Source organism: Oncorhynchus clarkii, chromosome 13 (assembly GCF_045791955.1).
Source record: "Oncorhynchus clarkii lewisi isolate Uvic-CL-2024 chromosome 13, UVic_Ocla_1.0, whole genome shotgun sequence".
Classification (NCBI taxonomy): Eukaryota; Metazoa; Chordata; class Actinopteri; order Salmoniformes; family Salmonidae; genus Oncorhynchus; species Oncorhynchus clarkii.
In genome coordinates, this window is record NC_092159.1 from 12,993,114 (window position 1) to 13,063,361 (window position 70,248).

At 45.7% G+C, this 70,248-nt stretch overlaps 1 protein-coding gene across 1 annotated transcript; it reads right to left on the reverse strand.

The window, feature by feature from the left end:
• Positions 1–23,403: 23,403 nt before the first annotated feature.
• LOC139423767 (vasorin-like) lies at positions 23,404–59,134 on the reverse strand. The gene is made up of 5 exons (XM_071175399.1): positions 58,935–59,134; positions 26,326–26,561; positions 25,461–26,020; positions 25,017–25,244; positions 23,404–24,895 (listed from the first exon to the last, which is right to left on the reverse strand). The coding sequence occupies exons 2-5, from the start codon at positions 26,537–26,539 to the stop codon at positions 23,720–23,722; spliced, it is 2,178 nt and encodes a 725-aa protein (XP_071031500.1). The 5' UTR covers positions 26,540–26,561; positions 58,935–59,134; the 3' UTR covers positions 23,404–23,719.
• Positions 59,135–70,248: the final 11,114 nt, after the last annotated feature.

Below are 70,248 nucleotides of genomic sequence, written 5' to 3' on the forward strand. Positions count from 1 at the left end.
AATGTGTGTGTATTTGTGTTGTGTGTCCGTGACTTGTGAGTGTGTGTGCATGAATACGTGTGTGTGAGTTATGTGTGGGAGGACTGGAGCCTCGCAGGCACCCTTGAGTAAAGTCACATTCTGTGGTGCAGATGGAGCATGAATTCCCTCTAATCCCAGCAGCAGAGTGAGTTATCCCAATTTACACAAAGTGAGTTAAACCAACTTAGTTATTTGCAGTGACTGAAAATATTATTTTCTTCAACCCTCTCTTTGTCTCCCACACGTTGCCACATGAGGCCCACACTTTCACGCGTTCTCATGTTCACTCACACATTCCATAAACAACACAAACACACATGCACGCACGCACACACACAAACACACACAGTCAGGGTCAGACCAGAGATGACCTTGATGCTGTGAATCAGACAGACAGGCACGTTGAGGGGCCACCTCTTGTCCAGTCAGGACCCCACGACGCAGCCCACCCACCCTATAAAGACCCCCACATGATTTGCACAGGAGGGAGGAAGTGTGTGTGTGTGTGTGTGTGTGTGTGTGTGTGTGTGTGTGTGTGTGTGTGTGTGTGTGTGTGTGTGTGTGTGTGTGTGTGTGTGTAGGGATGACTGCAATCTGATACATCTCTCAGATGTAATCGATCCATACATACCCTCTGTAATCAACATAATGGAGAATGTAACACAAACAAACCATCACTGTGACCCCGTGTTGATTTCCCTCCTCCTCCCCCCTCCCCCTCCTCCCACCTTTATCCCTCTTTCCTCTCCCCCCTCCTCTCTTTTTCAGTTAGTGTAAATGAAAGACAGATGAATACCCCCCTTAGGATTTCATGGTGGCTGGTTCAATGGGAAGCTGATTATGTTTGCTGTGTAGTGGACCTTCTACAGTAGGGCCTCTGTTTGATCCAAAATGCCCTCCTTGTTTCAAGGTGGCTGGTTCAGCAGGGAGCTGTTTCACAGGAGGTTGGTGGCATCTTAATTGGGGTGAATGGGCTCGTGGTAATGGCTGGAGCAGAGTAAGTGGAATGGTATAAAGTACATCAAACACATGCTTTCCAGGTGCTTGATGCCATTCCACTTGCGCCGTTCCGGACATTATTATGAGCCGTCCTCATAATTATGCCTCCTGTGCTGTTTATGTTTTCTGTGTAGTGGACCCTCTACAGTAGGGCTCTGTTTGATCCAAAATGGCCTCCTGGTTTTGGAGGGAAAGGGTGAAGTTGCCCATTAGATACTGATCTAAGTGGCAAGAGAAGAAAGAGAACTTTATTCTGATGGGGGTTCACTTTTTGTGGAATATTTTATTTTATTTTTTTACAGTTTAAATGTTTACAAATGAGATGCGCTCCAAAAATGAACACTCAGATCAAAGTGATATTATGTCTGATCTCTCAAACAATGTAAAGTATCTATAGATGTAATCTGGAACCAAGCGTGTTGATTTTTAATCTGAGGGTATCCTGCTATTGCCACGCTTGTTGAATTATGCAAGGGAACGTGACAACAACAGTAATTCATGAGGCAGTCTAGACAGCGTTGGTGAGTGCAGGTAGGATAGACCAACCTTTTGGTGTTTGCAGCCCGGTTCCACCCCTGTACGTTAAAGGGAGTGAGGGACAGTGAACGTAATTCCCTGAGGAGTTTGATTTCCAGCAGGTATTTGGAATGCAAAGCAAGGCTCCTGCCGGAGAGAGAGCTCTCCTTTGTGTTAACTTTCCACTGTAAAGCAAGGCTCCTGCCGGAGAGAGAGCTCTCCTTTGTGTTAACTTTCCACTGTAAAGCAAGGCTCCTGCAGGAGAGAGAGCTCTCCTTTGTGTTAACTTTCCACTGTAAAGCAAGGCTCCTGCCGGAGAGAGAGCTCTCCTTTGTGTTAACTTTCCACTGTAAAGCAAGGCTCCTGCAGGAGAGAGAGCTCTCCTTTGTGTTAACTTTCCACTGTAAAGCAAGGCTCCTGCAGGAGAGAGAGCTCTCCTTTGTGTTAACTTTCCACTGTAAAGCAAGGCTCCTGCCGGAGAGAGAGCTCTCCTTTGTGTTAACTTTCCACTGTAAAGCAAGGCTCCTGCCGGAGAGAGAGCTCTCCTTTGTGTTAACTTTCCACTGTAAAGCAAGGCTCCTGCCGGAGAGAGAGCTCTCCTTTGTGTTAACTTTCCACTGTAAAGCAAGGCTCCTGCCGGAGAGAGAGCTCTCCTTTGTGTTAACTTTCCACTGTAAAGCAAGGCTCCTGCCGGAGAGAGAGCTCTCCTTTGTGTTAACTTTCCACTGTAAAGCAAGGCTCCTGCCGGAGAGAGAGCTCTCCTTTGTGTTAACTTTCCACTGTAAAGCAAGGCTCCTGCCGGAGAGAGAGCTCTCCTTTGTGTTAACTCTCCACTGTAAAGCAAGGCTCCTGCCGGAGAGAGAGCTCTCCTTTGTGTTAACTTTCCACTGTAAAGCAAGGCTCCTGCCGGAGAGAGAGCTCTCCTTTGTGTTAACTTTCCACTGTAAAGCAAGGCTCCTGCCGGAGAGAGAGCTCTCCTTTGTGTTAACTCTCCACTGTAAAGCAAGGCTCCTGCAGGAGAGAGAGCTCTCCTTTGTGTTAACTTTCCACTGTAAAGCAAGGCTCCTGCCGGAGAGAGAGCTCTCCTTTGTGTTAACTTTCCACTGTAAAGCAAGGCTCCTGCAGGAGAGAGAGCTCTCCTTTGTGTTAACTTTCCACTGTAAAGCAAGGCTCCTGCCGGAGAGAGAGCTCTCCTTTGTGTTAACTTTCCACTGTAAAGCAAGGCTCCTGCAGGAGAGAGAGCTCTCCTTTGTGTTAACTTTCCACTGTAAAGCAAGGCTCCTGCCGGAGAGAGAGCTCTCCTTTGTGTTAACTTTCCACTGTAAAGCAAGGCTCCTGCAGGAGAGAGAGCTCTCCTTTGTGTTAACTTTCCACTGTAAAGCAAGGCTCCTGCAGGAGAGAGAGCTCTCCTTTGTGTTAACTTTCCACTGTAAAGCAAGGCTCCTGCCGGAGAGAGAGCTCTCCTTTGTGTTAACTTTCCACTGTAAAGCAAGGCTCCTGCCGGAGAGAGAGCTCTCCTTTGTGTTAACTTTCCACTGTAAAGCAAGGCTCCTGCCGGAGAGAGAGCTCTCCTTTGTGTTAACTTTCCACTGTAAAGCAAGGCTCCTGCCGGAGAGAGAGCTCTCCTTTGTGTTAACTTTCCACTGTAAAGCAAGGCTCCTGCCGGAGAGAGAGCTCTCCTTTGTGTTAACTTTCCACTGTAAAGCAAGGCTCCTGCCGGAGAGAGAGCTCTCCTTTGTGTTAACTTTCCACTGTAAAGCAAGGCTCCTGCCGGAGAGAGAGCTCTCCTTTGTGTTAACTCTCCACTGTAAAGCAAGGCTCCTGCCGGAGAGAGAGCTCTCCTTTGTGTTAACTTTCCACTGTAAAGCAAGGCTCCTGCCGGAGAGAGAGCTCTCCTTTGTGTTAACTTTCCACTGTAAAGCAAGGCTCCTGCCGGAGAGAGAGCTCTCCTTTGTGTTAACTCTCCACTGTAAAGCAAGGCTCCTGCAGGAGAGAGAGCTCTCCTTTGTGTTAACTTTCCACTGTAAAGCAAGGCTCCTGCCGGAGAGAGAGCTCTCCTTTGTGTTAACTTTCCACTGTAAAGCAAGGCTCCTGCAGGAGAGAGAGCTCTCCTTTGTGTTAACTTTCCACTGTAAAGCAAGGCTCCTGCCGGAGAGAGAGCTCTCCTTTGTGTTAACTTTCCACTGGATTAAAAAAATGACAAGAAAAAGGAGGATGCTATTATTTCTTACTCCTTGATTTAACTGTTGCTTTAGTTATGGACATGGTTTTGATTCCAGTAAGGTTCTGAGCTCACTACTCAGCATGCATTGGGGAGCAATAGATTTTTTCTTGCAAAGTGTAAGCAGGTTTTCAACCTTGCCCTCTGCCTTGTTGAGAGAGAGAGAGAGAGAGAGAGAGAGAGAGAGAGAGAGAGAGAGAGAGAGAGAGAGAGAGAGAGAGAGAGAGAGACTCTCCTGGTATCACTGAATAAAAATATAACATTTAAAGTGTTGGTCCCACGAAATTAAAGAAAATGCTCTGTCCAGTGTCTGTGTTCTTTTGCCCATCATAATCCTTTCTTTTTATTGGCCAGTCTGGGATATGGCTTTTTCTTTGAAACTCTGCCTCAACAGGCCTCAACAGGCCAGCATCCCGGAGTCACCTCCTCACTGTTGACGTTGAGACTGGTGTTTTGGGGGTACTATTTAATGAAGCTGCCTGTTGAGGACTTGTGAGGTGTCTGTTTCTCAAACCAGACACTCTAATGTACTTGTCGTCTTGCTCAGTTGTGCACTGGGGCCTCCCACTCCTCTTTCTATTCTGGTTAGAGACAGTTTTTCACTGTTCTGAGAAGGGAGCAGTACACAGCATTGTACAAGATCATCAGTTTCTTGGCAATTTCTCGCATGGAATAGCCTTCATTTCTCAGAACAAGAATAGACTGACGAGTTTCAGAAGAAAGGTCTTTGTTTCTGTCCATTTTGAGCCTGTAATCGAACCCACAAATGCTGATGCTCCAGATACTCAACTAGTCTAAAGAAGGACAGTTAAAACTATAATCAGAACAACAGTTTTCAGCTGTGCTAACATAATTGCCAAAGATTTTCTAATGATCAATTAGCCTTTTAAAATGATAAACTTGGATTAGCTAACAAAACGTGCCATTGAAACACAGGAGTGATGGTTGCTGATAATGGGCCTCTGTACGCCTATGTAGACATTCCATAAAAAACAATAGTCATTTACAACATCAACAATGTCTACACTGTATTTCTGATCAATTTGATGTTATTTTAATGGACAAAAAATGTGCTTTTCTTTAAAAAAACAAGGACATTTCTAAGTGACCCCAAACTTAAGTTGTGTAGGTAATAGGGTGCCATTTGCTTCACAGCCTGTTACTTGGGCAACGTTCCTGGATTTAATCAGGTCCATTTGCACAATACAGTCCATCCATTCCTCTCTCAAACAGCCCCAATCCATCCAATGTACCATGTTACTACCAAAGCCATTCTACAGAAACCAAGCCAAACCAATAAAACGGCATTAAGTGAGAACAACGTGGCACCATTCAATGTTAATCTGAGCGCTAAGTGGGTGAGTTAAAGGTGAAGAATGCCAGTGATGTGAGATGGGAGGGAGGAGTTTCATTGACAGGGGATTAAGGAGATAGCTCCGTGCATGGTGTAGGGAGGCTTGGGGCGTTGCGTGAGTTCACTTTTGAGGAAGACAATGTCTTGGGCTGTCTTGAGGCTCTCTCTCTCTCCTTTTGAGGAAGACTGACTGTCTTGGGCTGTCTAGAGTCTCTCTCCCTCCTTTTGAGGAAGACTGACTGTCTTGGGTTATCTTGAGGCTCTCTCTCTCTCCACCTGAGGAAGACTGACTGTCTTGGGCTGTCTTGAGGCTCTCTCTCTCCTTTTTGAGGAAGACTGACTGTCTTGGGTTATCTTGAGGCTCTCTCTCTCTCCGCCTGAGGAATACTGACTGTCTTGGGCTGTCTTGAGGCTCTCTCTCTCTCTCTCCTTTTGAGGAAGACTGACTGTCATGGGCTGTCTTGAGGCTCTCTCTCTCTCCGCCTGAGGAAGACTGACTGTCTTGGGCTGTCTAGAGTCTCTCTCTCCTTTTTAGGAAGACTGACTGTCTTGCGCTGTCTAGAGCCTCTCTCTCTCTCTGCCTGAGGAAGACTGACTGTCTTGGGCTGTCTAGAGTCTCTCTCGCTCTTCTTTTGAGAAAGACTGACTGTCTTGGGCTGTCTAGAGGCTCCCTCTCTCTCCTTTTGAGGAAGACTGACTGTCTTGGGCTGTCTAGAGGCTCTCTCTCTCTCCGCCTGAGGAAGACTGACTGTCTTGGGCTGTCTAGAGGCTCTCTCTCTCTCCTCCTGAGGAAGACTGACTGTATTGGTTTATCTTGAGGCTCTCTCTCTCTCCGCCTGAGGAAGACTGACTGTCTTGGGTTATCTTGAGGCTCTCTCTCTCGCCGTCTGAGGAAGACTGCTGAGTGTTTTGCTGGTTGTAATAGATTTCCTAACTATATAGTGCAGAATCCATCTGAAAGCTTCGCCCCGATACAGTGAAATCATCACTCATAACCAATTGACTTTACCCATGATGTTTGTGTCTCTCTTTGCCAATAGCATTAGATTTTATTGTGCCTTGTCCAATCTAACCACCTGTAACTGATACGCTGGGCTGTGTGCCTGCACAGATAGACACAGAGGGTTCCGCCCTTGGAAAGAGAGTGGATAATCTCTTCCAACTGATTTTTATTACCCTGCCGTCTACTATTAAACGATTTACGTGCTGAGTAGGGGCGTGTGTGAGGTCATAAGCACACACACACACACACATGTTCAAACACTCCCCCTTCTCCCTCACACACACATCTGTTTGCCCGTCGGACTGTGTCCTGCTCCAACACTTTAAACATTTAATCAGTGATCCCCAACAGACGTTCCAGCAGCAGACACACACAGCCAGCCAGCCAGCCAGCCAGCCAGCCAGCCAGCCAACCAGCCAACCAGCCAGTCAGTCTAGGGGGTCCAGCCTATCTGCTCCGGGCTTCTTTCTCATATTCCTCCCCAGTTTGATCCATATACCGTACCTACCCTGCCTCTCAATATTATAGCCGTATACTTAATGTCCCACTGGGCACACACTGGTTGAATCAACGTTGTTTCCACGTCATTTAAATGAAATTACATTGAACCAACGTGGAATTGACGTGGGGGTGTATGTGCCTCAGTTTGGCTGTCTTTACATGACTAAACCCTTGTTCTAAGGATTCACACACAATGAGGGCAGGAGTCTGCATGAGAGCATAACTGACCTTGTCTGGCCCGTCACCATGACAACGTCATTACAGCTCCGTTGTTTAGCACCTGCTAAGACAGTCCGTAGTACACAATGCTAAGCCACACACTCATACACACATCAGGCTAGACCAGAGAGGCTCAGGGACTAGCTAACACGATTAAACATTACAACAGAGTGTGATTTGGATGGAAGGACACAATGTCCTTTTTGTTGAGAGGAAAGCGTGTGTGAAAGGACATGAAGACACAAACACACACAGGGAGGGTCAAACAACGTTTTGAGGCTCTACAGGGAGATAGTTGTGTGAAAGGACATGAAGGGTACTGGTGTTTCAATGTACTGGGGCTTGTCAAACAGAGTAGAGGCCAAACACAAGGGGAAACAGTAGCGATGTACTAGAAGGCCATTTCATGTGAGAGTAGAAGGTGGGTACTATAATGATATGCATTAAAATAGAACGTTTTCTATTTAAGTGTCTTCACCTTAAACACAGGGAGTGGCACTCCAGGGCAACATTTTCCTCCACATTATAATTTGCAAATGTATGAGATATTCTTTATTCCTCTAACCTCAGTTTTATGTCTGACCTCCGCCTTTTCCCACCAGCACCAGAAAATGAAAGAAAGGTCGCCAGTAGGAAAAAGAGAAACCAGAATACTGTAGAACTGGACATTTGCTTGCGAATCCACAGGGAAAACACAATTATTGAACTGAAAACAAATTGTCTTTATTTGAAGTCTCTTTCCCAGCCCACACACACACGCACCCACACACACGCACCCACACACACACGCACCCACATCCACGCACGCACCCACACACGCACCCACACACACACACCCACACACGCACCCACACCCACACACGCACCCACACCCACACACGCACCCACACACACACACCCACACACGCACCCACACACACACACACGCACACACGCACCCACACACACACACGCACCCACACACACACACGCACCCACACACACACACGCACGCACCCACACGCACACATGCACACACACATTTGAAACACACACACACACATTTGAAGTCTACCTCACTTAGCCCTAACCAACCCACAGGAAACCACACATCTCAGAGTGACAGGGATACATGGTGCCCATACACTCCCATCAGGTTCCAAGCTGCTGACAGAAAACAGACGTCATGCTTTGGTTTCTCCACACACAGCACACGCCCGGGAGTATTGAATGATCTCTGGTGAAGTCAGTACATAATGCCCTTGGTGAGGTTTGGCGGGAACACTTAACCTCCTAATTTCAGCCTCACAAATAACATGATCCCAAGTCTATCATGGATAGGTTAACCGTTATTCCCATCATAGATACAATTAACAAACAATGATGAGCTTATCAGCTTTTATAATACTTATTGTATCATATCAACTGGCATTTCCCTTGACTTAACACCCCCAAAAAGTAGGTTGGTCCTTCAGTTGGTTCTACCAACTACAGTCTACTCTCTCCCTCCCTGTGCGCAAAAAACAATACATCTGTTATCTCCTAACGTCTCTTTACACCCCTTCCTTCCCTCCCTCCCTCCCTCCCTCCCTCCCTCCCTCCCTCCCTCCCTCCCTCCCCTCTCTCTCCCTCCCTCCCTCCCTCACCTCTCTCTCTCCCACTTCCCAGGACATGGAGGCACGTCTAAACCTGTCTCTCATTCGGCCACGACAACAGACAATAAAAGCCAGGCTTGTTGCCTGGGTGGGTGGCGGTGGAAATTCAATAAGTCAATTGTCATCTATTTGAAGCCGGAGAGGAAAAGGCTTAAGGTTTTCCAGACATTTCCTGAGGGAGGGATGGAGGGAGGGGATTAGGTGAAAGAGAGGTGGTAGAAGTAGGAAAGGGGTTAGCCTAGGTAGAAGAAAGGGGGAGAGTGGAGGAGAGGGAGGTTGGAAGTTTGGTGGAAGAGAGGGAAGGAGAGGAGAGAGGGGAGGGTAGGGAGGGGGGAGTGGGTTACCCAAAATAGCGAAACATTCCAATACATCCCCCCTTGTCTTGTCCCTAAAAGAGGGCATATAAAGAGTGTTTGTGCTTGGACACTACATACCCCATTCCTCCAGGGTCAAAGGTCTTGCTGGGGGGTGAGGGATCAGGGGGAACCAGCCCCCTGGCTGTGGAGCAGTTTAAAGTAGGCTTTGTGTAGCCAGGACGGTGTGTGAGGAGTAGGGGGAACGTGAATGGGACAGTGTTGGGGAACGAGGTCTTTGGGAAGAGACTGTCATGTAAAACCTCTATGATCTTAACAATGATGGCAGATATTTTATTTTCCCTCAAACTGAATAACGTGAAAACTTTGATTATATTATTCTAGATAATGCAAGACATTAGTGAAACCGTATTTTCTGTACATTTATGGACAGTGAACAGTATGTTTGTATATAGGCCATGTGCGTGGGTGTGTGCGTACTTGCGTGTGTGTAAGGTACAATGGATGACCTGCTATTGTTTTCTTATACAAACACTATGCTCCTCTCTAAACCCAAAGCAGCTGTTTCTGACTACAGCTCTGAATACGCTCCAAAACACTCCAATACAATCCAATACACTCCAATACACTGCAATACACTGCAATACACTCAAATACATCTCAATACACTTCAATACACTCTTATACACCACAATACACGCAATACACTCCAATACACTCCAATACACTCCAATACACTGCAATACACTCCAATACACTCCAATACACTCCAATACACTGCAATACACTCCAATACACTGCAATACACTCCAATACACTGCAATACACTGCAATACACCACAATACACCACAATACACCACAATACACTGCAATACACTCCAATACATCTCAATACACTTCGATACACTCTTATACACCAATACACTTCATACAATCCAATACACTCCAATGTACGCCGATACTCTCCAATACATTCCTAAACTCTAATACACGTCATACACTCCAATACACTCCAATACACCCCAATACACTGCAATACACTACAATACACTGCAATACACTCCACTACACCCCAATACAGCCCAATACACTCAAATGCATCCCAATACACGTCAATACTCACCAACACATTCCTATACTCTAATACACTTCATACACCCCAATACACTCCAAAACACTAATACACTACAATACACCCCAAAACACTCCAATATACTCCAATACATGCTCATACACAGCAATACACCCCTGTGCACTCATATACTCCAATATAACCCAATACACTTCAATACACTCCAATACAATCCAATACACTTCAATACACCCCTATACTCCAAACACTTCAATAGCCTGCAATACACTCCAATACACTCCAATACACTCCAATACACTGCAATACACTCCAATACACTCCAATACAATCCAATACACTCCAATACACTCCAATACACTCCAATACACTCCAATACACTCCAATACACTGCAATACACTCCAATACACTCCAATACAATCCAATACACTCCAATACACTCCAATACACTGCAATACACTCCAATACACTCCAATACAATCCAATACACTTCAATACACCCCTATACTCCAAACACTTCAATAGCCTGCAAAATACTCCAATACTCCAATACACTCCAATACACTCCAATACAATCCAATACACTCCAATACACTCCAATACACTCCAATACACTGCAATACACTCCAATACACTCCAATACAATCCAATACACTTCAATACACCCCTATACTCCAAACACTTCAATACCCTGCAAAATACTCCAATGCTCCAATATACTCCAATACACTCCAATACACTTCAATCAGGTGAAATGTATACATATTGGAATTCACCCTCTCCTGAGTTTTTTATGAATTTAGGTTCTCAAACTTTCCCCTAAATGTGTTTAGTCAGGAAACATCAGGGACATCGAATGCCAGGGACATTGAATGCCAGGGACATCGAATCCCAGGGGCATTGAATGCCAGGGACATTGAATACCAGGGACATTGAATGCCAGGGACATCGAATGCCAGGGACATTGAATGCCAGGGACATTGAATACCAGGGACATTGAATGCCAGGGACATCGAATGCCAGGGACATTGAATGCCAGGGACATCGAATGCCAGGGACATTGAATGCCAGGGACATTGACTTTAAAGTGCAGTCAGACGTCGGCGCATTGTGGTTTGTTTGAATCCCGGGCCCTATTCCCTTCACAACAGACAACAGCCAGTAATTCACCAAGGTGTTTATGCTAGCCTAGCTCAGTGCTGTGACGTCTGTATCCAGTAGGTGGTGTGTTGTGATTCCAGAGTGCTTCAGACTTTCCTTCTGCCTCAGAGAACATGGAACCCATTAGTCCTTCCAGCCTGGGTAAAACAAGACCTTAGGGTTCCTCTAGTTAAATGGAATACCAATTAAGGCCTAATTTAATTAAATATGTATTATGTTTCAGACAGGAAAAGGGTTTATTGAGGACAGCTTTATTCGCGCTGCATGCCTTTTCTTGTGAGAACCAATCGTGTTAGGCTAGGAGCGCGAAGCTAACGAGAAGGCTACACCAGAGGAACCCATTGTGGGGATAACAAAGTGCCTTTCAATGTTCTGGTGAGAATGGCATCCCAACCGGCTACACCAAGGAAGTCCATTTTCAGAAAGAGTACGCTGAAGTGATTTTCAGAAAGAGTATTCTGAAGTGATTTTCAGAAAGAGCATGCTAGTTTGAGATGCATTTGTCCCTAAACACTGATTTGGGGCCAGTTCTCGTTTTGGCCTCCTAAAAGTTGAAAGCTGATCCTAGATCTGTAATTAAAGCCTGTGTCAGAATGCATACTAAATGCATAAAGCATTTGAAGAGACATTGAGATGTGTAATTCATCCTTCATTCAGGCACCATGTTGCCTTTGTGCCAGAGAGTTCCGTCTCCAAGGCTGCTTAGACATCCAACAGACACAAAACATGGATGTGTGTGCAGTTGTAGTACACTTACCCTTTCGCTCTCCCTCTTTCTTACTGTGTTTGTTTGTTTGTTTGTGTTTGTTTGTTTGTTTGTATCTCTCTCTCTCTCAAATACATTTTGTTCAGGTGTACGTCATACTCAAGGGAAAGTGAAAACCAACAGCACATTTGGGAATGTTTTGTGTGTGTTGTCCAAGGTCGTAACATGGCATAAGTTATATCTACTAGACATAAACTGCGTTCAATAGTCAGGGGTTGAAGGCTTGAAAGGCCAGTTGGAGACATTATCTAGCCCAAAGATCAGTGCATACTTGAGTTTCATCTCCCTCACCTCCTCACCCCTCCTCCTCCTCTCTCCTCACCCCACCTCCCCTCTCCTCCTCAACCCTCCTCCCCTCTCCTCACCCCACCTCCCCTCTCCTCCTCACCCCTCCTCCTCCTCTCTCCTCACCCCACCTCCCCTCTCCTCCTCAACCCTCCTCCCCTCTCCTCACCCCACCTCCCCTCTCCTCCTCACCCCTCCTCCTCCCCTCTCCTCACCCCACCTCCCCTCTCCTCCTCAACCCTCCTCCCCCCTCCTCACCCCTCCTCCTCCTCTCTCCTCACCCCACCTCCCCTCTCCTCCTCAACCCTCCTCCCCTCTCCTCACCCCACCTCCTCCCCTCTCCTCACCCCACCTCCCCTCTCCTCCTCACCCCTCCTCCTCCTCTCTCCTCACCCCACCTCCCCTCTCCTCCTCAACCCTCCTCCCCTCTCCTCACCCCACCTCCCCTCTCCTCCTCACCCCTCCTCCTCCCCTCTCCTCACCCCACCTCCCCTCTCCTCCTCAACCCTCCTCCCCCCTCCTCACCCCTCCTCCTCCTCTCTCCTCACCCCACCTCCCCTCTCCTCCTCAACCCTCCTCCCCTCTCCTCACCCCACCTCCCCTCTCCTCCTCACCCCTCCTCCTCCTCTCTCCTCACCCCACCTCCCCTCTCCTCCTCAACCCTCCTCCCCTCTCCTCACCCCACCTCCCCTCTCCTCCTCACCCCTCCTCCTCCCCTCTCCTCACCCCACCTCCCCTCTCCTCCTCAACCCTCCTCCCCTCTCCTCACCCCACCTCCCCTCTCCTCCTCACCCCTCCTCCTCCCCTCTCCTCACCCCACCTCCCCTCTCCTCCTCAACCCTCCTCACCCCTCCTCCTCCTCTCTCCTCACCCCACCTCCCCTCTCCTCCTCAACCCTCCTCCCCTCTCCTCACCCCACCCCACCTCCCCTCTCCTCCTCACCCCTCCTCCTCCCCTCTCCTCACCCCACCTCCCCTCTCCTCCTCAACCCTCCTCCCCCCTTCTCACCCCTCCTCCTCCCCTCTCCTCACCCCACCTCCTCTCACCTCCTCACCCCTCCTCCTCCCCTCACCTCCTCACCCCTCCTCCTCCCCTCTCCTCACCCCACCTCCCTGCAGCTCCCCGCAGTGCAGAGGAAATATCCGCCAGCTCAGAGAAGCCTGAGATTGAACTTCACTCAACTCTCTAGTTTTCCCCTATAAAACTGCAACTTAAAGTGGGCACAGCCTGTGTTCACAGTAAAGGCACACCAGAAGTTGCACGGAATTTTCACCACATCCAGGTTTGCGCTCAGCAGACCTGACATTGGCTCAGTGTCGAAAAACATGAGGGAACATTGCTCCTCCCCCCTTTCCACCCTTACACCACCTGCAAACTGGCCTGTTTTAATTAAAGCTATATTTGTCAAGTCATACAATTCTTTATCTTCCCTTTTTCTCTCTCTTTTCTTCCCTCTATCTTTTCCCCTATCTCTCCCCCCCTAAGGTCTTTCCCTCTATTGCACTATTGCAGACACACAGGGTCATCACGATAGTTTTTGAGTGACAGGCTGTGAAGTTCAGGTTTTTGTTAATTTAAGGATTATTTGGATAGTGTCCGCATACACACTTCCCCCTCGTCCTCGTCCTCATCCTATGCAATACTGCATTATCCTAGACCCCGAACCCCTTGGCCCATGCATCAAAACACCAGACACTACTCCAGACTTGACTTTCCTTACAGCCATTCCATGTATGCTAGCAAGTTCAAATGAGAGGAAAGACATACCATTCAGAATAATGAAAATGCACAACAGAAGAAAAGGAATCACACAAGAAACTCTACTGTCTGCTTTTAACACTATTCTTAATGCTATTCTTAATGCTATTCTTAACACTATTCTTAATGCTATTCTTAATGCTATTCTTAACACTATTCTTAATGCTATTCTTAATGCTATTCTTAACACTATTCTTAATGCTATTCTTAATGCTATTCTTAACGCTATTCTTAATGCTATTCTTAATGCTATTCTTAATGCTATTCTTAATGCTATTCTTAATGCTATTCTTAATGCTATTCTTAACAAACATCCTCAGCCAAGCATCCAACAGTCTATAGAACAAAAAATGCTCTTCTTTCAGAAAACACACAAACATAAACTCAGCAAAATAAAGAAATGTCCCCTCACTGTCAACTGCATTTATTTTCAGCAAACAGAACATGTGTAAATATGTGTACTGTGTAATGTGTAAATATTTGCATGAACATAGCAAGATTCAACAACTGAGACATAAACTGAACAAGTTCCACAGACATGTGACTAACAGAAATGGAAAATTGAACAAAGGGGGGATTCAAATGAACAAAGGGGGGTCAAAATGAACAAAGGGGAGTCAAAATGAACAAAGGGGGGTCAAAATGAACAAAGGGAGGGTCAAAATGAAGTAACAGTCAGTATCTGGCGTGGCCACCAGCTGCATTAAGTACTGCAGTACATCTCCTACTCATGGACTGCACCAGATTTGTCAGTTCTTGCTGTGAGATGTTACCCTACTCTTCCACCAAGGCACCTGCAAGTTCCCGGACATTTCTGGGGGGAATGACCCTAGCCCTCACCCTCCGATCCAACAGGTCCCAGACATGCTCAATGGGATTGAGATCTGGGCTCTTTGCTGGCCATGGCAGAACACTGACATTCCTATCTGGCAGGAAATCATGCACAGAACGAGCAGTATGGCTGGTGGCATTGTCATGCTGGAGGGTCATGTCAGGATGAGCCTGCAGGAAGGGTACCACATGAGGGAGGAGGATGTCTTCCCTGAAACGCAGTGTTGAGATTGCCTGCAATGACAACAAGCTCAGTCATATGACACACTAGATTTCTGAAAACTATTGGTATTGTGCAAGTTTGAAACTGGGGAGAAAAAAAATTACCAAAAAAGGAACATAATGGCAGGGATAAAGGAGAACAAAAATAGGGAAACAGAGAGGAAAACACACCGCCCCAGACCATGATGGACCCTCCACCTCCAAAATGGATCCCGCTCCAGAGTACAGGCCTCGGTGTACTCACCAGGGGGGAATCCGACCATCACCCCTGGTGAGACAAAACCGCAACTCATCAAAGAAGAGCACTTTTTGCCAGTCCTGTCTGGTCCAGCAACGATGGGTTTGTGCTCATAGGCAACGTTGTTGCCGGTGATGTCTGGTCTTACAACAGGCCTAGAAGCCCTCAGTCCAGCCTCTCTCAGCCTATTGCGGACAGTCTGAGCACTGATGGCGGGATTGTGCGTTCCTGGTGTAACTCGGGCAGATGCTGTTGCCATCCTGTACTTGTCCCGCAGGTTCGATGTTCTGATGTACTGATGTTGTGCAGGTGATGTTACACATGGTCTGCCACTGCGAGGACAATCAGCTGTCCGTCCTGTCTCCCTGTCTGTCTTAGGCGTCTCACAGTACGGACATTACAATTTATTGCTCTGGCCACATCTGCAGTCCTCATGCCTCCTTGCAGCATGCCTAAGGCACGTTCATGCAGATGAGCAGGGAACCTTGGGCATCTTTCTTTTGGTGTTTTTCAGAGTCAGTAGAAAGGCCTCTTTAGTGTCCTAAGTGTTCATAACTGTGACCTTAATTGCCTTCCGTCTGTAAGCTGTTAGTGTCTTAATGACCGTTCCACAGGTTCATTAATTGTTTATGGTTCATTGAACAAGCATGGGAAACAGTGTTTAAACCTTTTACAATGAAGATCTGTGAAGTTATTTGGATTTTTACGAATTATCTTTGAAAGACAGGGTCCTGAAAAAGGGATGTTTGTTTTTTTGCTGAGTTTACAAAGAGCGAGGGAAGCAAAAATGTTTACTCACCAGCAATTTCCTGAGGAATTTGGAAAGTTAATTTTTAAAAACCTGCCCTGTCTGAAAATCACAATGGCTGCTTTGAGCCTCTCAGCTGGAACAGTGGTGCCACCTGCCAGGAGGAAAAGAATCCCTTCTTTCTTCATCCCTTCTTCCTTATCGGAAATGAACGTAAGAAGAAGGAGGGACCACACAGGTAAGAGAGTATCGGTACATTACACACACACCACCACTACAACCCAAAGGGCAGAAACTGGTCCAATCAACTTTCCTTCCACGTCATTTCAACCAACAAATTCCAAGTGATGATGTTGAATCAACGGGGAAAACTGATTGGATTTGCATAAAGTCATCAATGTAACAGAATGTTACAACTTGTAACCTGAATCCAATGACATGGTGACATTTTTGTTGATTTCAAGTTGAATTCACATTAGTTGACAACTCAACCAGATGTAAATCAAAACTAGACGTTGAACTGACGTCTGTGTCCAGTGTGAAGTTGTTAAAGTTTTACTGATGAATCCATCGGAGGACTGTGTGGCACAACACGTATGCATCATAAAGTCTGGTAGTATCTCTTGTGATTTTTAGGCCTAGCTTAGGACCCTATTTAGACTTGAGATAAGTTGACTTGACATGGGCTTAAGTCCAAAAATGCAGACCCATGTTAAGTCTACTAACTCAAGTCTGAATCGGGCCCCTAGTCATGTATCTATCTAAATGTATGTTCTCAAGGCCTGACTATTGACAACCCAGTGATATATTTGCAGGTCTGGCTACTGCAAACTGCCATGTCATCTCCACAGCATGGCTGACTCACATACCTGAGACATGAGTCCTGCTCCGAACAGAGCAGAGGGGAGTTCTGTTTCTGTCCATTTATTTGGTTCCCATGGAGACAGACACAGAACAAGATGCCTGAAAAGGACTGGAGAGAGAGAGTGTGGTTTTTGAAAAGACTTCCCCACCCAAAGACCACACAAACAGAGCCCTGTACACTGATTAATGTAAATAAATCAAACGAACAGATGGGCCCCTGACAGCGCATCACACTTCAATACAGCATTACCCTGCTCAGAAACTACAAAGTGCATCGATGATTTCCAGGTATATTCAGCCCAAACCTCCCTGACATAGATGTGGCTGTGAATAAATGTAATGAGATCTAACATAAAGCAGAGCCACAAAAGCTATGGCTGCAGTAGAAAAAGCAGTGCTAATTGGAAACCTCAAAAAGAGAAATGGTTTAAAACATCACAAATCACAGGATAGAGACGTAGGGCAACAATATTGTGACACAGTGAAAGAATATACAAACAAAGCCTAAGATGGAAGCATTTTGAGAACAATCTGAAAGCGATCGAAGACTCCATTGATGGACCCCAGTTCTGGGAGAAATGGAATGGTCTAAATGGACAACAGAGGAATGTTCTGGAAAACAGAGGAACATTTGAAAAGATCACTTTGAAAGTATCTATGAAACATTACCATCAGAGGAATTTACTTTAAACCACCAAAACATGCAAAAAAAACATAGCTCTATTGAAAACAACCAGAAGCCAATTGACTACCAAATTACACACGCCGAACTTTCAACAACAAAAAGCATGTAGCCCTGACAGCATCAGGAATGAAATGCTTAAACACAGTACTCCTGAGTTGCAGGATGCCTTATTCAAACTATTCAACCTGGGTTTGGAGAGTGGCTGCTTGCCTGATACTTGGAACCAGGAGCTCATAACCCCTATATATAAAACAGGTGACAAATTAGACCCTAATAACTATAGGAGAATATGTGTCACCAGTAACATGTGGAGACTGTTATACAGACCGAGTGCGTCAAACGACTCTTAAGGATTAAGTCCAACCCTGTTCAACGTCTACATCAACGAACTACCAGTGTCGTTGGGCCGATCTGCAGCCCCTGGACTCAGATTCCTGCTCTACGCAGATGACCTTGTCTTACTGTCACCAACAGGGCAAGGTTTACAGGAACAACTTAACATTATTCGGGAATACAGCAACAACTGGGCAATCAATATGAACTTTCAGAAAACCAAAGTTGTGATTTTCCTGAAAAATACCAGGAATCAGAACAGAAGAAACTCCTTCACCATGGTTGAACATGCCCAACGGTACAACTACCTGGGACTAACAATCAGAGCCTCTGGTGGATTTGGTCTGGCAGTGAAAACACTAAAAGAAAAAGCCTGCAAAGCATTTTATCACAAATGATTATTCCTATCCAAATCCGGTGCTAAATATTCAACAGTGTAATTTGACCAATTGTACTCTATGGAAGAGATGTTTGGGGTCCAACCTGTAATTACCATTATAAGCATTGAGAGACAACCCCAATAGAAAATCTGCATTAAGAATTCAGCAGAATTATCTAAATATCCAAAAGAAAGTCCTACATAATGCATGCAGAGCAAAACTCGGAAGATTCCCTTTAATTGTAAAGGGCACTCAAATGTTGTCACCATTTGAAATTAAGCCCCAAAACATTCTTACAATTCAAAGCACTGGACACCCAAGAAGAGCCGAACCCTGAAAAGAGTCCCTATGTCAGCTGTTTAAAACACTAAACAACTCTATTATCCAAAAAAACAGGGATATCAATCAGATTGTTCCAGAAATGAAAACCTTCTTATTGACACATTTGAAAAATTCTACAAAAACTCAGAATAAACTAAATTGCTATTTGGGGCCTCAAAAGAGAATCCACATTGGCAGAGATACAAAACAGAGACAGATCCTGACCAAATACAGGCTCAGCGACCACCAAAAGGTAGACACAAAAAGACATGGCTACCCAAAGAGATAATGTATTTACTAATGACATAAAGCTGGGAAATATTTAACTGTAGTTCATTATCCTCATTGCATTTTCCTGTACTATACTGTATTTACTGAAATGCTGGACCACTATACTGCTTTGGCAATGTCTACAAATTGTATTTCATGACAATTAAGCAATCAGAGAGAGAGAAAGGCAGAGGGAGAGAGAGGAAGAGAGAGAGCAAAAGAGGGAGAGTGAGGGGGAGAGTGAGGGAGAGTGAGGGAGGGAGAGAGAGTGAGGGAGAGAGAGTGAGTGAGGGAGAGTGAAGGAGGGAGAGTGAGAGAGAGAGTGAGGGAGAGAGAGGGAGGGAGAGAGAGAAAGGGAGAGAGAGGGAGGGAGGGAGAGAGACCTTTGAGTCTGTTTACTGTTTTTTGTTGACATTTTTTTGTTTCTTCTCACTTTTGTTGATCTATTTCACTTGCTTCAGCAATGTAAACATATGTTTCCCAAGCCAATAAAGCCCTATGAATTGAGAGACAAAGAGTGACACAGAGAGCGAGAGAGAGAGAAGTGGTGTGTGTGTGTTTTCTAATCCTTGTAGGCTAGTGCTGGTGGGTACTGCAGTCATTTACCAAGCTCCCCACAAAGCAAACAACCAGGACTTTAATGTATTCATTTATAGGATTTAAATTGTCTTATGTTTGTCATATTTTCCCATTGGCAAAAACTTCTTGACGATTAAGGATAAATACAATAACTTTTGTTCATTCCAGTAACCAACACAGCGTCATAAACCCATCATTTGGGGTTTGGAGTAAGAGGTGGGGGGGGTTGAAAGGGAGGGGGGATGAGTTATGCAGTGAAAGTGTGCTTGTGTGTGTGTGTGTGTGTGTGTGTGTGTGTGTGTGTGTGTGTGTGTGTGTGTGTGTGTGTGTGTGTGTGTGTATTCCTAGCTATAATTTCTGGGAATGGCCTTGCAACAAGCTGGCAACACACATCTGGCTGTCGTTCCTTAAATCCCCAGTCAGTAGGAAAGACTGACTAATGCCCTAATGCTTTTATTACTAGGATCATTAAGCACTGTGTGTAACATTCAACCAGTATTTACTGTATGCTTGAGGACCTGAGGTGAAGTAATGTAATACGTGTATGTACAGTGTAGAGTATGTACAGTAGTAAATGTGTTTGGTCCATATTGACTACTGTGGGGAGTTTAAAGGGGATTTAGTAACTGATGTAATAAATGTGTAGTAAATGTGTTTGGTCCATATTGACTACTGTGAGGAGTTTAAAAAGGGGATTTAGTAACTGATGTAATAAATGTGTAGTATGTGTATGTAGTACTTGGTCTCACACAATGATGTATATGTCTATGGTGTCAAAAACCTAAAAGACAGAAGCCCTGTTTATACCTGCCGTTAACATGGGACCTTCATTCTGATCTTGACCTGATCTTGTCTGTTTACACTTATAAGATCTGATCACAATCAGATCACAATGCTTCTTGTAATCGTGTGCACGATCTGAACACAGTCCACATGTTAGAACAAGGTATAAACCAGGCTAGGGAGTCACTGACCAAGGTATGACCAATATATTTTTTTCATATTCTCTTTTTATGTCATTTCATATCCAAAACATAAACACTTTTTTACAGAAAAAAAACATTAAAATAATAAGACAAAGGCTTTCCCAAACTGAAAAGAGAACGTAACAAAGCAAGTTGAAAATATTAAAAAAATGTCCGGTCCCTCATGCTACAGTATATAAATCTGTATAGGATTTCTTCTTCCAGTTTAGGTTCTAGTGAACAGATATATGAGCGTATGGCTCTTGGTTTCTGTTGGATGATTGAAGAAAGACAGTAAAACAAGGAGAGAAAGAAGACAGGCAGTAGAAAATAAGATGGTTGATGGAGAACAGGGATGAATACCTGGGCTGGATTCAAATATTGAATCTCCTTTTTTTGCACACACACACACACGTACACACACACGTACACACACACGTACACACACACGTACACACACACACGTGTACACACACACACACACACACACACACACACACACACACACACACACACACACACACACACACACACACACACACACACACACGTACACACACATACACACACAGAGAAACTGTTTTCTATCTACCAAGCCACAAACTGGTGTAGTGAGATTGTAGAGTATGTCCCAGAAATAGGCACATGTTCCTTAAGGTAAGTGTTACAACAACAACAACAACAACAACAACAATAACAACAACAGAGAGAGACAGAGAGACAGGCAGAGAGAGAGAGACAGAGAGACAGGTAGAGAGAGAGACAGGTAGAAAGAGAGAGACAGGCAGAGAGAGAGACAGGCAGAGAGAGAGACAGACAGGCAGAGAGACAGACAGACAGGCAGAGAGAGAGACAGACAGGCAGAGAGAGACAGAGACAGGCAGAGAGAGAGAGAGATAGACAGGCAGAGAGAGAGAGACAGAGACAGGCAGAGAGAGAGATAGACAGGCAGAGAGAGACAGGCAGAGAGAGACAGACAGGCAGAGAGAGAGACAGACAGGCAGAGAGAGAGACAGGCAGAGAGGGAGACAGGCAGAGAGGGAGACAGACAGGCAGAGAGAGAGAGACAGGCAGAGCGAGAGACAGAGAGGGATCAAGAAAAGAAAAGAACATCAACAAAAATGAGAGAAAGAAAACAGAAAAAGAAATTGAATGGTGACACATTTGTACTTCCCATTCTCCAAGACAGGAAACAAAGATAAATATATCAGAACGGCGCGATTTTCATTCCGTATGAACTTTTCATAGTCTAGTTGGCTGCAGGCAAGCAAAACAGGCCCGAAAACACAGCCAAGAACCTTGTTGACCGAGACAAAGGGAGGGGTGAAGGAAACAAAGAGAGAGAGAAAAAAGAAAAGGAAAGAGAACGAGAGAAAGAAAATAGAATAAAGAGAAAAGGAGAGAAGAGACAGAGAGAGAGAGAAAGAGAGAGAGAGAGAGAGAGAGGGAGAGAGAGAGAGAGAGAGAGACAGAGAGACAGAGAGAGAGAGAGAGAGAGAGAGAGAGAGAGAGAGAGAGAGAGAGAGAGAGAGAGAGAGAGAATAACAGAGTCAGAGAGAGAGAGCCAGAGAGAGAGAGAGAGAGAAGCAGATAGAGACAAAAACAGACAAAGAAAGAGGAAAATAGAAAGAGAGAGAATAAAACAATAAAAAGATACTGGGGATCTCATTGGTTAACTGCGGCCATATCTTCAAAACGCCACAGTCAGTAGCAAGTCAAGGAAATGACTGGTTTCCACTCCTTCGACACATATAGTAAATTGCTCTCAAAGTCTTTGAACTCTGGTGCTTTTTTCGGCATGTGTGTGTGCCACTTTAATGGCTCAGGGTTTGCGGTGACAGAGCTTGGAGGACAGTTTTGGAGCTTGATCGTTCAAAAAGAGACTAGGTTTGTGTCCCAAATGGGATCCTATTCTCTAAAGTACACTACTTCTGACCAGGGCCCATAGGACTCTGTTCATAAGTAGTGTGCTATGTAGAGAATAGGGTGTCATTTGGGACAAGGATTGGTGTTTCTGGAGCTAACCATGTCCTTATGTAGCTTTGACAGGCTATTGTAGTTGGCAGACAGTTTTAGACAGTAAAGAAGAAGAGTGTGGGAGTTTAGAGTTCAGAGTCTGTGCTGTTTCTGATACTTCTTATTCACATTTACTTGGTGAACAATTTCTACATGATGAAAATGTGAAGAGTTTTGGGGTAAATTGAATCTAAATTCAGTAAATTCAGGTGGGGAAAAAAAGGGAAACTCATCTTTAAAAGTAAATAAACCCTTTCAATTCTAAACTTTCTGAATTGAAATGAAATGGACCCCAACCCTTTGCTGAGTCGAGGGAACAGCACAATTCAATACAGCATCAACATTTCTGACGACCACAAGACAGGAGAAACAGCATGACAGCAACAGAGAAATCCATGATAAAAAAAGACATACAAAACACATTACAAAAACATCATATGAAACCCGCTCGACAACAACCTTCAAATAGCGTCCATCACAGCTACTGACCACGCCGCTAAGGACAGAGGCTTCGTCCCAAGTGACACCCTATTCCCTGTATAGTGCACTACTTTTGACCAGAGCACTAGTCTTTTCTAGTTTTTTTCCCTACTAGCACTGACTTGACCGATACCTTCTTTATTGAGGAAAAACGTACTCATTACGACTGTGATGTGTGGTTGTCCCACCTAGTTAAGATGAACGCACCAACTGTAAGGGGGGGGGGGGGGGGGGGGGTAGCAGGATGAAGGGAAATCTGACTGGTGGTAATGTCGTCTAAAACCGTATTCTATCCGTGGTACCATCTCTACAGAATCAGCATTTCACCCTGTTGCAGAGAGATTCTCTTCTCTTCACTGCAAGTTATCCCAGGGGGCAGGTGGGGAGGGGTGCCTCGTTCATTTCCGGAAGTGCTGAACAGTCTACAGAGCACACACACACCTGTGTCTCTATCTCTACATCTGCACCCCACCTCTACTCCTCCCAACCTTGACTCTGTGCCTTCCCCATACCTCCACAAGCCCTGCTCTCCCAATCTCCTGATCCAGCAAAAGGATTGCAAACTCATTCAATGCAGCTCTTTTCAAAACATCAACATTCCAAAAATAAAAGCATCATTATTACAGCATATCATGTCAATGCAAGAAGGCACTTCCGTTTTCAGTCCGATTATAAGACCCTTTTTGGCATGGCGATTGCACTTTAGGTTTAAATACTTGTTACATTTCTATCAACTTGAACTCTGCTGGATGAGCTAAAACACCCCCCCTTTCAATGCCTCATAATGGTAGAGTCCTCCCATCCACTTAGAGATAACGGGGCGTAGCGTTACCCTCTACAGGGGTAGTTACTTCTGTTCCATTCCATAGCTCTGAATGTCATTGAGTACATTGAGTCTCATTGAGAAATATTAAGAAATCCATGAAGACAACAGACTGAGTTTCTAGAAATACGATGGCTTCAAGGATGCCACATTATTATTCGATGGACAGTGCCCCTGTCCCTTCATGAGGGGGGCCTCATATTCTAAACCACCATTTTGTGGAAGGGGATGTGACGATCCGCCATTTTGTGGCTGGGTCGGGATGGAGGTATGACAGGGGGCGATATCCGCTCCCTTGTGGGGTAGGGTGCCCCCGTTCCCCACGCCGTTCTCCAGACAAGCCTTAAGGCCCTCCAGTTCCATTGGTCCCATCTCACCCCCTTCCAGCGCCATGTGAGCCCGTCTCCTTCGGAGGAAAAGAACCAGGATGGCCACCACCGCCACCCCCGTGACCAGGGCGAGAGCAGCCAAGGCTGGGATGAGGGTGTAGGTGAGCTGGCTCTGATCATCCACCTGGGGCTCCAAGGACGAAGCTTGGGGACCTCCCTCGGTACGAGCCTCCATACAAGACCCTCCCTCGGTAGGGCTACCTCCACCGCCTCCACCCCCGTTCACCCTCTCTGCCAGGGGGCTGGCGCACACCGAGTAGGTACAGTTGGGCCGGAGCCCTCGGAGGGTGTATTCTGGGTACGAAGCGGGGACGCTGAGGGACATGGGGCGCCGGTCGGGCCCTGAGAGGTTCCGGTAGGTCAGCTTAATCCCGCGGATGTGCGGCCTCGTCTCGAGGAAACGGTGCAGGTCGAGGAGGATGGACGTGGAGGTCACCTGACGGGAACTGATGTCATTGGGATCAGAGGTTACAATGGGGGCGACCATGGATGCCATAACCTCGGGGGCGGAGGTTTGGAGAGGTGGCTGGTTGTGTTTAGACGACTCCAGGTTCTCGCAGTACAAGCCCATAGTTCCGCGGGGACAGAGACATCCAAGCTGTCCCAGAGGATCGAAGCGGCACGTACCCCCATTGAGGCAGATGTTCGGCGGGCAGATGTGGCCCTCATCCCTGAAAGCGGTAGTCGGAGAAGCTGGAGGAGGGGGACGACTCTCAATGTCTGTCTCCGTTGAGGATGGTTCATCACTAGGGAATGGCGGAGGTGGGGGGATGGCGTTGGTATGTGTGTTTCCAGGGGATGTAGTCGGAATGGGGGGTGCGGAAGTACTCCCCTCCCCTAGGCCATTCGTCATGACAGTGGTCGTAGGTGGACAGCCGAAATCTTGATGGTCCAGCGCCGCCAGCACCTTCAAATCAAATCAAACTTTATTTGTATCCCATTTCATTCAAGCCAGCAACTAAATGTGTTTCACAGGAAAATAAATCAAATATATTTAGTATTAGAATTAGAAAATATTAAGACAATACCTTGCCAGCATTCACTGGTGGGAAGTGGCACCTTGTCTCATCTGTGCGTCCCAGATCCACATTCTTCTCTTTCAGCCAGCCAGGGAACCAGGCCAGAGGACAGAGACAGTTGAAGGGATTCTCGGCCGCCGTGAGGTGCCCCAGCCTGGGGAAGAGCTGGAAGAAACCCTGGGGCAAGCCCTGGAGGTTCAGCCCACTGAGATCCAGCTCCTGGAGACCCACCAGACTCTGGAAAAGAAGAAGAAAAAGAAGAATACTTTATTGTCCAATGTTCACAAATGATCCCAACCCCACTAAAAAACATACACACGCAGGCAGTTTGGATAGGTTGGACCAGAGGCTTGACATAGTAAATCCCATGGAGCAGCTTCAGGGACTAAGCCATGTGTTATTGACCCATCAATTACAGGAATATTTAACACATTTTTAAGAAAATGTATTTACCTGGAAGTCCTCGTTTCGGAGCTCCCCAATGGGGTTGGCAGCCAGGCTGAGCTTGATAAGCCCCCGGGTGGCCTTCAATGCTTCAGGCATCCCCTCCAGCTGGTTCTGGGACACATCAAGGTCATGGAGGTTCCCCAGGGAGGCCATCAGATCTGAGTCCAGGGTGGTGAGCCCCAACGCAGCCACTTTGAGCGACTCGAGGTGGGGGGTCTGGAGGTCTTGGGGACCCAGCGTCGGGAGAGAGTTGAAGCTGAGATCAAGGAGGAGAAGGCTGGGGAGACGGAGCATTGGGAGACCGGTCAACTGGTTCCCCTGGAGCTTCAGTTCCAGAAGATCCTCCAGAACTTCGAAGGCCTCCGATTGGATGCTCTTGATGAGGTTGCCGTGGAGATACAGCCTCTCGAGTTGCACCAATCCGGAGAAGCTATCCTTGGCGATGTGGGTAATGTAGTTTGCGGACAAATCGAGATTCCTCAGTGAAGATAGCGTTTCAAAGACCCCATCCGGGACCTCCGTGAGTTTATTCTGGGACAGGTCCAGCATCTCCAGTTCCCCCAGGCCTAAAGAAGAAGAAGACGAAGATTGCTTTATATTCCAATGCATACGGATTTACAATGGAAAAACTTGTGTTCTACTTCATTCCAAACCCTCGAAAGACACACATACAGAGGTTGGAAAGGTTTGAGTAGAGGGTAGCAGTTCAGGGGTCAAGGGCACAACAGCAGGAAATGGCATCCAGGACACTGATCCAGCAACACTCCATTTGCCGGCCCACTCCTGAACAAATATTTTCCTGTCACACATGGGATTAGAACTGGAAACCTTCCAGTTGCTGTTCCACTCCTCTAACCTCGACGCTTCCTACCTGTGAAGTCATCCTGGGCTAAAGTGTTGATGCCGTTCTGGAAGACGTAGAGATGTTTCACAGAGGAAGGGAGGCCGCGGGGGACGACGGTGGAACGACGCTGGATGCAGAAGATGGAACCCTGGGCCTGACAAGAGCAATCCTCTGGACAGTCACTGGAGAGGACAGATGAAGAGGAGGAGAGGAGGAGGAGGAGGGGGAGGAAGGGCGCCATAGTGGTGGAGTCCTTGTGTAATCTGAAACACAAAGAAAAAGAGAGATGTTAGTGTTGGTTGGTTGAGACTTTTCTGGGAAGGAAAATGGATCATATTTTCAGAGTAACGAATCAGCAGCGGTCAAAAACCTGGATAAGATAAAATCATTCATTTCTGAGAATAATTTCCACACGTCCAAGTCTATTGGCTGTTTAATGCGGTCAGTCGGATTATTCTTATCCTTACATTTCAGTATGCACGCACAAACACACAATCCAAGCCATCAAAAAACCTCCCCTTCCCAATCCACCACAGGAAAGAAATCCCCCATTGTTGACTTCCCTCATGACATCAGAGAACACAACAAGTAGAGTCACAGTAACTCAGTAACAGACCCCAGTCTCCCTCCCTATTCCCCTCAACCAGAGCATACAACCATGACCCCATAGAGACTGCAACATCACTATGATGAAACCCTGCCCAGTCACACACACAGCCCCTTCATAGTGGCTACATTCACTGTCTGCTTGGTGAGCACACACACAGTGGGCCTGAGTCCTGAGCGAGGTCCTGTCTTGGCCCACCCACAGTCACTCCGTCCCGGGGTGATTGAGAAGCAAGTCTAGCGTCTCCCAAGTGTTTATGGCATTGGTGTGTGTGTGTGTGTGTGTGTGTGTGTGTGTGTGTGTGTGTGTGTGTGTGTGTGTGTGTGTGTGTGTGTGTGTGTTTATGGCAGTGTCTCCAGCCCATGAAAACCGCCCTGGCTTTAAACGACTGGACACCTACGAAAACACGGCTACTGCATACAAACACAAACTATGGCTTTGTGGGAGTGTATTGGAGTGTGTATCACACACACAGACACACACACGGATGTATGCATACACTCCCAAACCTGCAGACACAGACACACACACACAGACACACACACAGACACACACTTCTTCATACAAACTTATGGACACATACACGGCTACTTCATACAAACACATGCTTTCTCAAAATGTACTCACTCATACACGTTTGCCCACACACCCCTAGCCAGACACACGGTCACCATAAACACAGACCGTACTATGTTGGCTATACGAGGGGGGGGGGGGGGGGGGGGGGGCAAAAGAGACAGACAGATTAACAGAGAGAGAGAGAGAGAGAGAGAGAGAGAGAGTGAGAGAGAGAGGGAGAGAGAGAGAGAGAGAGAGAGAGAGAGTGAGTGAGAGAGAGAGTGAGAGAGTGAGAGAGAGAGGGATACACCCTAAGCATCAGCTACAGTTACATACATGTATTGACAGTGTATGGACATATTAAAGCCTTCCCACATCCCTTCTAGACCTTTAGGAGGTATACAGCTTGTAATAATGGAAATTTGACCTAAGATCAGTGTCTAAGCGGCGACTCGATTTTACAGTGATCTCACTCTGTAGGCCTATATACAGTAAAACCTCATGGGGCCCATAGGCCTAGGGCTGTCCAGTGAGATGCCTGAGGGGAAAAGGAGGGTGCATGAAATGGGGTTTGAGGTGGTTCAATTTAAAATGTGTGTGTGTGTGTGTGTGTGTGTGTGTGTGTGTGTGTGTGTGTGTGTGTGTGTGTGTGTGTGTGTGTGTGTGTGTGTGTGTGTGTGTGTGTGTGTGTGTGCGCACAAGTGTTTGTGTGTGCCAGAAGCTAGCAGTTAGCTGTAGCAACAGTCTCAACGGGACGATATACTCTGTGATTCACCTCAGTGGAGAAGATAAACTGCGTAGTCACTGACCTCTACCTCTTCTACACCTTCTCATGACCTCTACCTCTTCTACACCTTCTCATAATCTCTACCTCTTCTACACCTTCTCATAATCTCTACCTCTTCTACACCTTCTCATGACCTCGACCTCTTCTACACCTTCTCATGACCTCTACCTCTTCTACACCTTCTCATAATCTCTACCTCTTCTACACCTTCTCATGACCTCGACCTCTTCTACACCTTCTCATGACCTCAACCTCTTCTACACCTTCTCATGACCTTTACCTCTTCTACACCTTCTCATAATCTCTACCTCTTCTACACCTTCTCATAATCTCTACCTCTTCTACACCTTCTCATGACCTCTACCTCATCTACACCTTCTCATAATCTCTACCTCTTCTACACCTTCTCATGACCTCTACTTCTTCTACAGCTTCTCATAATCTCTACCTCTTCTACACCTTCTCATGACCTCTACCTCTTCTACACCTTCTCATGACCTCGACCTCTTCTACACCTTCTCATGACCTCTACCTCTTCTACACCTTCTCATGACCTCGACGTCTTCTATACCTTCTCATGACCTCTCCTCCCTCTTTCTTTTTTCTATGTCTGTCTTTCTCACACTATCAACCACATACCCATATATTTATTATATTTCGTCTTCTTCTCACATGCTTTTAGTTTGGTATTATAGCAGGGTAAGGTTGAAACTCATAGGCCTATCAGTTCCAGGGAAAAGGTCAATTTCCTGAAGAAAAAGGTTTAATAAGAAGTGAATTTCAAGGTAGAGTATCTCAGTGAGACGTGCCCTCAGTCGGGTCAGGGAACACTTTGAGAGTAATTGGCGAGGCAAAAGTCCCCCTTATCTCAACTGGGAGAGACTAGAGGTTTTACAGCAAACAACAAGGCTACCTACAGTGCATATCTCTGTTCGGCAAAGATAAGACTGATAAATTAAAGGTTGTTGCTATTTTAGATGCAGGGGTGGAATCAATTTTCCTTGGTTGTGTTTCAGCTGTACAGTGACCTTGAGTTACTTTATAGGAGCCTACTGTCAGCAAGAATGCACTGCAAGTACACAAGTATTTTACATGCACATGCAAACACACACAAAAGCATGACCATACATTCTAAATATTGCTCTCTCTCTCTCTCCTTCTCTCCCTCTGTTCCTCCCACTCTCACTGCCTTGGTCTTTCTCAGTGAACCCTGCACTACTCTCTTCCCATTTCTCCCTCCCTCCTTCTTTGCATCCCTCACTCCTGCCCTCTGCATCCCTCACTCCTGCCCTCTGCATGGCTCCTGAGGTTGGAAGTTGGATAGAAACCCGAGACGTTTCATTAAAGTGGAGAAGTGAAGGGGCCAACCTCCGGCCTCCTGCCCTCCTTTACCCCCCCCCCCCCCTCATCCCCCCTTTTCCTCATAACAGGAGAGATCAGTGCCTGATCCAGCAGGCGCGGCTGGAATTTGCAATAACCGACCCAAAAAATCCATCTTGATCAAGGAGAGAGAGAGAGAGAGAGAGAGAGAGAGAGAGAGAGAGAGAGAGAGAGAGAGAGAGAGAGAGAGAGAGAGAGAGAGAGAGAGAGAGAGAGAGAGAGAGAGAGAGAGAGAGAGAGAGAGAGAGAGAGAGAGGGATAGAGAGAGAGAGAGAGAGAGAGAGAGAGGGATAGAGAGAGAGAGAGAGAGAGAGAGAGAGAGAGAGAGAGAGAGAGAGAGAGAGAGAGAGAGAGAGAGATAGAGAGAGAGAGAGAGAGAGAGAGAGAGAGAGAGAGAGGGATAGAGAGAGAGAGAGAGAGAGAGAGAGAGGGATAGAGAGAGAGAGAGAGAGAGAGAGAGAGAGAGAGAGAGAGAGAGAGAGAGGGATAGAGAGAGAGAGAGAGAGAGAGAGAGAGAGAGAGAGAGAGAGAGAGAGAGAGGGATAGAGAGAGAGAGAGAGAGAGAGAGAGAGAGAGAGAGAGAGAGAGAGAAAAAGGAAGCGGGAGAGATGTTGTTTTTTGTTAATTCTCTATTTTGTTTACTTCACTTGCTTTCAATGTAAACATGTGTTTCCCATGCCAATAAAGCCCCTTTGAAGTGAATTAAGAGAGAGAGCAAGGTGAAGGGGGAGATTAGAGGGAGGGATGTCTGAGGGGCAACAGAGTTTTGCATATTAGTCTTTCCTCTATACACCTGCCTCTGCCATATCCCTCACGGCACAATGCCTCTCCCCCCATGTGACCTACTTTTAGTGTGTACGGACTGACATGTACAGTATGTGTAACTGATAGATGCACACACACACACATACAATTGCCAGGTCGCAATTGTAAATGAGAACTTGTTCTCAACTTGCCTACCTGGTTAAATAAAGGTGAAATATATATATTTTTTAACATTAACACGTAGTGTGTGTGTACGTAGTGTTTTGTCTGTAATTTTTGGTTTTACATCAGACCTAAGACTAGCTGTTGCCATTGGCGTCGGCTAATAGGGATTCTAATCAAATCTAAATCTCTCTCTCAACCTGATACAACTAGCCTTGTGAGTTACTTCTTAGTAGTAGTTACTTCTTAGTAGTTACTTTTTAGTTACTTCATAGTACTAGTTACTTCTCAGTAACCAATTCTAGGCTCTTCCTGCTTTCTCAATCAGTCAATCAGTCAGCTATTCATTGTAACGTTTGTTGTTGTTGTCAAAGTCAAAACTAAATAGAGCTATGCCATTCATGAGGGCTGCTTTCAGTCGGTTGGTTGTTGTTGCCATGGAAACCAAAAGCAGATGTCACTCACAACGTCATCAGGCGCATACCTGAGGGTTAATGGTAAAGAGGGCACGACAGGTAAGGTGCGACATCACATAACACACACACACACGCAACACAAAGCTTGCCATGTCACTCTGTCAAGTCAGTCACAAGGAAATGACCTTCCCCTAACATTCACTGTAGCTAATCTAGCTATTATCATACCCATTATACTCACTAAACCCTGTAGTGTAGAACACACACACACACACACACACACACACACACACACACACACACACACACACACACACACACACACACACACACACACACACACACACACACACACACACACACACACACACGACATTACTCTTCTAGAATGAAATAATTATTTTATGATATGGTATTCAGACAAGGCACAGTGCACCTTTGTTTAAAAGCTTTTTCTAGGACCCGAAAGGCACACTGAGCCTGCATCCAAAATGGCACCCTATTCCTTATATAGTGCACTACATTTGACAAGAGCCTTAAGGACCCTGGTCAAAAGTAGTCCAAAATAGTGCACTAAATAGGGAATAGGGTGGTATTTAGGACACAGCCATAGGCCTATTAGGAATCCGGAACTCTGTATTTATCCAGCTGATAGAACTGTAACTGCAGTAGGTAGGTAAGCTGCTCTGGGTCTTTAAAGGGTAACGGCCTCAGAGCAGTTTGAACTTGGCAGGTAGCCGGATGACTGACAGATTGAAGAGAGAGAGAGAGAGAAGAACAAGAAAGAGAGAGGCTTAATAAATAAAGACAGAAAGAGGGAGAGTAAAAAGCAAGAGGGAGATGATGAAGAAAGAGAGAGAAATTAGAACAAGAGAGAGAGAGAGAAAGAGAGAGAGAGAGAGAGAGGGGGGAGAAAGAAAGAGAGGATTTTATGAAAGGAAATGACTAATCACAGTTTATGTTTCTCACTCATCAAGTTCCACAGGACGTTGGACCCCTCTTTTGACAGTTCTGCCTTTTATTAATAGTTAAGGTGATGACAACGTTAATGATACCTGGCAGATGCAGCAGTGCGCATGCAGTCTACACGAGACAGGAAGTCTACAATGTAACAATACAAACTATTTTACAGAGAATACAGTCTGTATCAGCAGACCTAAATTGGCTTGATCAAAATGCTCAATTAAATTCTATATGTGTTGCTCAAATATCTCTCCTCTCTCTCGTTGCACATCAGGATATTGTGTCTGAACCACCCTTTATGCCAGGAGTTTTTCCTAGTCAGGTCACATGGCCAGGGAATACTCTGGGTCCTAGTTATGACAGACAGACTCCAAATCCCATCCATCTGTAGCCCTACGTCTGAAATGAGGTTTGATATTACTTCTGGGGAAAATGATATAGCTAGAAAATGATTTGGCTTCAATTGCAAAGCCTCAGAATGAGAGTCCAAATGAAAGTGGGGGCGGACGGAGGGATGGAGAGCTGAAAGGACGGAGGGATGGAGAGCTGAAAGGACGGAGGGATGGAGGGATGAAAGGACGGAGGGATGGAGGGATGAAAGGACGGAGGGATGAAAGGATGGAGGGATGGAGGGATGAAAGGACGGAGGGAGAGCTGAAAGGACGGAGGGAGGGAGAGCTGAAAGGACGGAGGGATGGAGGGATGAAAGGACGGAGGGAGGGAGAGCTGAAAGGACGGAGGGATGGAGGGATGAAAGGACGGAGGGAGGGAGAGCTGAAAGGACGGAGGGATGAAGAGCTGAAAGGACGGAGGGATGGAGAGCTGAAAGGACGGAGGGATGGAGAGCTGAAAGGACAGAGGGAGGGAGAGCTGAAAGGACAGAGGGAGGGAGAGCTGAAAGGACAGAGGGATGAAAGGACAGAGGGAGGGAGAGCTGAAAGGACGGAGGGATGGAGAGCTGAAATGACAGAGGGAGGGAGAGCTGAAAGGACGGAGGGAGGGAGAGCTGAAAGGACGGAGGGATGGAGAGCTGAAAGGACAGAGGGAGGGAGAGCTGAAAGGACAGAGGGATGGAGAGCTGAAAGGACAGAGGGAGGGAGAGCTGAAAGGACGGAGGGAGGGAGAGCTGAAAGGACGGAGGGATGGAGAGCTGAAAGGACAGAGGGAGGGAGAGCTGAAAGGACGGAGGGATGGAGAGCTGAAAGGACAGAGGGAGGGAGAGCTGAAAGGACGGAGGGATGGAGAGCTGAAAGGACAGAGGGAGGGAGAGCTGAAAGGACGGAGGGATGGAGGGATGAAAGGACAGAGGGAGGGAGAGCTGAAAGGACGGAGGGATGGAGAGCTGAAAGGACAGAGGGAGGGAGAGCTGAAAGGACGGAGGGATGGAGAGCTGAAAGGACAGAGGGAGGGAGAGCTGAAAGGACAGAGGGATGGAGGGATGAAAGGACAGAGGGATGGAGAGCTGAAAGGACAGAGGGAGGGAGAGCTGAAAGGACAGAGGGAGGGAGACCTGAAAGGACGGAGGGAGGGAGAGCTGAAAGGACAGAGGGATGGAGAGCTGAAAGGACAGAGGGATGGAGAGCTGAAAGGACAGAGGGAGGGAGAGCTGAAAGGACGGAGGGATGGAGAGCTGAAAGGACGGAGGGATGGAGGGATGAAAGGACAGAGGGAGGGAGAGCTGAAAGGACAGAGGGATGGAGAGCTGAAAGGACAGAGGGAGGGAGAGCTGAAAGGACGGAGGGATGGAGAGCTGAAAGGACAGAGGGAGGGAGAGCTGAAAGGACGGAGGGATGGAGAGCTGAAAGGACAGAGGGAGGGAGAGCTGAAAGGACAGAGGGATGGAGAGCTGAAAGGACAGAGGGAGGGAGAGCTGAAAGGACAGAGGGAGGGAGAGCTGAAAGGACGGAGGGATGGAGAGCTGAAAGGACGGAGGGAGGGAGAGCTGAAAGGACGGAGGGAGAGCTGAAAGGACGGAGGGAGAGCTGAAAGGACAGAGGGAGGGAGAGCTGAAAGGACAGAGGGATGGAGAGCTGAAAGGACAGAGGGAGGGAGAGCTGAAAGGACGGAGGGATGGAGAGCTGAAAGGACGGAGGGATGGAGAGCTGAAAGGACGGAGGGATGGAGAGCTGAAAGGATAGAGGGAGGGAGAGCTGAAAGGACGGAGGGAGAGCTGAAAGGACGGAGGGATGGAGAGCTGAAAGGACAGAGGGAGGGAGAGCTGAAAGGACGGAGGGATGGAGAGCTGAAAGGACGGAGGGATGGAGAGCTGAAAGGACGGAGGGAGGGAGAGCTGAAAGGACAGAGGGATGGAGAGCTGAAAGGACGGAGGGATGGAGAGCTGAAAGGACGGAGGGATGGAGAGCTGAAAGGACAGAGGGAGGGAGAGCTGAAAGGACGGAGGGATGGAGAGCTGAAAGGACGGAGGGATGGAGAGCTGAAAGGACGGAGGGATGGAGAGCTGAAAGGACAGAGGGAGGGAGAGCTGAAAGGACAGAGGGAGGGAGAGCTGAAAGGACAGAGGGAGGGAGAGCTGAAAGGACGGAGGGAGAGCTGAAAGGACGGAGGGATGGAGAGCTGAAAGGACGGAGGGATGGAGGGATGAAAGGACGGAGGGAGGGAGAGCTGAAAGGACGGAGGGATGAAAGGACGGAGGGATGAAAGGACGGAGGGAGGGAGAGCTGAAAGGACGGAGGGATGGAGAGCTGAAAGGACAGAGGGATGGAGAGCTGAAAGGACAGAGGGATGGAGAGCTGAAAGGACGGAGGGATGGAGAGCTGAAAGGACGGAGGGATGGAGGGATGAAAGGACGGAGGGAGGGAGAGCTGAAAGGACAGAGGGATGGAGAGCTGAAAGGACAGAGGGATGGAGAGCTGAAAGGACAGAGGGATGGAGAGCTGAAAGGACGGAGGGATGGAGGGATGAAAGGACGGAGGGATGGAGAGCTGAAAGGACAGAGGGATGGAGAGCTGAAAGGACAGAGGGATGGAGAGCTGAAAGGACGGAGGGATGGAGAGCTGAAAGGACGGAGGGATGGAGGGATGAAAGGATGGAGGGAGGGAGAGCTGAAAGGACAGAGGGATGGAGAGCTGAAAGGACAGAGGGATGGAGAGCTGAAAGGACGGAGGGATGGAGAGCTGAAAGGACGGAGGGATGGAGAGCTGAAAGGACGGAGGGATGAAGGGACGGAGGGATGAAAGGACGGAGGGATGAAAGGACGGAGGGATGAAAGGACAGAGGGATGAAAGGACGGAGGGATGGAGAGATGAAAGGACGGAGGGATGGAGGGATGAAAGGACGGAGGGAGGGAGAGCTGAAAGGACGGAGGGATGGAGAGCTGAAAGGACGGAGGGAGGGAGAGCTGAAAGGACGGAGGGAGGGAGAGATGAAAGGACGGAGGGATGGAGAGCTGAAAGGACGGAGGGATGGAGAGCTGAAAGGACGGAGGGACGGAGGGATAATGGAGGGACAGAGGGATGGAGGGAAAGAATGAAAGTGTTACAACTCGTCTCATCTCTGGAAAAAACACTCTTCTCCTTTTATGTCACATATCGTCCCACTCCTTTCTTTCTTTCAATCTCTCCTTCATTTGTTTAAATTCCTGTTTCAATGGGATTACTTCTGAACCACAAAGCCCTGGACAATGGTTTGCCATTAAACACATTGGTTTCATAGAGAGAGACTAACTGAACACTGGCCGCTCTTACCACATTGAGAAGTTGTACGGTACGTTATGAAGTGATGAAAAAGTAAACCTGTGTTGAAATGGCATTACCTATTTTATATTCAGTATGGGATGTTTCCATCTTGGAAGGCACTCTGTGTCTTCCTTTCTCTTCCCTGTGTGTCTTCTCTCATTATTTGTAGAGATCGGTATCTACCGAATGGAAAACACTGTTATTCCCTTGAAATAGAGCAGGACCTTCTCACATGCCCTGGTACGTGCGCACGCACACACTACCACAGATGGATTTTATTACCCACAGTGCATTGGGGGCCATCTCTCACTGTGACAACACCGCACTATAAACTTTTGTCCCCCAGATTGGAGAGAGGAGGAGAGAGACCAAGAGAGATAGAGAGAGAGAGACAGAGAGAGAGAGAGATACAAAAATACCAATTGTCTGGTATATACAGAGTAAAACAATTCCATTCATACAAACTTATTTAGCTAGGCAAGTCAGTTAAGAACAAATTCTTATTTTCAATGACAGCCTAGGAACAGTGGGGTAACTGCCTTGTTCAGGGGCAGAACGACAGATTTTTACCTTGTCAGCTCGGGGAATCGATCTTGCAACCTTTCAGTCACTAGTCCAACGCTCTAACCACTAGGTTACCTGCAGCCCCTATGTGACAAAGGCCAGACAGACAATATGTGCAGCCCCTTCTCTTTATCCCTCTCTTTCTAGTTGGTAAATAATCAAGGTCAGGACCTGTATGTATGGCCAGATGGGCTCTGCTAGCCTGGGTTAAACTGAACGCTGTAAAACTACAGGGATCACTCTTCCGTTCTGTTTAACCAGACTCGAGGTCTGCTGATACAGTACATACAATGTCTTAATCCATCCTCAAAGTCATTACACTTCTGAAAGAGGTGGCCCTTATTTTCAGATTTACGATCCAGACTTCTTTGTCCCTCATTTATTTTCTTTCCCTCTTATCTTTTCCCAAAATCACAAGGGAGTACCAGCACCTACCAAATATGACCACTTGACATAAAAGGGCCGGCTTAACTCCTGAACTGACTTTGTTTTTGGTGAGGGATGGATGGAGGGAGGGAGGGAGGGAGGGAGGGAGGGAGGTAAAGGATAATAATATATAACATGTCTGAAGGTGTGTTGATGGAGGGATTTCTGTTCTTTCATGGCCTCAAAAAGGGGGGATGACAGTGATATAAGACTGGTTAATACTAGAGGTCGACCGATTAATCGGAATGGCCGATTAATTAGGGCCGATTTCAAGTTTTCATAACAATCGGAAATTGGTATTTTTGGACACCGATTTGGCCGATTTTTATTATTATTATTTTTTTTACGCCTTTATTTAGCTAGGCAAGACAGTTAAGAACACATTCTTATTTTCAATGACAGCCTAGGAACGGTGGGTTAACTACCTTGTTAAGGGGCAGAACGCCATATTTTTACCTTGTCAGGGATTTGTTTTTGCAACCTTCCGGTTACTAGTCCAACACTCTAACCACCTGCCTTACATTGCACTCCACGAGGAGCCTGCGTGGCAGGCTGACTACCTGTTACGCGAGGGCAGCAAGAAGCCAAGGTAAGTTACTAGCTAGCGTTAAACTTATAAAAAACAATCAATCTTCACATAATCACTAGTTAACTACACATGGTTGATGATATTACTAGTTTATCTAGCGTGTCCTGCGTTGCATATAATCGATGCGATGTTAATTTCTCAACGAATCACAGCCTACTTCGCCAAACGGGTGATGATTTAGCACTGTCGTTGCACCAAACCTAACTATAAACATCAATGCCTTTCTTTAAAATCAATGCACAAGTATATATTTTTAAACCTGCATATTTAGTTAATATTGCCTGCTAACATGAATTTCTTTTAACTAGGGAAATTGTGTCACTTCTCTTGCGTTCTGTGCAAGCAGAGTCAGGGTATATGCAGCAGTTTGGGCCGCCTGGCTCATTGCGAACTGTGTGAAGACCATTTATTCCTAACAAAGACCGTAATTAATTTGCCAGAATTGTACATAATTATGACATAACATTGAAGGTTGTACAATGTAACAGCAATATTTAGACTTAGGGATGCCACCTATTCGATAAAATACAGAACGGTTCTGTATTTCACTAAAAGAATAAACGTTTTGTTTTCGAAATTATAGTTTCCAGATTCGACCATATTAATGACCTAAGGCTCGTATTTCTGTGTGTTATTATGTTATAATTAAGTCTATGATTTGATATTTGATAGAGCAGTCTGACTGAGTGGTGGTAGGCAGCAGCAGGCTCGTAAGCATTCATTCAAACAGCACTTTCGTGCGTTTGCCAGCAGCTCTTCGCTGTGCTTCAAGCATTGAGCTGTTTATGACTTTAAGCCTATCAACTCCCGAGATTAGGCTGGCAATACTATAGTGCCTATAAGAACATCCAATAGTCAAAGGTATATGAAATACAAATGGTATAGAGGGAAATAGTCCTATAATTCCTATAATAACTACAACCTAAAATGTCTTACCTGGGAATATTGAAGACTCATGTTAAAAGGAACCACCAGCTTTCATATGTTCTCATGTTCTGAGCAAGGAACTTAAACGTTAGCTTTTTTCATGGCACATATTGCACTTTTACTTTCTTCTCCAACACTTTTGTTTTTGCATTATTTAAACCAAATTGAACATGTTACATTATTTATTTGAGGCTAAATTGATTTTATTGATGTATTATATTAAGTTAAAATAAGTGTTCATTCAGTATTGTTGTAATTGTCATTATTACAAATAAAAACTTGTTTTTTTTAATTGTCTGATTAATCGGCATCGGCTTTTTTTCGTTCTCCAATAATCGGTATCGGTTTGAAAAATCATAATCGGTCGACCTCTAGTTAATACTTGGTCTATCTGTAGACAATTAGAATGCGACAAGTGTTGCTGGTCAAAACAACATTTAATTGATACTCCGGTGGACTGTCTGTAGACCGTTGCTGCGACTGTTTCCATTGTCGTGGTTACCTGTCTGAGACTGTGCACAAGTTCTTAAATTCTCCGGTAGAATGCCCTGCTTTTATTTCGTCACACTCACAACCGTAAGCTATTTTCTGTAATTAGCTTGCCATTAACTTGTAAATAATGATCTTGTTGTGAGTTTATTTTCCTGTAATAATGAATAAAAACGTGCTAAAGTTAAGATGGTGTCAGCTATGATATGGTCCTTATTTAAACAGGCTACCAAGCTAACAAGCTAACAAGCTTCAAACAAACCAAGATATTGTTTAGAAAGTTACTTTAAGTTGCCTGCCTTGCTAGGACATATACATTTTGGACCAGCAGGCTGCTGATGTCACGCAGCCTGTTGTTTTTGTGTTTCTACTTTTCTGTAACGACAAGCTTGATTTTGGACGACAATAGAACGTTCATGATGTCACCGCGACAACTGTCGATAGACCGACTGTAAACCAACCTTTATCCCGTTACCAATGTTCCCTTAAGGCTTCAGGCAGTAAAAACGGTTCAACAAATCAGAACTGGTTACCAGGACTTAAACTCTACAACTTGACATAGCAATGCCGTTGTCAACGGAAACCGCAATTAGATACTGTGTAAGAGCATGTAGAGAAGGAATGGCTTGACAGTAACGTTTCATGTTGAGGACCTGAGCAGCTAGGATAGGTTTAGTGCTACAGGAGGTTCTTGACCCTGCTATTCATGCAGGCCCACATGGCAACACACACACGCAAGCACACACACACACTAATATCCCTCTCGAAACAAAAACACAATGCAGCAAAAAATGTAAAGTCCCGACCACTCTCGACCCTTGCTATGCTTTCCACAAATTCTCCATCCAATCCATCCATCTACACATTCCACACACTCCACACACAACTTACGACCATAACAACACCATTACCCCTCGTCATCCTCCGATCGACACACTTCACTGGAAACCTAACCCACCAAAACAAGCCTTGTAAGTCACGGTGCGACACACTCCCAAGAGCCTGTTTCAGACACACACACACGCACATACACACACAGACACACACACACACACTCCCAAGAGCCTGTTTCCTGGGGTAGAGTTTCAGTCCCTCTACTAAACTGTTGCTGTTCGGGGTCTATAGGAGAAGAAAGGGGGAAGAAAGAGGGAAGAAAGAGAGATAGCAAGGGACACACCACCTTACACGGGTTACACCTGAGTTACACCTGGATCGGGTTGCTGTGTCTCTCACCTGGGGAGGGAGGGAGGGAGGGAGGGAGGGAGGGAGGGAGGGAGGGAGGGAGGGAGGGAGGGAGGAATCTGATCTTGTGAAAGCAGAGTTTGTAAAATGGTGGTTTGACTCTGGAACCTAATGGTTGTGGCTGAAAGCAGAAGCTGTAACCATGGTTTTGTGTATTTGATGGGTGAAACTTTGGGTGAATTAGTTAAAAAATATATATAAATATATATGTTTTTATTGTCACATGTGTACACCAGGTAGGTGCAGTGAATGTTATATTTTTTAAACACATCTGCTTTAACACACCGCTATACAGAGTGCATTCTGGAAACTTCTTATGAAGGAAACAATGAGTAAACAGGAAGGAGAGGAATATCAATCCGAGATCTACACTTGAAAAACGGGAACTTTCTCCTGTGGTTTGCAATATGTGTTTGTCTGCTGGCTGCCGTGTGTGTTGCACAGTGTTTAGGTGCGTGGTGTGTTGCACAGTGTTTAGGTGCGTGGTGTGTTGCACAGTGTTTAGGTGCGTGGTGTGTTGCACAGTGTTTAGGTGCGTGGTGTGTTGCACAGTGTTTAGGTGCGTGGTGTGTTGCACAGTGTTTAGGTGCGTGGTGTGTTGCACAGTGTTTAGGTGCGTGGTGTGTTGCACAGTGTTTAGGTGCGTGGTGTGTTGCACAGTGTTTAGGTGCGTGGTGTGTTGCACAGTGTTTAGGTGAGTGGTGTGTTGCACAGTGTTTAGGTGCGTGGTGTGTTGCACAGTGTTTAGGTGCGTGGTGTGTTGCACAGTGTTTAGGTGCGTGGTGTGTTGCACAGTGTTTAGGTGCGTGGTGTGTTGCACAGTGTTTAGGTGCGTGGTGTGTTGCACAGTGTTTAGGTGCGTGGTGTGTTGCACAGTGTTTAGGTGCGTGGTGTGTTGCACAGTGTTTAGGTGCGTGGTGTGTTGCACAGTGTTTAGGTGCGTGGTGTGTTGCACAGTGTTTAGGTGCGTGGTGTGTTGCACAGTGTTTAGGTGAGTGGTGTGTTGCACAGTGTTTAGGTGCGTGGTGTGTTGCACAGTGTTTAGGTGTGTGGTGAGCTTGGCCCTAACCGGTACCCCTCTGACTGCATGTCACTAGTAATGCTGTTCATATTGAAGTATGTCTATGTAAACACAAATCTATGAGAGTGTACACACACACACACACACACACACACACACACACACGCTCTCTCTCACACACACACATACACGCTCTCACTCTGACACATACACACACTTCTTTGTGTGAAGATAAGCATCGACATACAGCTGCCAACACCTTCTCTATGTCACCTGCATTAATAACAGCTGCCAACACCTTCTCTATGTCACCTGCATTAATAACAGCTTCCAACACCTTCTCTATGTCACCTGCATTAATAACAGCTTCCAACACCTTCTCTATGTCACCTGCATTAATAACAGCTTCCAACACCTTCTCTATGTCACCTGCATTAATAACAGCTGCCAACACCTTCTCTATGTCACCTGCATTAATAACAGCTGCCAGCACCTTCTCTATGTCACCTGCATTAATAACAGCTGCCAGCACCTTCTCTATGTCACCTGCATTAATAACAGCTGCCAACACCTTCTCTATGTCACCTGCATTAATAACAGCTGCCAACACCTTCTCTATGTCACCTGCATTAATAACAGCTGCCAGCACCTTCTCTATGTCACCTGCATTAATAACAGCTGCCAGCAACTTCTCTATGTCACCTGCATTAATAACAGCTACCAGCACCTTCTCTATGTCACCTGCATTAATAACAGCTTCCAACACCTTCTCTATGTCACCTGCATTAATAACAGCTTCCAACACCTTGTCTATGTCACCTGCATTAATAACAGCTTCCAACACCTTCTCTATGTCACCTGCATTAATAACAGCTGCCAGCAACTTATCTATGTCACCTGCATTAATAACAGCTACCAGCACCTTCTCTATGTCACCTGCATTAATAACAGCTTCCAACACCTTCTCTATGTCACCTGCATTAATAACAGCTTCCAACACCTTCTCTATGTCACCTGCATTAATAACAGCTTCCAACACCTTCTCTATGTCACCTGCATTAATAACAGCTTCCAACACCTTCTCTATGTCACCTGCATTAATAACAGCTGCCAGCACCTTCTCTATGTCACCTGCATTAATAACAGCTGCCAGCACCTTCTCTATGTCACCTGCATTAATAACAGCTGCCAGCACCTTCTCTATGTCACCTGCATTAATAACAGCTGCCAGCACCTTCTCTATGTCACCTGCATTAATAACAGCTGCCAACACCTTCTCTATGTCACCTGCATTAATAACAGCTGCCAACACCTTCTCTATGTCACCTGCATTAATAACAGCTGCCAGCACCTTCTCTATGTCACCTGCATTAATAACAGCTGCCAGCAACTTCTCTATGTCACCTGCATTAATAACAGCTACCAGCACCTTCTCTATGTCACCTGCATTAATAACAGCTTCCAACACCTTCTCTATGTCACCTGCATTAATAACAGCTTCCAACACCTTGTCTATGTCACCTGCATTAATAACAGCTTCCAACACCTTCTCTATGTCACCTGCATTAATAACAGCTGCCAGCAACTTATCTATGTCACCTGCATTAATAACAGCTACCAGCACCTTCTCTATATCACCTGCATTAATAACAGCTTACAACACCTTCTCTATGTCACCTGCATTAATAACAGCTTCCAACACCTTCTCTATGTCACCTGCATTAATAACAGCTTCCAACACCTTCTCTATGTCACCTGCATTAATAACAGCTTCCAACACCTTCTCTATGTCACCTGCATTAATAACAGCTGCCAGCACCTTCTCTATGTCACCTGCATTAATAACAGCTGCCAGCACCTTCTCTATGTCACCTGCATTAATAACAGCTGCCAACACCTTCTCTATGTCACCTGCATTAATAACAGCTGCCAGCACCTTCTCTATGTCACCTGCATTAATAACAGCTGCCAGCACCTTCTCTATGTCACCTGCATTAATAACAGCTTCCAACACCTTCTCTATGTCACCTGCATTAATAACAGCTTCCAACACCTTCTCTATGTCACCTGCATTAATAACAGCTGCCAACACCTTCTCTATGTCACCTGCATTAATAGCAGCTGACAGTCAGGACCACTAGGCTGGTTTCCTAATTAAACATATCAGAGCTGCGGCTCACTCTAGACCAGAGAGAGAGAGAGAGAGAGAGAGAGAGAGAGAGAGAGAGAGAGAGAGAGAGAGAGTGAGAGAGAGAGAGAGAGAGAGAGAGATGCACTCGTATACTTCTTCATACAAACTTATAGGCACATATACACACATGCTCGCACACACAAGGCTACTCCATACAAACACATGCTTACTCAAAATGTACTCACTCACACACATTTGCCCACACACCCCTAGCCAGACACATGGTCACCATAACAGACAGACAGACAGACAGACGGACGGACGGACGGACGGACGGACGGACGGACAGACGGACAGACGGATAGACGGATAGATGGATAGATGGATGGATGGATGGATAGATGGATAGATGGATAGATGGATTGCACAACAGCAGGCTGTAGGAAGACATTTCACAACAGCAGGCTGTAGGAAGACATTTCACAACAGCAGGCTGTAGTTATGGCTGTAAATACATGTTGCCTCTGAGACAGTGGAGAGGCCTTAGGGACAATGACAGTGTCTTGGGGACAATAGAGCATGTGGCATTGGAATGATGACACTCAACTCCGCCCACCGTTTGGAACACTGAAATGTGTTCCATAATTCCCTCTGTTTCATGTACCAGCAGTATACCGGTATAACAGTATCTCAACAATCTCACTTTTTCTGATCACTTTTTAATCTCTCTCTCTCTCCACTTCTTTCCCCCCTTCTATAATGTCTCTCTATTTCTTTAATCTCTCTCCCTCGTTCTGACAGCTCCACCTTGCAGCTCTTTTCTCTCTCTCTAATCTGTTAGTTTTATTAGCTGTTATGAGACAGTCTGTCTCCCTATATATACTGTAGGTGAGAACAACATGAAACGTACAGTAATGGCTTCTAGGTGTACTGGAGGGCCAAGCAGAGTCAACATGGTTTGGAAAGATTTGTGGGGCTTTGAGACTTGAAAAAAAGTACACTAGTTAATGTAAAATGTATGTGTGAGACAGCAAGAGAGAGAGAGAGACAGAGAGAGAAAGACAGAGAGACAGTCAGAGAAAGAACAGAGAGAAACAGAGACAGAGACAGAGATGGCAAGAGAGAGAGAGAAAGAGAGAGAGAGAGACAGAAACAGAGAAAGACAGACAGACAGACAGACAGACAGACAGACAGACAGACAGACAGAGAGAGAGACAGAAACAGAGACAGAAACAGAGACAGAAACAGAGACAGAAACAGAGACAGAAACAGAGACAGAGAGAGTGAGCGAGAGAGAGACAGACAGACAGAGAGGGAGAGACAGAGACCACGGTAAGGAATGTCTAGGATGTCAGCTACTGTAGGAGGAACATGTGCTATACTGGCATGTAGGTGTGCTTCTTGTCACACTCTGGTACTCTTCCATCACTTCAACACACACAGTCCTGTTCTGCTCTAACAAAAGCAGCACTGTTCCCCCCAGGTCTTAGAACAAGGACAAACTTAGTAGCACCCAGTTTATGTCTCTAATATCAGATCACTTACAGAAGTGGAAAGACAAATCCAGAGGAGAAGCTCCTGTCCTTTACTACAGTTAACACTCTCCACGGTAGGGGGGTAGCTCTAAGAGGTTTTAAATAGAGGAGATGTTTTATCACGTCCTGTCTGGGGCTTGTTGAGGAGGTTGTGATGAACTACATTAGTTTACACAGATATTTAAGAGAACGTAAAGACGGTGCTTGGTTTTTATAGAGAAGTCAGATGTGTCTGTACTTGTCTGGAGTCTCTAGATCCTCTCCACACACACACACATAAACACACACATACAGTATGTACCAGTCTTGAGGAACATTTGGGACGACCTGTTTTTCCTGCTTTTGTTTTTGGAATCTTAAGGAAGAGATTTTAAGACTTATCAAAGATGACTAAAAGCCCTGGGGTGTTTACTCAACACGACACAAAGCTACAACTGCCAAAGAACATATCCATGGTGAATTGGTAATTGCAAATCGTGTCAACACCCACACTGCGTGAGTGTGTGTTTGTGTGTTTTAAACAGACCCAAGCCCTATGGCTGTGTCTCACTCTCCACCTCTCTCTCTAACCTGCAGGCTTGTCATATCTTTCAGCAAATAGTGATGAGCCTCTTGAGTCTCTTCCACTTAGCTGCAGGTGTGCCAGGGGGAGAGAAGGGCTCTTCTACAGGCTGCACACACACACACACACACACACACACACACACACACACACACACGCGCACACACACACACGCGCACACACACACACACACACACACACACACACACACACACACACACAAGAGAGTATGTCGAGAGAAACAGGAAGAGCAAGGCCCAATCTATCCTCAGTCCTCCTCCTTTTCCAATACCCCTCCTCCTTCCAGGTGCCCGAGTTCCCCCCCAACCGCTACATGATGTCATCCCTTTGTGGACCCCAACATAGTGATAGACCTCCCCATGTCTAACTGGAGCTGTAAACAGTAGTGATAGACCTCCCCATGTCTAACTGGAGCTGTAAACAGTAGTGATAGACCTCCCCATGTCTAACTGGAGCTGTAAACAGTAGTGATTGATAGACCTCCCCATGTCTAACTGGAGCTGTAAACAGTAGTGATAGACCTCCCCATGTCTAACTGGAGCTGTAAACAGTAGTGATAGACCTCCCCATGTCTAACTGGAGCTGTAAACAGTAGTGACAGACCTCCCCATGTCTGACTGGAGCTGTAAACAGTAGTGATAGACCTCCCCATGTCTAACTAGAGCTGTAAACAGTAGTGATAGACCTCCCCATGTCTAACTGGAGCTGTAAACAGTAGTGATAGACCTCCCCATGTCTGACTGGAGCTGTAAACAGTAGTGATAGACCTCCCCATGTCTAACTGGAGCTGTAAACAGTAGTGATAGACCTCCCCATGTCTGACTGGAGCTGTAAACAGTAGTGACAGACCTCCCCATGTCTAACTGGAGCTGTAAACAGTAGTGATAGACCTCCCCATGTCTAACTGGAGCTGTAAACAGTAGTGATAGACCTTCCCATGTCTAACTGGAGCTGTAAACAGTAGTGATAGACCTCCCCATGTCTGACTGAAACTGTAAACAGTAGTGATAGACCTCCCCATGTCTAACTGGAGCTGTAAACAGTAGTGATAGACCTCCCCATGTCTAACTGGAGCTGTAAACAGTAGTGATAGACCTCTCCATGTCTAACTGGAGCTGTAAACAGTAGTGATAGACCTCCCCATGTCTAACTGGAGCTGTAAACAGTAGTGATAGACCTCCCCATGTCTAACTGGAGCTGTAAACAGTAGTGATAGACCTTCCCATGTCTAACTGGAGCTGTAAACAGTAGTGATAGACCTCCCCATGTCTAACTGGAGCTGTAAACAGTAGTGATAGACCTCCCCATGTCTGACTGGAGCTGTAAACAGTAGTGATAGACCTCCCCATGTCTAACTGGAGCTGTAAACAGTAGTGATAGACCTCCCCAAGTCTAACTGGAGCTGTAAACAGTAGTGATAGACCTCCCCATGTCTAACTGGAGCTGTAAACAGTAGTGATAGACCTCCCCATGTCTAACTGGAGCTGTAAACAGTAGTGATAGACCTCCCCATGTCTAACTGGAGCTGTAAACAGTAGTGATAGACCTGCCCCATGTCTAACTGGAGCTGTAAACAGTAGTGATAGACCTCCCCTTGTCTAACTGGAGCTGTAAACAGTAGTGATAGACCTCCCCATGTCTAACTGGAGCTGTAAACAGTAGTGATAGACCTCCCCATGTCTAACTGGAGCTGTAAACAGTAGTGATAGACCTCCCCATGTCTGACTGGAGCTGTAAACAGTAGTGATAGACCTCCCCATGTCTAACTGGAGCTGTAAACAGTAGTGATAAACCTCCCCATGCCTAACTGGAGCTGTAAACAGTAGTGATAGACCTCCCCATGTCTAACTGGAGCTGTAAACAGTAGTGATAGACCTCCCCATGTCTAACTGGAGCTGTAAACAGTAGACACCTCTGAGATTGGGTAGCTGTATGTATGTATGTATGTATGTATCTGAGACACATTAACCCCCCCCCCCCCCCAACACACCCACACACACAGGAACACAAACACACACTCCTAAACACACATCTGTCATATTAGTTAGCCACACAGACTCCTCGTTAGCACACTGACCTTGTATGTGCCTGTGTCTGACCAATAAGACACATACACTAGACACTACACTACACTACACACGGCTGGATCACCTCACCACCCCAGCGTTAAGCCAGTGAGGGGAGTTATACTGCAGATGTCTGTGGAGATTTAGAAGAAAAGAAAAGGGAAATGGGGATACTTAGTCAGTTGTTCAACTGCATTCAAACCAAATGTGTCTTTCCGCATATGAACTGACCCCTCTGAATCAGAGAGGTGCGGAGGGGAGGGGGCATTAATCGACGTCCACGTCATCGGGGCCTGGGGAGAAGCTGTTGTTGGTAGTTAACTGCCTTGCTTAAGGGCAGAACGGCAGATTTATCCACCTTGCCGGCTCAGGGATTAGAACCAGCAACCTTTCGGTTACTGGCCCAAGGATGGACTGAGAGGGGGGTATTCATCCATTGGTGTGTGTTTGTGCGTGAGTGTGACTCAGTTAGGTTTTCGTAAGAATAGAGTAAACAAGTGAAAAATGAAAATGTGTGTATTGAGGGAACTGGTGTGTAACTAAGGAGGGAGGATTGTGGAAGGGGAAATGACAGATGATGTGTAGGTTACTGAACCTTTAGTGTTTACTCTCTCACATAACTGTTTACTCAAACTCCTCATGGACCCCTGGAGAGAGACAGAGACAGAGAGACAGAGAGACAGAGAGACAGACAGACAGACAGACAGACAGACAGACAGACAGGCAGACAGGCAGACAGGCAGACAGAGAGAGAGAGAGAGAGAGAGAGAGAGAGAGAGAGAGAAAGAGAGAGAGAGAGAGAGAGAGATATCTAGGACTGACCATCCGTTCACTCCAGTCTCCTTCACAGTGTTCTGGTAAAGTTTTCATTTAGTCTACGTGTTGATTTGGTGGATAAAGCCATTTAGCCAGTGACCTCTGTTTGTTCCCAGAGACAGACACATTCTGGGTGGAAGTTGACAGATCTAAGGGTCAAATTACCCTCCCCAAATTCTATCCTTAAATATTAGGAGGTCATAAACTGAACTTAAATCACAAGTGTGCAGTAAAACTTTTAACACACACACACACTATGTAGGACCAATGACTTGCTCTGAGAGAAGTGTTGACATGTTACTTATAGTGAAGCCATGGAGGCATCTGCAATGTTTGGTAAGGGACTACAAAATGATGTCATTCAAGAGGAGGGAGAGAGAATGAGGAGGGAAGAATGAGGAGGGAGAGAGAGAATGAGGAGGGAGAGAGAGAATGAGGAGGGAGAGAGACTGAGGTGGGAGAGGGAGAGGGAGAATGAGGAGGGAGAGAGAGAATGAGGAGAGAGAGGGAGAATGAGGAGGGAGAGGGAGAATGAGGGAGGGAGAGAGAGAATGAGGAGGGAGAGAGAGAATGAGAATGAGGAGGGAGAGAGAATGAGGAGGGAGAGAGAGAATGAGGAGGGAGAGAGAGAATGAGGAGGGAGAGAGAGAATGAGAAGGGAGAGAGAGAATGAGGGAGGGAGAGAGAGAAAATGAGGAGGGAGAGAGAGAATGAGGAGGGAGAAAGAGAATGAGGAGGGAGAGAGAGAATGAGGAGGGAGAGAGAGAATGAGGAGGGAGAGAGAGAATGAGGAGGGAGAAAGAGAATGAGGAGGGAGAGAGAGAATGAGGAGGGAGAGAGAGAGAATGAGGAGGGAGAGAGAGAATGAGGAGGGAGAGAGAGAATGAGGAGGGAGAGAGAGAATGAGGAGGGAGAGAGAGAATGAGGAGGGAGAGAGAGAATGAGGAGGGAGACAGAGAATGAGGAGGGAGAGAGAGAATGAGGAGGGAGAGAGAGAATGAGGAGGAAGACAGAGAATGAGGAGGGAGAGAGAGAATGAGGAGGGAGAAAGAGGAAGACGAGGGAAAGAGATAAATAAAATACATCGTCACTTCTCACCTACAGTATACAGACATAGACCACTACTCTGTTTGTGTTCAATCACACACACGCAAGAAGACACACACACACACACGCAAGAAGACACACACACACGCACACATGACCAGAATGTGAATTCGAACTGATGCTACTGATAAACCTCAATAGCCTACAGCAAAATAGTCCATTGATTCAACACGCTGACACTCAGGAACAGTACAGCTCTGTTGTGGTTTATACAGAGAGATCTGTATTTAACAAATACCACCGCTATCTCTATCTCCGCTGTTATCTCTGTCAGAGAGGCTCCGCCTGGGATACATGACCCTCGTGGAGCCCTCCATCACAGATATCTATGCTACTAGAGGTTATTTAAAACACAATGGGTTTACAGTGTAGGGTCTCTATGGTGTAACTGTGGTTTTGTAAAGGATTTTATCATCAGATCAACTACACACAGCAGTCACACTCATGGATCGCAAAGTTTGCGTGTGTGTGTGTATTGGCGTGTCTGTCTATTGACCGAGTGCATCATAGTAAAGGTTGTTCACACACTGATAGAGATTGCAGAATGTTGAGGCGTACCTGGAAGAACGGCTCCTGGTCACAGATAAATTCCTCTGATATTGAACAACATTCCAACCCATGTTATTCTGGATCAACACACACACACACACACACACACACACATAATTCATAACTACATATCTAGCATTAATATAATCTCAGGACAAATCCATGTTCTATTTGTGACTGTCATCATGTCTCTCATCAAAACATAACAGCCCTGCAGTCTGAACAGTTAGGGTCAAGCCTTGGTCAGGCAGTCTAAAAGCCATCAAGTCATTAAAGTCCTTCATCATCAGTCTGTTCAGTATTTTCTGCAGCTGATTGACTCTCAACAGACTGCAGTGTGCTAGCTGTGCTTGTCTTGGCTGTACAAAGTGTCTGTGCTCAGCCTCAGAGGAATGTCTCATTTTAACTGGACAGCATTGAAGACCAGAGACTTAGTCCAACAAACAATTTTTATTTGTCCCACATCTCAACTTTGCCTTACCTTTGTCTCTCTTTCTTTGTCTCTCTCTCTCTCTCTCTCTCTCTCTCTCTCTCTCTCTCTCTCATTTTCTCTCTCTACCTTTCCCTCTCTCTCTCTCTCTCTCTCTCTCTCTCTCATTCTCTCATTCTCTCTCTCATTCTCTCTCTCTACCTTTCCCTCTCTAGTCTCTCTCTCTCTCATTCTCTCATTCTCTCATTCTCTCTCTCTACCTTTCCCTCTCTAGTCTCTCTCTCTCTCATTCTCTCTCTCCCTCTCTAGTCTCTCTCTCTCTCTCTCTCTCTCTCTCTCTCTCTCTCTACCTTTCCCTCTCTAGTCTCTCTCGCTCTCTCTCTCTCTCTCTATGAAAGGGCATCAAGTGCAAACCCACACTTTCATTACTTCCCTCTCCTCTCCCGCTGGTGTATAAAACGCTGTCGCTGCTTAACTTCTGATCGGTTCTCCTTCACTTTGAAGTGGTTACAGCTCTCATCTGCTAACAACATGGCCAAGTTCAAAGATACCACAGGCTCAGGGAGCCACTGTAGTGTGAGAGGAGAGGAGTATGTGAACAGGGAAGTCAACAGGGGCATTCTGGGATTGGTGCTTCCATTTTTTGACTTTTAAATTAAAAGGTTGAATGGTGACCACTTTGTTGTAGTTTGAATCCCAGATTGCCCCTTTAAGTATCCTGAAACAACCTTCAATACTTTTTTTTCCAAACTTTAAAAACACTTCTTGTTGAGACAAAGGTCTCATTCAAGTCCTTTAACGTTCAAATCAAATCAAATGTTATTAGTCACATGAGCCGAATACATCAGGTCACCTTACAGTGAAACGTTTACTTATGATCCAACGATGCAGTTTAAAAAAAAATACAGATTAGAATAAGAGATAAAAGTAACAATTAATTAAAGAGCAGCAGTAAAATAACAATAGCGAGGCTATATACAGGGGGTGCCGGTACAGGAGTCATTGTGCGGAGGAACCGGTTAGTTGAGGTAGTATGTACATGTAGGTAGAGTTATTAAAGTGACTATGGATAGATGATAACAGAGAGTAGCAGTGGTATACCTGAAGGAACAAATTATAACTGAAGTCACACACACACACACACACACACACACACACACACACACACACACACACAAACCCCTCGACCCTAGTCCTTCTTCCCTGCCAGTTTCCTGCCTTCCAAAACTCCTACACCCCCAATCCTGCCCCTCCGCCCAACACACACACGCACACACTCCTGGACCCTGCTCCTTCCACCTCGTCAGTTCCCTGTCCTGACCTGTGTTCTGACTGGCCCCTCCAGCTGCACCCCCCCTCTGACTTCTGACCCCCTAATCTGCCTGCCACCCGTAGGGGGGAGCAGGAGTGGACAGAGGTATGAGAGGTTTGGAGAGGGGGGGGAGCAGGCCGGAGTACAGGTACAAGCAGCTAACAGCTCTTAATTTATCGTAGAAAGGAGGGGTCACTGAATGTGCCTGTCTATTCAATGGAAGTCTGACAGCTGGACATCGGTACAGAAAGTAACAGAACATTTAATTGCAAAGCATGTGTGTGTCCTTGTGTGTGTGTGTGTGTGTGGGGGGGGGGGGGGGGGGGGGTGGAGTGGTGTGTGTGTCAAGTCTTAATGTCCACTTGCAATAACATCCCAACAGTCTATTTTCCTGCTGTTTGTCTAAACACAGGGCTGTATGAAGCTCTGGGTCTCAGAGCAGGCTGTTGCCAAGGGAAACACAGAAAACACTTACCACGAAAGCCACATATACATACCTCAACACACTCTGTCATAACTGACACAAATATGCACACTGAGCCATCAACTTCCCAGTAAGCAAAAGAGTGGCTCTACCTTCTGTTTCCCAAGCGGCCTCTCTCATCACCTGTTGTGGCTGTAGTTGTGGAGCTGATCTGAGCTAGAGAGACAAGGCCTTTGAAGTGCTCTGAGAAGACCCTGTAGCCTCAGGCTACTGTCTGTCTGAGTGTGTATACAGGGGACCTCTGAATGGGGTGTGTGTGTGGGGGGGGGGGGTGTCTGTGTGTGTGTCTGTGTGTCTGTGTGTCTGTGTGTGTGTGTGTGTGTGTGTGTGTGTGTGTGTGTGTGTGTGTGTGTGTGTGTCTGTGTGTGTGTGTGTCTGTGTGTCTGTGTGTGTGTGTGTGTGTGTGTTAGTGTGTGCGTGTGTGCGTGTTAGTGTGTGTGTGTGTGTGTTAGTGTGTGCGTGTGTGCGTGTTAGTGTGTGCGTGTTAGTGTGTGCGTGTTAGTGTGTGCGTGCGTGTGTGCGTGTGTGTGTGTGTAGGATTGAGGGGCTATTGTATGGGATGAAAAGGCATGTGTGTGCACAACCCAGACTGCGCCCTTGGGGAGAGGGGATTAGGGCTGGGGGTCAAAACTGAGAGAGGGGTGGAGGGAGTCAAAATAACTCAGCCTCTGGTATAGTATAAGACTAGTCTGTAGACTGATCAGGTATCTGAATATGCAAATGTCTCTCCCTCTCTACCTCTCCACCTATCCCTCTCTACCTCTCCACCTATCCCTCTACCTCTCCACCTATCCCTCTACCTCTCCACCTATCCCTCTCTACCTCTCCACCTATCCCTCTACCTCTCCACCTATCCCTCTACCTCTCCACCTATCCCTCTACCTCTCCACCTATCCCTCTACCTCTCCACCTATCCCTCTCTACCTCTCCACCTATCCCTCTCTACCTCTCCACCTATCCCTCTCTACCTCTCCACCTATCCCTCTCTACCCCTCCACCTATCCCTCTACCTCTGGTATAGTATAAGACTAGTCTGTAGACTGATCAGGTATCTGAATATGCAAATGTCTCTCCCTCTCTACCTCTCCACCTATCCCTCTACCTCTACACCTATCCCTCTCTACCTCTCCACCTATCCCTCTACCTCTCCACCTATCCCTCTCTACCTCTCCACCTATCCCTCTCTACCTCTCCACCTATCCCTCTACCTCTCCACCTATCCCTCTACCTCTACACCTATCCCTCTCTACCTCTACACCTACCCCTCTCTACCTCTCCACCTATCCCTCTCTACCTATCCACCTATCCCTCTCTACCTCTCCACTTATCCCTCTCTACCTCTCCACCTATCCCTCTCTACCTCTCAACTTATCCCTCTCTACCTCTACACCTATCCCTCTCTACCTCTCCACCTATCCCTCTCTACCTCTCCACCTATCCCTCTCTACCTCTCCACCTACCCCTCTCTACCTCTCCACTTATCCCTCTCTACCTCTCCACCTATCCCTCTCCACCTCTCAACTTATCCCTCTCTACCTCTCCACCTATCCCTCTCTACCTCTCAACTTATCCCTCTCTACCTCTACACCTATCCCTCTCTACCTCTCCACCTATCCCTCTCTACCTATCCACCTATCCCGCTCTACCTCTCCACCTATCCCTCTCTACCTCTCCACCTATCCCTCTCTACCTCTCAACTTATCCCTCTCTACCTCTCCACCTATCCCTCTCTACCTCTCCACTTATCCCTCTCTACCTCAAGTGAGGAGCGCCAAAGGTTCCTCTCTCAGAGTAGTATACTGAGGAATGTAATGAGAAGGCTACATGTGTCACGCTCAATACCTTCCCACTAGACCCCTGGATTTACCTAACACGCTCCGAGGATGAGGGGGGAGGGTTTTAAGGAGGTGCACCACAAGGGAGCAAGGGGGAGCGACCCGTAAACCTCTCCCTAGGGGGTCTGGGTTCTGAGAATCATAGGTTCCCCTCCGATGAACAAGTCAGTGCCGTGTTAGACTAACGGTACAATTCATAGAGTGTCAGGAAAGCTGTCACATTAAGATAATTCATTGTGGAAAGGTAAATACACTATTAAAGAGCAGTGGAACGTGTCGGCTATAGGCTAAATTCCACAGGTCAAAGAAAAGGTCAATTCCAACCACCTCTCAGTCCAACCAAGGAGCATCAGATCAAGAACAAACTGTCGGCATAACACATTCAGACACTCATTGAGGACAATGGACATATTCAATATAATAATGTTACTTCCTGTTTGGCTCTTTTGGGCATTGAAGGAGAACAATGGACATACGATGCAAGTCATCTATTACTGTATTAAAACCTGTCTTTCTCAGCAGCAGGATGATTTATGTTGGGTTCGAGGAGACACTCGCTGTTTTATCACACATGGTGACAACTTCCTTAAACACTCTAAACGCTCCCACATGAACCAGAGCCCCATCCCTCTGTCTGTGTCTGCACAGCTGCAGGTCAGGAGACTGGACTGAGACTGGAGAAAGAGCAGAGAGGTAGGGAGAAACAGCGAGGGAGAGAACAGTGTGGCAGCGATAGAAAGAGCAGAGAGGTAGGGAGAGACAGCGAGGGAGAGAACAGTGTGGCGGCGATAGAAAGAGAGGTAGGGAGAGACAGTGAAGGAGAGAACAGTGTGGCAGCGATAGAAAGAGCAGAGAGGTAGGGAGGGACAGCGAGGGAGAGAACAGTGTGGCAGCGATAGAAAGAGCAGAGAGCAAGTCCAGATAGAGGGAGAAAGAAAAGAAAGACAGGGAGAGCAAGATCGTTGAAACGGAGAGAAAGAGACCAAAGAATAGACAGAGAGACAGAGAGAGAGAGAGAAAGAAGACCAGAACTCAAGGTTGTTTTAATTCCTTAATGGTCCCTAACAAGGGGATCCCAGAGTAAAAGCTTCCTAACAAGGGAACCCAGAGTAAAAGCTTCCTAACAAGGGGAACCCAGAGTAAAAGCTCCCTAACAAGGGGAACCCAGAGTAAAAGCTCCCTAACAAGGGGAACCCAGAGTAAAAGCTCCCTAACAAGGGGATCCCAGAGTAAAAGCTTCCTAACAAGGGGAACCCAGAGTAAAAGCTTCCTAACAAGGGGATCCCAGAGTAAAAGCTCCCTAACAAGGGGAACCCAGAGTAAAAGCTCCCTAACAAGGGGAACCCAGAGTAAAAGCTCCCTAACAAGGGGAACCCAGAGTAAAAGCTCCCTAACACCCAGAGTAAAAGCTACCTAACACCCAGAGTAAAAGCTCCCTAACAAGGGGAACCCAGAGTAAAAGCTCCCTAACAAGGGGAACCCAGAGTAAAAGCTCCCTAACAAGGGGAACCCAGAGTAAAAGCTCCCTAACAAGGGGAAACCAGAGTAAAAGCTCCCTAACAAGGGGAACCCAGAGTAAAAGCTCCCTAACACCCAGAGTAAAAGCTCCCTAACACCCAAGTAAAAGCTCCCTAACAAGGGGAACCCAGAGTAAAAGCTTCCTAACAATGTGGAACCCAGAGTAAAAGCTCCCTAACACCCAGAGTAAAAGCTCCCTAACAAGGGGAACCCAGAGTAAAAGCTCCCTAACAAGGGGAACCCAGAGTAAAAGCTCCCTAACAAGGGGAACCTAGAGTAATAAAAGCTCCCTAACAAGGGGAACCCAGAGTAAAAGCTTCCTAACAAGGGGAACCCAGAGTAAAAGCTCCCTAATAAGGGGAACCCAGAGTAAAAGCTTCCTAACAATGTGGAACCCAGAGTAAAAGCTCCCTAACAAGGGGAACCCAGAGTAAAAGCTCCCTAACAAGGGGAACCCAGAGTAAAAGCTCCCTAACAAGGGGAACCCAGAGTAAAAGCTCCCTAACAATGGGGAACCCAGAGTAAAAGCTTCCTAACAAGGGGAACCCAGAGTAAAAGCTCCCTAACAAGGGGAACCCAGAGTAAAAGCTCCCTAACAAGGGGAACCCAGAGTAAAAGCTCCCTAACACCCAGAGTAAAAGCTACCTAACACCCAGAGTAAAAGCTCCCTAACAAGGGGAACCCAGAGTAAAAGCTCCCTAACAAGGGGAACCCAGAGTAAAAGCTCCCTAACAAGGGGAAACCAGAGTAAAAGCTCCCTAACAAGGGGAACCCAGAGTAAAGCTGCCTAACACCCAGAGTAAAAGCTCCCTAACACCCAGAGTAAAAGCTCCCTAACAAGGGGAACCCAGAGTAAAAGCTCCCTAACAATGGGGAACCCAGAGTAAAAGCTTCCTAACAAGGGGAACCCAGAGTAAAAGCTCCCTAACAAGGGGAACCCAGAGTAAAAGCTCCCTAACAAGGGGAACCCAGAGTAAAAGCTCCCTAACACCCAGAGTAAAAGCTACCTAACACCCAGAGTAAAAGCTCCCTAACAAGGGGAACCCAGAGTAAAAGCTCCCTAACAAGGGGAACCCAGAGTAAAAGCTCCCTAACAAGGGGAAACCAGAGTAAAAGCTCCCTAACAAGGGGAACCCAGAGTAAAGCTGCCTAACACCCAGAGTAAAAGCTCCCTAACACCCAGAGTAAAAGCTCCCTAACAAGGGGAACCCAGAGTAAAAGCTTCCTAACAATGTGGAACCCAGAGTAAAAGCTCCCTAACACCCAGAGTAAAAGCTCCCTAACAAGGGGAACCCAGAGTAAAAGCTCCCTAACAAGGGGAACCCATAGTAAAAGCTCCCTAACAAGGGGAACCTAGAGTAAAAGCTCCCTAACAAGGGGAACCCAGAGTAAAAGCTTCCTAACAAGGGGAACCCAGAGTAAAAACTCCCTAACAAGGGGAAGCCAGAGTAAAAGCTTCCTAACAATGTGGAACCCAGAGTAAAAGCTCCCTAACAAGGGGAACCCAGAGTAAAAGCTCCCTAACAAGGGGAACCCAGAGTAAAAGCTCCCTAACAAGGGGAACCCAGAGTAAAAGCTCCCTAACAATGGGGAACCCAGAGTAAAAGCTTCCTAACAAGGGGAACCCAGAGTAAAAGCTCCCAAACAAGGGGAACCCAGAGTAAAAGCTTCCTAACAAGGGGAACCCAGAGTAAAAGCTTCCTAACAAGGGGAACCCAGAGTAAAAGCTTCCTAACAAGGGGAACCCAGAGTAAAAGCTGACCTGGAGGACCTAGAGGGAGCACCACCAAAGCACCACAGGGCACAGTTAAGCCTGGCTAAGAGGAGAGGATTTACACTACTGCTGCTGTTGTTGATAACACTACAACCACACACAACCACTTCTCATTTTCTAATAGCTGCTTCGCACTCTTTAGTTTAACACACACACACCAAACAAAATCCTCTTCACCTTGTACCTCTTAGCTTCCATCATTAACTCAATCAGGGGTCCCCCTATTTAGTTGTCATGGTGGCATGACCCGAACACTTATTAGCTGACCCCTGGGATTAGTCCAAGACCAAAGTGTTTGGGGGGGGTGGGGGTAAGTAGGGGGGATCTCACAATGATGTGTGTGTGTGTGTGTGTGTGTGTTAGCATCTTTGACGTTCTTTAATTAAATTGCTGAGACACCAAGTCAGGAATGTTTGCTTCCTCCCTCGCTCTCTCTGCTGATCTCTTCCTCCCTCGCTCTCTCTGCTGATCTCTTCCTCCCTCGTTCTCTCTGCTGATCTCTTCCCCCCTCGCTCTCTCTGCTGATCTCTTCCTCCCTCGCTCTCTCTGCTGATCTCTTCCCCCCTCGCTCTCTCTGCTGATCTCTTCCTCCCTCGTTCTCTCTGTCCCTCCATCTCGGTCTTTACTTTTCCCATCCCTTTATAGACTTCAGTTTGTTTAGGTGCCCTTCCTGGCTGCCTCGCTGACTTGTATTTATCTAGCATGCTTTATTACATCTCTTCACACAAAGTCATTGACATAGAGGCCTCTGAATAACATTAGGTAGACTTGAGTAGTCAAGGTGATTGTTTCTCAAAATCACAAATGTGCTATTCTCACAACCACAGCAATAATAGCATTTTTAGAATTTGGATTTGATTAAGTTGTTATTACCATGCCATTACTATTCTATTGTATACAAAAAAGACAAGTCAACCTAATCCAACCAGGTTAAAGTTTAAATAAACAAAGAAGAGATGACAACCCTGGTCGATTAGTGAGATAACAAGCTCTAATTCAATTACCTTTAAAACAAACAAACACAAACGGGATAAACCAACATCAACAACCGATAACACACCACCCTGACCTGCCTGCTGTGCCTCTAACTAACAACCCACTGGGCACAGACGTCAGTTCAACGTCCAGTTTTAATTTGGTTGAGTTATACATTTGGTTGAGTTGTCAACTACCGTGAATTCAACGTGAAATCAACGACCTTCGGATATTTAAATTATTATTATGATGGAAACAACGTCGGTTCCAGCAGTTTTTGCCTAGCTGGAACCGTATCTCTATTCTGCATGACTCTCTCTGTGAGGGTCTCTGGCTGCGCAGAGATTTTATTATAGAATGGTGAGCTAGGCACCACACGGTAAAGATATTTTGACACGCAGATATAAACGACCATATCACATCTTGACAATGATCCGCTTTCAAAGGTTTCTGTGGATGCGGTTTCGAAGTGAGATAGAAAATAACTATGTTGGGGGAGAAATGTTCGGCCATATAAACCTTGGCTATAGGCTAGTCAGTGCTCGTTGCTCGTGGTGAGATCGATAAGCACGGATAATGGGATAGACATACATGACATATAGTATCCTACATTTTAAGAGGAACAACTCGGAAATGTTTTAATATAAAATGTGATCACAAAACTATTCTCGTTTCTAATAAAGACACGCAGTGCCAGGCATTCAGCTCACAGACAGTAACCCAGAGAAATCCCTCTTATAACTTCCCCAAGCCATATCTCGCCTGAACAGTAAACACCGTCCGAGGTGCACTTTGGAGCGCACAGAACAACCTGCAGAATGATTGCGCGGTCTCCAAACGGTCACAGACGAAGCTACTGGATACTAGCCTACTTGTTTCCATCATAAAGTCGCACCAGAAGTAGAAGAAAGTTCTTCGTGAGACACCTACCTGGCAAAATGTAGTCCCGAAATGTGCTCAAAACAGTGCTATTTCTTATCCACTTTATCGACGTGTCTATGAGGCTCAAATCCCTTTAATACAGTTGTATTGTCCACAAACTTCAGAAAGGTAGCCTATTGAAATCCCTGTGCAGAACATTTCTCTCTGCGTGTCAAAGTTGCGGTCCAGAAGTCTCCGAGAGGTATGCCCCCTATGTCAAGCGCGTCCCGAGTTTTAACAATTGGAGGACGAGAGGCTCTAGAACTTTTTTAAAAAGTTGTAAGTGGGAGGTGCGTTCTGGTATGAGCGCGAACTGCACTCTGCGCGTCCATGTTCCCGAATCTGGAGCGCAGAGATGGTAACTATAGCCTACACCTGTAAAAATATCAAGTGGCCATACCATATACGTAACAACATGGTGAAAAGGCTATGCGTCCGACCACATTACGTTATTTTTTTATTGATTCTCGATTAAGGGGATATTATTGAACATAACAAGAATAAACAGATCTTTTAAATACTCCACTGAAGCTAAATCAGATTATTGCAGATTACTCATACAATGTTGTTTGCCTATTTGAAGTATAATTCACAATATAAAATATACATAAGTTCTGTGGGTGTTTATGACCACGTTTTCTTAATAATTTTCACACACTGAGGCTCGTCACTTCACGCAAAACACATGGGTTTAGGTGCCATTGTAGTCTCCTAGCTGGTATTTCTATATACGTGGTCTTTGACATGGAATACTCCTGCCCGTCACAGAAGTTGTCAATGAGCTGTCGGCTGAGGCACTAAATTCAACTGAGGTGGGGTGGTGGGGTATGGTCGGTGCACAAACAGAGGGAAGGGAGCAATAGAGAGAGTGGAGAGGAGAGTGGGGTGGAGAGGGAGAGGGGGAGAGAGTGTGTGTGTGTGTGTGTGTGTGTGTGTGTGTGTGTGTGTGTGTGTGTGTGTGTGTGTGTGTGTGTGTGTGTGTGTGTGTGTGTGTGTGTGTTTGTGTGTGTGCACGCAGTGGCGTGCATTTATGAAAGAGAGAGTTGGTGAACTAAGAGGAACTGACATCATGACATACTGATATGTCTTAGAGGCTAGAACATGTTCTTTATGACATATCTCTCTCTCACACACACACACACCTGTTGGACATTATATGAGATGGGGTAGTGGTTCAGTCAAACTGTTACATGCGTGACCAGAGTTCTCCAGTCCAGATCCAGATGAAATCATGTTGCTATCCATTGTCTCCAATACACAACAAATTCACTAAGGGGTTAACTAGCTACATGCCTATTAACAGTTGAATAACTTTATACCAACCAAAACCCTTTAATATACACGGAACAGAAATATAAATGCAACATGTGTTGGTCCCATGTTTACATGAGCTGAAATTAAAGATCGCAGAAACGTTCCATACATTTCTCAAAAATGTTGAACACAAATTTGTTTAGATCCCAGTTAGCGTGCATTCCTCATTTGACAAGATGATCCATCCACCTGACAGGTGTGGCATATCAAGAAGCTGATTAAACAGCATGATCATTACACATGTGGACCTTCTGCTGGTGACAATAAAAGGCCACTCTAAAATGTGCCGTTTTATCACACAACACAATGCCATGGATGTCTCATGTTTTGAGGGAGCGTGCAATTGGCATGCTGACTGCAGGAATGTCCACCAGAGCTGTTCATTTGAATGTTCATTTCTCTACCATAAGCCACCTTCAACGTCATTTTTAGTGAATTTGGCAGTATGTCCATTGGCCTCACAACCGCAGATCACGTGTATGGTGTCGTGTGGGCAAGCGGTTTGCTGTTGCCAACATTATGAACATTATGAGTGCCCCATGGTGGCGGTGGGGTTATGGTATGGGCAGGCATAAGCTACGGACAATGAACACAATTTAATTTTATTAATGGCAATTTTAATGCACAGAGATACCTTGATGGGATCCTGAACCCCATTGTTGTGCCATCACCTCATGTTTCAGCATGATAATGCACGGCCCCATGTCACAAGGATCTGTACACAATTCCTGTAAGTTGAACATTTCCCAGTTCTTCCATGGCTTGCATACTCACCAGATATGTCACCCATTGAGCATGTGTGGGATGCTCTGGATTGATGTGAACGACAACATGTTCCAGTTCCCGCCAATATCCAGCAACTTTGCACAGCCATTGAATATGACTGGCACTGTCACGTCCTGACCTTAGTTCCTTTTTTATGTCTCTGTTTTAGTTTGGTCAGGGCGTGAGTTGGGGTGGGCATTCTATGTTTGTTCTATGTTTTGTATTTCTGCCTTTGGCCTGGTATGGTTCCCAATCAGAGGCAGCTGTCAATCATTGGCTCTGATTGAGAACCATACTTAGGTAGCCTGTGTTCCCACTATGATTTGTGGGTAGTTGTTTTCTGTTGAGTGTATGTCACCTTACAGAACTGTTTCGTTTCTTCCATTCGCTTTGTTATTTTGTTTTGTGTGTTCAGTCTAATACATTAACATGGACACTTCCCACGCTGCACATTGGTCCGATCCTTCCTACTCCTCCTCAGACGACGGAGAGATTCGTTACAGGCGCACCATTCCACAGGCCACAAAGAACAGCTTGATCAACTCTATGCAAAGGAGATGTGGGTCCTGGCATCTGGGCCTTCTTTGGAACACCTTTATTTTAGTCTTACTGAGATTCACTGTCAGGGCCCAAGTCTGACAGAATCTGTGCAGAAGATCTAGGTCCTTTTGTAGGCCCTCCTTGGTTGGGGACACAAGCACCAGATCATCAGCAAACAGTAAACATTTGATTTCAGAGTTTGGTAGGGTGAGGCTGTGAGCTGCAGACTATTCTAGTGCCCCTTGCCAATTCATTGATATAAATGTTGAAGAGGGGGGAGCTCAAGCGGCATCCCTGTCTCATACCCTGGCCCTGAGGGAAGAAATCTGTGTGTTTATTGACAATTATGACTACACACTTCTTGTTTGTGTACATTGATTTTATAATATCGTAGGGTTTCTTCCAACACCGCTTTCCATCAGTTTATACAGCAGGGGCCCATGGCAAATTGATTCAAAAGCTGTTTTTGAGGCCTCCCGGGTGGCGTAGTGGTTAAGGACGCTGTACTGCAGCGCCAGCAGAGACTCTGGGTTCACGGCCAGGCTCTGTCATAACCGGCCGTGACCGGGAGGTCCGTGGGGCGACGCACAATTGGCCTAGCGTCGTCCGGGTTAGGGAGGGCTTGGCCGGTAGGGATATCCTTGTCTCATCACGCACCAGTGACTCCTGTGGTGGGCCAGGCGCAGTGCGCGCTAATCAAGGTTGCCAGGTGCATGGTGTTTCCTCCGACACATTGGTGCGGCTGAGTATAGCCAACTTGAATTTGTGGTCTGTATATTTTATCATTTCATTTAGGATACCATTTAGGATACCATTTAGGATACCTTTTTGGGTTGGTGGGTTTGTATTTTGTCCTGCAGTTCATTCAATGTAATTAGAGGATCCACAGTTGATCCTATGTTCAGATGATCATGTACATGTTTTAGCAGTTTGTTGTTTGTTATATGGCCAAAGAGGTTGGAGAAGTGGTTAATCCAAACATCTCCATTTTGGATAGCTAGCTCTTCATGTTGTTGTTTGTTCAGTGTTTTCCAATTTTCCCAGTAGTGGCTTGATTTGATGGATTCTCCAATCACATTGAGCTGATTTCTGACGTGCTGTTCCTTCCTTGTAGTGTGTTTCTGTATCGTGTTAGTGTTTCCCCACAGTAAAGGCGTATCTTAGGTTTTTTATTGGACTGGTTTATCAGATTCTTTCTTAGGTTTTTGCATTCTTCATCAAACCATTTCTCATTGCTGTTCATTTTCTAGGTTTTCTGCTTGAATTTATTTTATTTGATATGTTAGCAGATATGTCAAATATACTACTCAGGCTTTCTACTTCTAAGTTTACACCTTCACTATTGCAGATAGTGTTTTTGGCCAATTGCTCTTTGGAAGGTTTCTACACACTATCTTCCTTCCATCTATAGCATTTCTGAATAGCATGCAGTTTGTTGGGCTTTGACGCCTCATGGTTGAGTACTTCTCTGTTCAAGTATGCTGTGATTTTCATGTGGTCTGATAGGGGTGTCAGTGGGCTGACTGTGAAGGCTCTGAGAGACTCTGGGTTGAGGTCAGTGATAAAGTAGTCCACAGTACTGCTGCCAAGGGATGAGCTGTAGGTGTACCTACTGTAGGAGTCCCCTCAAAGCTTACCTTTGACTATGTACAGACCCAGCTGTCATAGTTGTCTAATTCTCTCTCTCTCTCCCCAGCATTACCCTAGAATGGGCTTACTCAAACACACACAACAACCCCATTCGAGGTGCCGATCTGTTGCTGGAGTTGTTTCAGTCAGATGAACATTATACCCAGGCACTTTTCAATCTGGTTTGCGCGAGCCCCACGTACATCAACACAGCTACGACTCCCTGTTTGTAACGATCTTCGTCTTCATCGGATGAGGAGTAGGAAGGATCGGACCAAAACGCAGCGTGGTAAGTGTCCATGATCATTTATTAACACAGAACACACAAAATAACAATGTGAATGTAAGAAATGAAAAATCGAAACAGTCCTGAAGGTGTAAACACAAAACAGGAAACAACTACCCACAAACACCAGGTGAGAACAGGCTACCTAAGTATGGTTCTCAATCAGAGACAACGATAGACAGCTGCCTCTGAATGGGAACCAATCCAGCCCAAACACATAGAAAAGAAAACATAGAAAAACAACATAGAATGCCCACCCCGACCAAACCAAAATAGAGACATAAAAAAGGAACTAAGGTCAGGGCGTGACACTGTTTGATAACCTGTTGTATGACTATAGTTCTTTACACCCCAGTGTTTTCTGACCGCATGACTTTCATCACTCTTTTTCAGGGACGCAGTTAGAATTGACACTCTCTGGAAAGACGGACAGTCACCTGCTATACTCCAGTCGTGGTGGTATTTGGTATTTGGTTAGGATCCCCAAACAGCAGCTACTCTTCCTGGGGTCCAACACAAAACATGAACCATGACATGATACAGAACATTAATAGACAAGAACAGCTATAGAATATGGAATAGAACTACATAAATAAAAACGTGCCACACGTAGCCTACATATCAATACATACACACAACCTATCTAGGTCAAATGGTGGCCGTGGTCTTGCTAATGTCAGCGTGCAATTGTATGTGTGTGTGCGCGTGTCGGTGGTGTGTGTGACATTTAGCCCCGTTGAGTGACCTGAGATGAACCCGTGAGAAGATATACATAGAAATAGGCCCCTCAGACCCTGGATAGAATGTGTGTAACAGAGATCATAATAATATAAGATAATATAGTCTCATTAGAAATAATGATACTATGAGATAGTCACATTAGAGATAATAATACTATAAGATAAGTCACATTAGAAATAATGATACTATGAGATAGTCATATGAGAGATAATAATACTATAATAATGATACTATGAGAATGTGTGTAACAGAGATCATAATAAAGAGATCATAATAATATAAGATAATATAGTCTCATTAGAAATAATGATACTATGAGATAGTCACATTAGAGATAATAATACTATAAGATAAGTCACATTAGAAATAATGATACTATGAGATAGTCACATTATAGATAATAATACTATAAGATAAGTCACATTAGAAATAATGATACTATGAGATATTCATATGAGAGATAATAATACTATAAGATAAGTCACATTACAGATAATAATAGAATGTAATGTAGACAGACAACATAACATAATGTAGACATATTGACATCATAATATAATGTAGACAGATAGACATCATAATGTACTGTAGACAGATAGACATCATAATGTAATGTAGACAGATCGACATCATAATGTAATGTAGAGTAGACATCATAATATAATGTAGACATATTGACATCATAATATAATGTAGACATATTGACATCATAATGTAATGTCGAGTAGACATCATAATATAATGTAGACAGATCAACATCATAATGTAATGTAGACAGATCGACATCATAATGTAGACATATTGACATCATAATGTAGACAGATCAACATCATCATGTAATGTAGAGTAGACATCATAATATAATGTAGACAGATCAACATCATAATGTAATGTAGACAGATCAACATCATAATGTAATATAGAGTAGACATCATAATATAATGTAGACAGAGACATCATAATATAATGTAGAGTAGACATCATAATGTAATGTAGAGTAGACATCATAATGTAATGTAGACAGACAGACATCATAATGTAATGTAGACAGACAGACATCATAATGTAATGTAGACAGACAGACATCATAATGTAATGTAGACAGATCAACATCATAATGTAATGTAGACAGACAGACATCATAATGTAATGTAGACAGATCAACATCATAATGTAATGTAGACAGACAGACATCATAATATAATGTAGACAGAGACATCATAATGTAATGTAGAGTAGACATCATAATGTAATGTAGACAGATCCACATCATAATATAATGTAGACAGATCAACATCATAATGTAATGTAGAGTAGACATCGTAATATAATGTAGACATATTGACATCATAATGTAATGTAGACAGACAGACATCATAATATAATGTAGACAGATCAAATCAAATCAAATTTTATTTGTCACATACACATGGTTAGCAGATGTTAATGCGAGTGTAGCGAAATGCTTGTGCTTCTAGTTCCGACAATGCAGTAATAACAAGTAATCTAACTAACAATTCCAAAACTACTGTCTTGTACACAGTGTAAGGGGATAAAGAATATGTACATAAGGATATATGAATGAGTGATGGTACAGAGCAGCATAGGCAAGATACAGTAGATGGTATCGAGTACAGTATGTACAAATGAGATGAGTATGTAAACAAAGTGGCATAGTTAAAGTGGCTAGTGATACATGTATTACATAAGGATACAGTCGATGATATAGAGTACAGTATATACGTATGCATATGAGATGAATAATGTAGGGTAAGTAACATTATATAAGGTAGCATTGTTTAAAGTGGCTAGTGATATATTTACATCATTTCCCATCAATTCCCATTATTAAAGTGGCTGGAGTTGAGTCAGTGTCGGTGTGTTGGCAGCAGCCACTCAGTGTTAGTGATGGCTGTTTAACAGTCTGATGGCCTTGAGATAGAAGCTGTTTTTCAGTCTCTCGGTCCCAGCTTTGATGCACCTGTACTGACCTCGCCTTCTGGATGATAGCGGGGTGAACAGGCAGTGGCTCGGGTGGTTGATGTCCTTGATGATCTTTATGGCCTTCCTGTGACATCGGGTGGTGTAGGTGTCCTAGAGGGCAGGTAGTTTGCCCCCGGTGATGCGTTGTGCAGACCTCACTACCCTCTGGAGAGCCTTACGGTTGAGGGCGGTGCAGTTGCCATACCAGGCGGTGATACAGCCCGCCAGGATGCTCTCGATTGTGCATCTGTAGAAGTTTGTGAGTGCTTTTGGTGACAAGCCAAATTTCTTCAGCCTCCTGAGGTTGAAGAGGCGCTGCTGCGCCTTCTTCACGATGCTGTTTGTGTGAGTGGACCAATTCAGTTTGTCTGTGATGTGTATGCCGAGGAACTTAAAACTTGCTACCATCTCCACTACTGTTCCATCGATGTGGATAGGGGGGTGTTCCCTCTGTTGTTTCCTGAAGTCCACAATCATCTCCTTAGTTTTGTTGACGTTGAGTGTGAGGTTATTTTCCTGACACCACACTCCGAGGGCCCTCACCTCCTCCCTGTAGGCCGTCTCGTCGTTGTTGGTAATCAAGCCTACCACTGTTGTGTCGTCCGCAAACTTGATGATTGAGTTGGAGGCGTGCGTGGCCACGCAATCGTGGGTGAACAGGGAGTACAGGAGAGGGCTCAGAACGCACCCTTGTGGGGCCCCAGTGTTGAGGATCAGCGGGGAGGAGATGTTGTTTCCTACCCTCACCACCTGGGGGCGGCCCGTCAGGAAGTCCAGTACCCAGTTGCACAGGGCGGGGTCGAGACCCAGGGTCTCGAGCTTGATGACGAGCTTGGAGGGTACTATGGTGTTGAATGCCGAGCTGTAGTCGATGAACAGCATTCTCACATAGGTATTCCTCTTGTCCAAATGGGTTAGGGCAGTGTGCAGTGTGGTTGAGATTGCATCGTCTGTGGACCTATTTGGGCGGTAAGCAAATTGGAGTCGGTCTAGGGTGTCAGGTAGGGTGGAGGTGATATGGTCCTTGACTAGTCTCTCAAAGCACTTCATGATGACGGATGTGAGTGCTACGGGGCGGTAGTCGTTTAGCTCAGTTACCTTAGCTTTCTTGGGAACAGGAACAATGGTGGCCCTCTTGAAGCATGTGGGAACAGCAGACTGGTATGGGGATTGATTGAATATGTCCGTAAACACACCGGCCAGCTGGTCTGCGCATGCTCTGAGGGCGCGGCTGGGGATGCCGTCTGGGCCTGCAGCCTTGCGAGGGTTAACACGTTTAAATGTCTTACTCACCTCGGCTGCAGTGAAGGAGAGACTGCATGTTTTCGTTGCAGGCCGTGTCAGTGGCACTGTATTGTCCTCAAAGCGGGCAAAAAAGTTATTTAGTCTGCCTGGGAGCAAGACATCCTGGTCCGTGACTGGGCTGGATTTCTTCCTGTAGTCCGTGATTGACTGTAGACCCTGCCACATGCCTCTTGTGTCTGAGCCGTTGAATTGAGATTCTACTTTGTCTCTGTACTGGCGCTTAGCTTGTTTGATAGCCTTGCGGAGGGAATAGCTGCACTGGTTGTATTCGGTCATGTTACCAGACACCTTGCCCTGATTAAAAGCAGTGGTTCGCGCTTTCAGTTTCACACGAATGCTGCCATCAATCCACGGTTTCTGGTTAGGGAATGTTTTAATCGTTGCTATGGGAACGACATCTTCAACGCACGTTCTAATGAACTCGCACACCGAATCAGCGTATTCGTCAATGTTGTTATCTGACGCAATACGAAACATCTCCCAGTCCACGTGATGGAAGCAGTCTTGGAGTGTGGAGTCAGCTTGGTCGGACCAGCGTTGGACAGACCTCAGCGTGGGAGCCTCTTGTTTTAGTTTCTGTCTGTAGGCAGGGATCAACAAAATGGAGTCGTGGTCAGCTTTTCCGAAAGGGGGGCGGGGCAGGGCCTTATATGCGTCGCGGAAGTTAGAGTAACAATGATCCAAGGTCTTTCCACCCCTGGTTGCGCAATCGATATGCTGATAAAATTTAGGGAGTCTTGTTTTCAGATTAGCCTTGTTAAAATCCCCAGCTACAATGAATGCAGCCTCCGGATAAATCGTTTCCAGTTTGCAGAGAGTTAAATAAAGTTTGTTCAGAGCCATCGATGTGTCTGCTTGGGGGGGGATATATACGGCTGTGATTATAATCAAAGAGAATTCTCTTGGTAGATAATGCGGTCTACATTTGATTGTGAGGAATTCTAAATCAGGTGAACAGAAGGATTTGAGTTCCTGTATGTTTCTTTCATCACACCATGTCACGTTGGCCATGAGGCATACGCCCCCGCCCCTCTTCTTACCAGAAAGATGTTTGTTTCTGTCAGCGCGATGCGTGGAGAAACCCGTTGGCTGCACCGCTTCGGATAGAGTCTCTCCAGTGAGCCATGTTTCAGTGAAGCAAAGGACGTTACAGTCTCTGATGTCCCTCTGGAATGCTACCCTTGCTCGGATTTCATCAACCTTGTTGTCAAGAGACTGGACATTGGCAAGAAGAATGCTAGGGAGTGGTGCACGGTGTGCCCGTCTCCGGAGTCTGACCAGAAGACTGCCTCATTTCCCTCTCTTTCGGAGTCGTTTTTTTGGGTCGCTGCATAGGATCCACTCCGTTGTCCTGTTTGTAAGGCAGAACACAGGATCCGCGTCGCGAAAACCATATTCTTGGTCGTACTGATGGTGAGTTGACGCTGATCTTATATTCAGTAGTTCTTCTCGACTGTATGTAATGAAACCTAAGATGACCTGGGGTACTAATGTAAGAAATAACACGTAAAAAAACAAAAAACTGCATAGTTTCCTAGGAACGCGAAGCGAGGCGGCCATCTCTGTCGGCGCCGGATAGATAGACATAATGTAATGTAGACAGACATAAATCATAATGTAATGTAGACAGATAGACATCATAATATAATGTAGACAGATAGACATCATAATGTCATGTAGACAGATAGACATCATAATATAATGTAGACAGATAGACATCATAATGTAATGTAGACAGACAGACGTCGTAATGTAGACATCATAATGTAATGTAGACATCATAATGTAATGTAGACAGACAGACGTCGTAATGTAGACATCATAATGTAATGTAGACATCATAATGTAATGTAGACAGACAGACGTCATAATGTAATGTAGACATCATCATGTAATGTAGACAGACAGACGTCATAATGTAATGTAGACATCATAATGTAATGTAGACATCATAATGTAATGTAGACAGACAGACATCATAATGTAATGTAGACATCATAATGTAATGTAGACAGACAGACATAATGTAATGTAGACAGACAGACGTCATTATGTAATGTAGACAGATAGACATCATAATGTAATGTAGACAGACAGACATCATAATGTAATGTAGACATCATAATGTAATGTAGACAGATAGACATCATAATGTAATGTAGACAGATAGACATCATAATGTAATGTAGACAGACAGACATCATAATGTAATGTAGACATCATAATGTAATGTAGACAGATAGACATCATAATGTAATGTAGACAGATAGACATCATAATGTAATGTAGACAGACAGACATCATAATGTAATGTAGACATCATAATGTAATGTAGACAGATAGACATCATAATGTAATGTAGACAGACAGACATCATAATGTAATGTAGACATCATAATGTAATGTAGACAGATAGACATCATAATGTAATGTAGACAGATAGACATCGTAATGTAATGTAGACAGATAGACATCGTAATGTAGACAGACAGACATCATAATGTAATGTAGACAGATAGACATCATAATGTAATGTAGACAGATAGACATCATAATGTAATGTAGACAGACAGACATCATAATGTAATGTAGACAGATAGACATCATAATGTAATGTAGAGTAGACATCAAAATGTACTCTAGACAGACATCATAATGTACTGTAGACAGACATCATAATGTACTGTAGACAGACATCATAATGTAATGTAGACATCATAATGTAATGTAGACAGATAGACAGCATAATGTAATGTAGAC

Excerpts from the sequence above, each read along its gene's own strand:
- LOC139423767 (XM_071175399.1), bottom strand. The coding sequence starts at position 26,539 with ATGGCGCCCTTCCTCCCCCTCCTCCTCCTCCTCTCCTCCTCTTCATCT. Across the intron at positions 25,245-25,460 it reads TCCGAAACGAGGACTTCCAG|AGTCTGGTGGGTCTCCAGGA; the intron begins GTAAATACATTT and ends CTTCTTTTCCAG. Across the intron at positions 24,896-25,016 it reads CACCAGTGAATGCTGGCAAG|GTGCTGGCGGCGCTGGACCA; the intron begins GTATTGTCTTAA and ends TTTGATTTGAAG.